General features: G+C 49.6%; 1 protein-coding gene across 1 annotated transcript; it reads left to right on the forward strand.

Moving 5' to 3' along the window:
• The first annotated feature begins 13293 nt into the window (after window positions 1-13293).
• DKK3 (dickkopf WNT signaling pathway inhibitor 3) lies at window positions 13294-59466 on the forward strand. The gene is made up of 7 exons (XM_019456330.2): window positions 13294-13541; window positions 20887-21024; window positions 23931-24014; window positions 54474-54566; window positions 55729-55873; window positions 56809-56965; window positions 57893-59466. The coding sequence occupies exons 1-7, from the start codon at window positions 13329-13331 to the stop codon at window positions 58110-58112; spliced, it is 1050 nt and encodes a 349-aa protein (XP_019311875.1). The 5' UTR covers window positions 13294-13328; the 3' UTR covers window positions 58113-59466.
• Window positions 59467-60948: the final 1482 nt, after the last annotated feature.

A 60948-nucleotide genomic window follows, 5' to 3' on the forward strand; every position in this document is an offset into this window, starting at 1 on the left:
TCCCTGCTCTCGGGTAGCTTAAACCACATAGACGTACCTTAATTCAGTAAATAATTTCCTTGTTGCTGGACATTTCCATGGTCACACTGTTCCTCTGTTTGTAGTGATAATGATAGGTAAGATTTATTGAGCACCTACTATGGGCCAGGAACTGTCAGAAGCACTTAATGTGGATCATTTCATTTCATCTTTGTAAAGAGCCCCCTGTTATAATTTCAAATGTAGATGAGGCAATGGAAGATAAGGGCTTATTAATTTATTCAAGGCCAGGTAGCTATTAAGTGACAGAGCCCGGATTTGAAGCCAGGCATTTTGACTCCAGAACCAGTCTCTCTTCCACTGGTAGGAGCAAAGCTACGATGAACATACCTGTTAATATACCTTTTCACATTTATGTGAGCATTTCTGAAAAATGGATTCTTGGAAATTGGAATTAGTGTTTCAGAGTATATACAAATATCTTCTAAGTACCCCAGAGACATGACTTTTAAAAGAGAAAATGGAAAGATCTCTTTTGAGTTGTTGAAAGATCATTTTTTTGTCCAATTAAACCTCTGTTTGTCAGATATGGCAGCCGCCAGTCATATGCGCCTGTTAAGCACTTGAAATGTAGTTAGTCCAAACTGAGATATGCTCTAAGTATAAAACACATCAGATTTTGAAGACTTAGTATGGAAAAATGTAAAATATCTCATTGGTAAGTTCTATATTGATTACAGTGGTAGCACTTGGGATGCATTAGGTTAAATAAAACCTATTATTAAAATGTACTGTTTTAATTTTAATTTAATATAATTTTAATTTTAACTTTTTAAACATTTTTTAATGTTTATTTATTCTTGAGAGAGAGAGAGAGAGAGACAGAGACAGAGTGTGAGTGGGGGAGGGGCAGAGAGAGGGGAAGACACAGAATCCGAAGCACGCTCCAGTCTCCAAGCTGTCAGCACAGAGCCCAACATGGGGCTTGAACTCACAAACCATGAGATCATGACATGAGCTAAAGTCAGACACTTGACTGAGCCACCCAGGCGCCCCTAATTTTATTTTATTTTTATTTAAATGTGGGGCTGAGCCCTTAACCTGTGGATTTTATCTAGCTTTATCTGAGCCCTTAACCTGTGGCTTCATCTAGCCATTGGGTCAGAAAAGCAGGTTGCACTAGCCCTGGATAAGTAGTGTCAGAATTGAACTGAACACCAGTCGGTGACCAGGTGTTGCAGGACTGGCTGGTGGTGTGGAGGAAACCCACATACTTGTCATCAGTTTATGAGTACAAACCACTCACGCCATTTCCTCAGCACTCGCAGTATCCCAAGCACTGTGCCCTTTACATGCACAATCTCATTAATGTACTTGACAAGCTGGGGAGGTGGTACAATTACTGTGCCGTGTTACAGATGTGGATGTGAGGCTCAGAAAGACACAAGGTCATCAGTCGATGCCCAGCAGAGTAGGGATTCCAACCCAGATCTGACTCTGCAGTTAGCGTTGCATTTACAAATAATTCATTAATTTGCTTTTAGTTTTTCGCATAGGTGATACGTGCACATTTTACAAACGTCACCGGGTACAGAAAGGTACCTGGGGATGTTCCGCGTTGATAGAGACACGGTAAAATACACACACCGTTATACACTGTCTTGCTTTTCCTTAGCAGTTTTTCTTAGGGATCATCCTACCCCTCACTTTCTTTCGTTGTTGTTTTTTTCTGAAAATTTAATGAGGTGAGATTCCCATAACACAAATCAGCCATTTTAAGGGAAACAATCCTGTGGCACTCAGTATGTTCCCAGTGTTGTACAACCTCAACCTCTACCTAGTTGCAAAGTATTGTCATCGCTCTGAAGTAGAACTTCTTACCCATTGATCAGTTGCAGCCCTTTAGCCTGCCAGCCCCAGATAACCACCACCTGCATTCTGTCTCCATGGAGTGAGCCATCCTGGATATTTGGTATATATGGAATCATACAATCCGTGACCTTTGGCATCCGGCTCCTTTCACTTAGCCTAATGTTTTGGAGGTTCATGTATGTTGTAGCATCTGTCAGCACTTTACTCCTTTTTAAAACTAATATCCCATTGTGTGATATACCACAATTTGTTTATCCATTCATCCACTGATGGGCCCTGGGCTCTCATGAACAGTCCTGCTATGAATACGCACGAGCATATACTTGGTTGGGTACCTCTTTTCAATTTTAGGACTGGAGTTACTTGGTCATATGGCAATTCTACACTTCATTTTTTGAGAAGTTGCCCAACTGTGTTTCACACTGACTAAACCATTTTACCTTCCCACGGGCAATGTATAAGAATTCCAATCTCTCTCCATCCTCACCAATACTTATTTTCCCTTTCTTTAACTAACCATCCTAATGGGTGTGGAGTGGTTTTGATGTGCATTTCTGTAATGACCGAAGGTGTCAGATAGGAGGTAAAGGCTGTTGAACCTCTTTCTTGTGCTGGTTGGCCATGTGGATATCTTCTTTGCAAAAAATGTTCAAGTCCTTTGGCCATTTATTTGTCTTTTTGTTGTTGAGTCGTAAGAGTTCTTCGCCTATTCTGGACACGAGAGTTTTATCAGAGATCATTCTGCACTTTCTTCATGTCTGCTCAAATGTCATGTTGTTGGAGAAGTCTCCCCAAAGCTCACATACTATAGCCACTCTCCCTGCTTTATTTTTTCTCCTCAGCATTGATCACCACGTAAAGTATAAATTTTTAACATCATTTCTGTGTGTGTGCTTGTGTGTTGCGTGCAGGTTTGGAGATCTCTCTATCCTGTGGAATGTAAACTATATAAAAACAGAGGCTTTGAGGGGCGCCTGGGTGGCTCAGTCGGTTAAGCATCCGACTTCGGCTCAGGTCATGATCTCGCGGTCTGTGGGTTCGAGCCCCGTGTCAGGCTCTGTGCTGACAGCTCAGAGCCTGGAGCCTGTTTCGGATTCTGTGTCTCCCTCTTCTTCTGACCCTCCCCTGTTCATGCTCTCTCTCTCTCTCTCTGTCTCAAAAATAAATAAATGTTAAAAAAAATTAAAAAAAAGAAAACAAAAACAGAGGCTTTGCTCTTGTGTTCATCTCTATCCCCAGCTCCTGGAACAGAGCCTTAGCACCCAATAAGTAATCGTAGAATGAATGAATGAGAACAGATAGAGCTACTTATTCTTTTGATAGGTGAAAACAGTTTTATAAACTATTTGTAGTTTTATAAAATGTGATTCTTAGAACACAGCATCTCTGCCCACCTAACTCTTAAGCTTTAAGAGAACTGTTCAGGCCTGTCTGGTTCCTAAAACCAGCAGCGGCCCATTCTAGGGTTTATCTAGCCCTCAGGTGAGAAAAGCAGGCTGCTCTCCAGCACCCACTCACCCTTTACAGAGTAGTGTCTTCACTGCCCTACCCCGTGTCAGGTTCCACATCCAAACCTGTTCCTAAGCTGCTCACTTTTTATTTTCTCCCTGTTTCTAACCTCACCTTATGTTGGATGGGACGCTCACCATTGTTCTTTCCACTCTGCCCCCTTGAATTGTGTTCTGGAAACACAATGGAGATTCTAATATTCACAATGGTTCTGTTTGTCCACCTGGTGCCTGGACCATCTTCTGGGTCCATTTTCTTGAGCAGATCTTTTACCAATTCCTCCTCTCTTGGTCCTGTGATCTGAACCCAATTGAGAATGTTTGGTGGTAGCAGCTGGCAGAAAGCAGAGGGGAAATTTGGAAAACAATTTCATCGACACTCGTACTCTCTCTCTTTCACTTGGGCTGAAGTTTTACCAACAACTCCCTCACCATTCTTCTAATCACGGGTGATATTTGCTATCTCACCAACAATCAAGAATAGAAGTTCTAAAGGCTTCCTGTTCAGAGGGTCTCTGGGCAGTGTTAGAATCACCTAGGAATTTGTTAGAGATGCAACGTCCGGGGCCCCATCCAGGAACCTGTCCCTCCTGCCCCCAGGTGGTTCTGATACTTGCTGATGTTTGAAAGCCGCCAGGTCAAAATGATGGGCACTGGGATGTTCTGCCCGGCAGCGTTGGCCAACCTCAGGGCCAGTGGCGTGCATTCCCCAAGCAGCACAAACTAGCTAGGGGCTATCAGATATGAGGCAAATAGACCCACTCCAAGGGTCTGCTTCAGATCAAGAAGGAACAGACAGAGCAAGACAGCAACAGGGGAATAAAACCGAGGGACCCGATTTTAGCAGTAGCTATCCAATTTGCTCGCATGGCGGGAAGTCTCCCCTGGTAACTGTGGGACTTTGAACATGTCCTTCATTTGAATCCTGCTCACGTCTCAGCAGAGGGCTGGATGGAAATCTTCTTTCCGACAGGGATGTGCAGACCCTGCGTGAGAAAAGAAAAGGAGTCTAAAATATAAGAGCCTCAGCAACCGGACCGAAATGGGGATGGGAACATGTTTATTATGTGAACTTCTTCTGACCCTGCCATCCTGGCGGCACTGTGCGCTGAGGCGGATAAAAGGTTTGCCTGTGTAAACAGAAGAGAGCTGTCTGCACCGAGACCCTCCATAACCCTTTGTGGTCTAAGCAAAATTGCTGTAGACACTTCCCTCACCCTGCCTTCCCTGGAGCCCCAGCTGAGCATATACAAAGGGAGCTCTGTTCCCTGCTCACTTGCAAGAGCTCTGTTGGCTGGGCTTGGTAATGACGTTGAGGGTGACAATATAATAATAGTTAACACTCAGTGATGCTTACGACATGCCAGGCACTTCGTTGAGTGGCTTAAAAAACTACTTCTTGTAAGACCTACAACATTCCCATGAAGTGGATGCAGTTCCCGTCCTCCTTTTACAGACGAGGGAAGTGGAGTTCTGACGATTGGAGAGACCTGTCCCAGTCCCCCGGCTGGAGAGTAACGCGGGGCTGGGATTGCCCTTGGCATCGACCCTGCAATGTCTCCCAACAAGGGCTTATTTCTTAAGGTTGGCTTTTATTGCTCTCTTTCAACAAAGGAAAAGTTATTCAAAGGTGAGAGAACTAGATTTTAGAGAGAGAAATCCGTCTATCCAAGATGATAAATCTAGGAGGTAGGAAAACCGTGAGCGGAACACAGTTCGTTCACCCACACCATGATGTCCACCGCTGGCTCCTTTGCCTGACCTTCCTGACCGAGGTCAAGGCCCTCTTTCCTGAGAAGCACCACTTGCACCTGTGGAGCTGCCTATGGTTGGTGAGCGGCTATACTGCAGGGCAGTTCCAAGTCTGGACCCAGGAGTTCAACACAACCTGCTTCAACTCCTGGCTCTGACCTTGGGCGAGCTACTTTACCTTTTTCCCTCATTGTCTTTTAGTTTGGGTAGGATTTATGTACACTAAATTCAGTCTTTTCAGTGTACGATGAGCTGTGACAAATGTATATCCATGCTCCCTGCCCACCACCACAATCAAGGTATAAAATCCCCCAAATGTCCCTGTGCCCTTTGTAGTCAACCCATCTGGCAACCAATGATCTGTTTGCAGTCCCTATGGTTTGCCTTTTATAGAATATTGTATAAATGGGGCCAGTATATAGCCTTTTGGGTCTGGCTTCTTAACGGAATGCTTAACAGAATGCATTTGAGACGTATCCGTGTCGTCATGTATATAGGTAGCTTATTCTTTTTTTACTATTGACCAGCAAGGATTTTAATGTAGCAGAAACCAATAGCAGCAACTGGAAATGCCCTGCCAGGCTGTTGAGCACACCGCCTCTCAAGTCTTGGCCTATTATCTTCAAGATGGCACAATTGTCTTGGAGACAGTGGTGGTGAAGGCAACTGGAAAGTAGGTGCACAAATACACCCCTTAGAGACCTTCTCAGATTATCTTCTTAGTGACAGTGGGATTGGGCTAACTAAGAGCCCTGTGGTTTGGGCACTAACATGTCCGTAAGCTAGAGAATCCTGGTATATTCAGGTCATGGCAGTTACGGTCAGAGTCAGAAATCAAACCCAGGACTGTCTAGTTCCAAGTCCAGCCTTTGTTCCACTATTCCAGCAGCTTCCAACCACATCCATTGTAAAGCAAGCACTGCTGGGCCAGACCGTGCTGTTCCTCAGGTGGGGGGGTGGGGTGGGTAGGGTGGAGACTGACGGTATGGTAGGAGAACTTTTTGGTGAGGCCTGATGATAACAGAATCCTCAGCAAGGACCATTCCAGAATGTAGCCTGAAGGTCCCATCTCACACCTGCTGGATCCACATCTCCAAAGGGCACCCAGTCACCTGTTTTGTTTAGCAAGCTTTATGGGGGCTTCTGTTATGTCACCTGCATTGAAAGTTGCTCCAGAGAAGAAATAAGTACATCGTTCTGTCCCCAGGCAGTGGAGAGAATTGGGTAGAATCACATACCTAGATATTCTTTCCCTGTTAGTTGCTTAAGGACATCGATTCTTAGCTTTTCCTCTTTTGGCACAGGCCCTACCAAATTCTCTTGCTCCTTAGTCACCCTCCACTTCAGACTCACAGAAAAGCGTACACAGAGCACATGAAACCACCTGCTAAATAAAAAAGCAAGACAGCTAGGCTGGGGGCTCATCCTCCTGGTCTGTGTTCCATGGGCGATGGCCAGGAATATGGTCCCCCGGGTCTCTTTGGTTCACCCACCCATGGAAACTTGGCAAATCACATGTATGTTTTGGATATTCAGTGGCTGTTACTCATGGAAATCCTGAATCCACGTGAACACTCTTTCCAAAACCAGATGGAGTTTCCATTCAGAGAAACCTTGGCACCACTTTCCGCCTGAACAATCGCAAGTTACAGGCAGGACCTGGGAGGGCTTCATGAAAGTGGTGGCTGGCACTGCAGACAGGGATCAACTAGGGAAGGAGAGGATGCCCCTGGCTGGCATTTCCCTTTCCTGCAAAATGGGGTGGCCCGCTGCCTCTAACTCATGGGTCTCAGAGAGGGGTAGGAACCTCCTCTAATTTAAACCTTCCTTGAAGAGTATTGTTTTGCTAAGATATAAGCAGCCCCACTCCAGACATTTAAGGCAGTTTGGCAGCCACTAATAGAACGTCCCTAAACCTAACTCCAACAAAAAGGGGAGTATATGAGAAGAATGCAAAACATCTCACAGAATCTAAGAGCGGCTGGGCTTCAGAAAGACTCGAGAAAGATTAGAACCAGGAACCAGAATGACGTGGTTATGACATCGCCACTCTCTTCCTTCCCATCACCCCCTCTCTGGGGCTCACAAATGTCTTTCTGGATATCTCGCTCCCTCAATGTCTCTATCCCTGAATTTGTCTCTCCAAGTTGGCTTTTGTCATCAAGTAGCTGAATGGTGTCTCCAGCCCTAAATCCAAGACAGAATCTGATGGGTCAAGCTTTAGACAAGTTTGTCCCTGGCCCAAAGGGGTGGATAAGGAGAGTCATCCATGCAGATTAATGGATCCCACCAGAGTTAATGGGTCCTGGCATTATCTGCTTATCTCTCTGTTTCTTCACGCACTAGATTCCTTGAGGGCCAGCCCCCAGCCCCTAGCAGGTGCTCTGGCTGCACTGGAGATCGTTGCAGGGACAAGCATCTTGTGCAATCCCAGGTGACTTTCATTCTGACAGAGAAAACAGACACTAAATAGCCATGCAGATACCTTTTCTCCAGCCAGCTCTTCACATTTTATTTCCAAATTATGTGCAGAGTACTCTATGAAAGGGAAAGAAAAAGAGAGAGAAACGGCCCCCCACCCAGATATCATGAATTATTGTGAATTGTTAACATTTTAAAAATCAGTGCATAATGGGCATCTATGCAGACTGGGTGCCTGTAAGTTCTGGATCTCCGAGGTTTCCTTGTTTGCATGGGGCACAGATAAGCCCCACCCCCTGCCTAGAGCCTTTACCTGGCTCCAGCTCCCTGGCCCAACAAAACACCCCAGGAGGAAAGCTATAATAACCATTGAAGCAGACAGAAGGGCCTTTTATGAAGAGAAATGCCCCTCCCTGCCAGCCTGTGCCACCTCTCCCCTCCCACCCCCCGTCCCTGCTTCTCACCTCACAATAATGGCAGCCACTGCTGGGCTTTGGGGAGGTGAGCATTTCTGTTAAGAACAGATCTAAGAAACATCTACTTGCCACTAGGAGGTTTTTCATTTTGTCTTGTTCTGGGTGGCGGGATGGAGGTGGAGGGACTTGCCTATTGCCTTTTTGTTTGCTCGTTTCAATTTATTCACAAGCTATTTCAAACATACCAAAAATAGTACAATGGACACTCCCATGCACTTACACGTAGTTAATCAACTATGATGATTAAATAGATACCAATATTTAGACACTTCTAATTCAGAACCTCCCCCTTCTGGCACGCGGTCTTTCCTAAAGAAATAAGATGTTAAATCCCACTGAAGATGACTTCCATCTCTTCCTCTGCCTTCCACTCAGGGCATTCGACACATGTTCCGTAATTCTTACTATATTTGTAGCATCCATAAGCAATATAAACTGCCATTTTGTGTTTTTACAATATGCACCAACAGTATTGTGTGCGTTTCATTTTGCAAATTGCCTTTCCTGCTCCACATTATGTCTTCTGAGATTTATCCATGTCGTTGCCTAGAAATATTGCTCATTACATTAACGGCGTATTCTCTTGTTTGCAGAAACCCCAGGTTATCCATTTTCCTGCTGGAAAGCCACTAAGCAAGTGGTTTTCACATGTTTACTGGCTTCAGTAAACATATTTATATTATGCCTTGTTAGGCACATGGTCACAAGTTTCTGGAGGGCAGACAGCTAGTCGTGAAATTGCTGTGTAGGTGCTCGCTGTCTAGGTAAATTTTTAGAAGGTTACAACGGCTCTTCTGTCACTTCCTCAACAGTGACATGGGACCCCAGTTTATGATTCTGAGGGTCCCTTGTAGAGAAAGTGTGAGAACTTAGAATTTTTAATTTATTTATTTATTTTGAGAGAGCATGACGGGGGGAGGGTCAGACAGACAGGGAGAGAGAGAATCCCTAGCAGGCTCCGCACTGTCAGTGTGGAACCCAACACGGGGCTTGAACCCACGAACCATGAGATCATGACCTGAGCCGAAATCAAGAATCAGATGCTTGACCAACTGAGCCATGCAGGCGTCCATGAGCACTTAGAATTTTTAAATAATAATTATAGAGTGCTTCTAATACCTTAAAAGAGAAAAAACACGTGTCACTAATTGTTACAGAACTTAGACCAGTGATATAATGGAAATTGTGGCATTTTAGAAGGTTCCTTACCCTGAAGATGATTGATCTGGATAGCTCTGCTTGCTCTGTGTGCCCCTGGACCCCTTACCTTCCAGTGACCATTTAGAATGTGACCCTTTCTCAACTCAGGTCCCAAACCCACAGGCCTTCCCCTTCCCCTGCCCCCAAACTTCTTGGAGCCCAGACTGTGTATGGATCCAGTTGGGGCCATCTCCCGGCTGACAATGCCTGTCCTCCTTGCCTGAGAACGCCTCAGGTTGCTGATCGGATTGGCAAAAGCTTGGCAGGGAGGACGCTTACATTCGAGGTCCATAGATTTTCTTACCTTTCCTTTCTTATTTCCTCCCATTTTTTTTTTTTGTAGTTTCACTTAATAATGGAACTATCAATACATCTCCCCACCCATGTAGGAATGCAAAATGTAGACCCCATGTGAAAAAGTACATGCCCCTTTGCTTAACACTCGGGGTCGCTCAACATGTTTTTGTTTTAAAGTTCAGTCTGAAAGTCAAGATCTCCAGACCTCATGGCAAAACGTGTAAGGCAGAAGACGAGTCTTATTTGGGGAAATTCCCAATCTTCACAGCCAGCACCATAGAGGACTGAAACCGCACGGTTTGCTCTGTAAATCTGCACCATGGCAGCTCTCAGCTTGGCCCCAGTGCGCCCCCTGGCCGCAGCCTGCAGTCCTGCTTTAGTTTCTTCCTAGCGAGTGCACCTCAAGTGGCAAGGTAGTGCGTCTGAAGACTTGGCTCCAGCCAAGGGCTCAGCATGGGCTCAGCCACCCCCAGAAAGCTAATGAATAGGTAAGGTGCCACATATCTAGAGGATAGAGTAGTGGATGCTGGGGGAAGGGGCTTTCCCTGGATGTTCAGCAGGGCCCAGTCCAGAGGTTCAGTACCTGAAGAGAACATAGCTAGAAGCCTCATCTTTGCAACAAATGGTGATGTGGAAAGTTCTACAGAGAAACGCAGTCACGAGAAATAAGGCGGAAGAGCACATCCAGGTCTCCTTCCAGACCACCCCTCGCTTGCTGTCTGGCTTTGAGGGAATGGCGTAACTTCTCTGAGTCTCCTGCCCTCACTATGGACTTGGGGCGTGTACAATGCCTGGTGCCATGAAGGCCTCGGATATGCTTTCTCCCCACTCGACACTCTGCTTGTGGACCCAAGTGAATGAATACTACAAAGAGGCCGTGGGCCCTGTAGGGGAGGAACAATTTCTCTTCTACCTTTGTAGGGTCTCCAGCTGGGCCTAAGAACTAAACTGACATAAGGCAGACTAAGAGGAGAAAAGTGGACAAATTGTACTAAAGTTCCATGTGAACCTGGGAGCCTTCACAAGAAAATGAGGACCCAGGGAAGTGACCAGAGCAGAAAGCTTATAGATGTTTTAGACAAAGAAACAATAACTTTGTGAAGAAATGACAGGGCAAAGGGCTCTGGGCTTGAGATGGTAAATTGTGGGGTAGCGACTAGATCTGGGGTGGGGGGAAAGCTGGTGGAAAGTAAGGGTCATCTTAGTAAATTTGTTTGTACAGATCCATTTTGACATTGGTTCCCAGTACCTACTTAGTGATAAGGACATTCTTCTCTTGCTGGTACAGGGAAGGCACCTCTCTCATAGGGAATTTCATGGTGTTTCTAGGTAGGAAAGGGGACGTCTGAGAGCCTTTCCTGCATCTGCTATTTCTCAAGTGCCTTCAGCTCAAAATAATCAGTATGCCAGGGGCACCTCTCGGCTCAGGTCATGATCTCACAGTCTGTGAGTTTGAGCCCCAAGTCGGGCTCTGTGCTGACAGCTCGGAGCCTAGAGCTGGCCTCAAATTCTGTGTCTCCCTCTCTCTCTGCCCCTTCCCCGTTCATGCTCTGTCTCTCTCACTCTTTCTCAAAATAAATAAATAAACATTTAAAAAATCAGTATGCCAAAGTGACATATTTGGGGTGGCATGTCCTGAATTTCTTCGTGTTCAAACACACGTTTTCCAAGTAGTCACCTACAGAATATTTCATTTTATACTCCCAAGTCAGCTCTAACACCACCTGGGCAGTTTATAGCAGAGGAGTTTGGCAGCGAGGGGGTGAAGACTCTGAAGCCAGATTCCTGGGTTCGACCACTTACTAGCTACCTGGCCTTAGAAAAGTTTCCTTATTTTTTTTAAAGTTTTTATTTTATTTATTTTGAGAGACACAGACACATCACGAGCAGGGGAGGGGCAGAGAGAGGGAGGGAGAGAGAATCCCAAGCAGGCTCCACAGTGTCAGCACAGAGCCCAGTGTGGGGCTCGAACTCATGAACTGTGAGATCATGACCTGAGCTGAAACCAAGAGTCGGATGCTCAACTGACTGAGCCACCCGGGCTCCCCAAAAGTTTCCTTATTAGTAAAATGGGAATAGAAGCAGTAGTACCAACCTCAGAACTAAATCAGTTAATTTGTGTTCCTGGCACACAGCACTCAGTAATGGTATCGCTTTATCAAAATACTAATAGCTATTGTTATACTAATGAGCCCATCCATTTCTCAGGGGCCAAGTGTGTATTATGGCTGTGGCCCTAGTGACACAAAGGTGAGCAAGTCATTCTCTGCTTCCCAAGGGCTCCTGGTCACTGCGGAGGGGGGGGGGGGGGGAATGGGCCAGTGACCAGACAGACCATGGCAAGGCTGGGGCAATGGGACAGCACATGGTGCTGGGGAGCTAGAGGAGAAATGGGGAGGAGCCTGGAGAGCACTGGAGAGACTTCTGGTTCTTTAAAGATGGGGAGAAGTTAGCTAGATGCTGGGGAGACTGCTGTGAATAAAACAAAGTTCTGCTCCCACGATGATTCGCCAACATATCCCACTTACCACATGCCCCGCACTTTTCTGCATGCGTTATGCTTGTTAACTAGTAGGTCCACTTGCCACTCTAACCTCCTTTTTCCGTTTGGACTAACCGGAGCGCAGACAAATCTGGTGACTTGGCCAGACTGGTCAAGTCCCAAGGAGCAGAGCTGGGATTCACACCAGGCAGTCTGGCCGCTGCTGTCTGGCCTCAACCACTCTGCTGTGTCGCCCTAGAGGAGCTTGCTCACATTCTCACGACCTACTCCGGGAGCTACAAGTGGGGTTTTTTTTGGCTGCAGTGAGGCGTCAAGCACGGCAGGCGTGTCAAGGCCAGCCTGTGAGGGTCCTCGGCCCCCAGGCTGGGGGGCTGGGGCTTTACCCTGCATGCTGGGTACAGGATGGCTTGGAAAGGGCAAGGGGGACGCGGGGAGAACAGCCTCCCCGCGCCTACCGTAAGCTGTATCGAGAATCCAGACCAGGGATGACAATGGACAGGAATGGATGCAGGGAAGGGGCGGCTCGCGCGGCCGAGGAGGCAGGCCTGCGGCGCGGGGTGGCGGTCGCCCGGCCGGCCAATGGCGTGGGACTGGGCGGCGGCCCCTCCCGCGGGGCGGGGGCCTGGAGGGCGGGGCGCGCTGCGGGCTAGCCGGGTACCAGCGCTGCCGCATCCCTGCGCGCTCCCCGCCCCCGCGCGGCTCCAGTTCCCGCAGCCCGCGGCGGCGTCCCGGCGAGGCCTGGCAGGTCCATCCCGAGCGCGGCTCTGTCCAGTTGGGTGCGTGAGAGACTGCGGCGGGGAAGGAGCGGCTCTGTTCGGTCTCGTCTGGACCGGTGAGGGGCTGGGCCCTCGACCGGGTTCCGATCCCGCGGGGAGGGTGGTGACGGGCGCTCGGATCGCCCCAGAGTGGGCTGCCCAGGGCTGGGCTGGGAGCGGGGTCTTGGCGCTCGAGCTGCGCTGGGACCTGGTCGTGAAGGGGCAGTTCTCGAACCGGGGGCGGCGGGGGGCGTGATTGGGGGTGTGGGGGGAGCGCCACGGGCGTTGGGGACTAGGCTCTGTCGCTGCTCCGGGGAGGGGGGCATCCCTGGGGGCCGGGGAAGAGCTCAGCCTGTGCTGGAGGAGGGGGTGGGGGTGCGGAAGGGATGGAGCGGTGGGGGCGGGGGGCGCCGCGCCCCGAGGGCACTCTGGGGGGTAGAGGGGCGCCGGGGGCGGGCCGGGGTGCAGGGCGGGGCGGGGCGCCGGGGCCGGCGTGGGGGTGGTCGGCGCGCCTCTGACCGCGTTCCGGGACGCAGGCGGCGGCGGCGGCGGGCGCAGAGCGGAGATGCGGCGGCTCGGGGGCACCCTGCTGTGCCTGCTGCTGGCGGCGGCGGTCCCCACGGCCCCCGCGCCGGCTCCCACGGCGACCGCGGCTCCCGTCGAGCCCGGCCCGGCTCTCAGCTACCCGCAGGAGGAGGCCACACTCAACGAGATGTTCCGCGAGGTTGAGGAGCTGATGGAGGACACGCAGCACAAACTGCGCAGCGCCGTGGAAGAGGTGGGTGCGTCTGGCGGGCGGGCGGCTCGGGATAGCCCCTGGCTGGGGGAAGCAGTGCTCGGAGCGCTGGCCGGGTTCCTCCGTTCCGCGAAGGGGCTGGAAAGAGCGGGCAGCAGATTCGGAGTGATTCGGCGGCAGCGCAGGGTGATCTCAACTCCCATCTCATTCTGACTTTCCTGCCAAAAGATCTGGATCTGGGCCTGTTCACCGAGAGCCTCCGGCTGGGCTCACCCAGGGGCAGCCGGGGTCACCACCTGCTTACAGGCCGCTGGCCACTACCCTGCAATTGTCTTCAAGTGTGCAGTTGTCCCCTCCCCCCTGTCGTAAGCGGATGTTTGCATGGCCCCTGGTATTCCAGCGCTGTGGTTTTGCAGAGAGGCAGAGGAAGCTCCAAGGATCTCAAGTTCTAGCTTGTACGTGGGGCTCTGAACTTGTGCCATCTTCTCAAGACATAGTTAGGATGCCACGTGAGGACAAAAAGCCCCGAAAGCTTTGCTGCTGGTCTGTCTGGGCTTCCCCAAATGCCGTGTGAGGCAACGAAGGAAAATCAGAATCCTGAATCCCAGCAGTGTACGTTTTGAGATGTGGGGGTGGGCGTGGGGAGGGCAATGTGGAAGGCAACCCACCTCCACCTCAGTAGTGCTTTGGAGTCAGTCTTGGGCTCAAGGTTCTCCTCTGCCACTGACTAGCAGGGCGACATTGGGCAAGTCCCTTAACATCCTGTACCTCGGTTTCCTGTTAGAACTAAATGCCATGGTATGTGTGGGCACCTGGCATATAATAGGTGGGCAATATACAGCAACTGTTATTATCAGGTACCAAATACCTTAGCAAAACTTTGTCTGGCTTCTTCTTTCCATCACCTCCCAGGTCCAGACACTATGGATGGCATCCTCTATGATGAACACCCATTTGTCGTCAGGGCAAGAGGTGCAGCTCGCCCAGCCCTCCCAGCCCAGGTGTTAGGAGCTGTCCCTGGTGCCTGGGGTCGGTGGGCATGGTCACTGTCCGGCCTGGCTCTGGCTGTATGTAGCCTGTGTTTGGAGAGAAGCCAGCCATCCCAGTGAAGGAGTCAGCAAGAGACCAGATGTCCAGGCTGGGGGCGGGAGCGGGGGGTGTCAGGCATCTTCCCACCCATTTCTCTACATTCCGTCTGGACAGAGCCTTAAATGCTAGCTCTGGTCTAACGGGTCAGGTTGCTTTCTCCCCACAATCTGCGTAGTTTGGGGATATTTCCCCTTCCTTCCCACAGCAGTCAGCCTGATGGAGTATGCAGTGAAGGGGACATTGGATTGGGAGGCAGCTGTGTGGGAAGCTGTACTGAACATCCACTGGACAGGCCAGGTTCCAAAACCCATGGACAGACGTTCTATTTCCTGTGAAGACAATAGAATCATGACATGGAACAATTAAAAGGAGAGGGGAATCAGATGGGCCCTAACATCTCTTACTCTGCCCCTTCATATTAATGGAGCTCGTGATCCTTCTGGTGCCAGGGTGGGTCATCTGCTTTCCTTCTCTGGGTTCCAGGATTTTCCCTGTTGCACACGGATTCCCACTGAGACTGATGAGGTCAACTCCATGTTTTTATTCCGTGTGAACTTGTTTGTGCAGCATGGTCTTCTGATGGTGGCGCTTGCTGAGGGAGATGAGGGAGAAGCAGGGGCCTCTTTAGTCCTGCTCATTGATCAGAGCAGTTTGGGACCAGCAGCCCTTAGTGGCCTGTCTACTCCATGGGAGTTGTCCTCATTGGCTCTGCCAGGGCCCCAGCTTCCTCCCTCCAGATGCACCTCTGCTTGGGTTGTGAAGGTGGGCTGGTGGAAGTTTGCCACCAGGAGATCTGCTGGCTGCTACCTCTGTCCTGCTCAGTGGTCACTCCCCAGAGAGTGTCCTCGATGGCAGTGAGGACAGGTTGAGAGAGGCTGAACACCTGCATGGCAGGAGAACAGGCCGTGGGAATCAACCTTTCTCCGTCTGGTCCTAGCTCTGCCACTTACTAGTGGTGGGATTTAGGAAATGTCCCCCCGCCTCCGTTAGGCTAAGGGGGGATGTAAACGAGAGGATGCAAGTAAAGCAAGTTGTCTGCTGTCTAAAATGGGATTAAGTAAAACTGTGTAATAGAAGTCACCCCCTGAGTTTGCGGTCAGGGTTATGGGAGATTGTTGGTTCCCAAGAGGAAATGGCTGTCATTGTCATCATATTAATAGTACCAGCGTGGATGATGACAAAGAACCACCAGTGTCTGATACTTAATAGAGTCTCAATAGATTGTGGCTATTAGTATTAATTTTTTTAAAAGAGACTGCCGGAGGGGTGGCAGGGTAGTTCAGTCGGTTAAGCGGCCGACTCTTGACATGGGCTCAGGTCATGATCTCCCAGTAGTGAGATGGAGCCTCCGAGTTAGGCTCTGCACCGAGCATGGAGACTGCTTGGGATTCTCTCTCTCTCTCTCTCTCTCTCTCTCTCTCTCTCTCTCTCTCTCTCTGCCTTTTTCCCACTCATTGACTCTGTCTCTGTCTCTCTCTCAAAATAAGTAAACATTAAAAAAAAATAAAAGTGACTGCCGGAAAGCCCCTCACATCTCATAAATACAGGATAGTTGCTATTTACTTCCCTGAGGAAAGGACCAGGACAGATGGATTAGTTGTTTACATAGTTGCATAATGAATCTGCTTTCAAGTAATTTCCTGATATTTTAAATATCCCAGCTGACTCGAGCTGCCGATTACTTTTTTTTTTTAATGTTTATTTTTGAGAGAGAGAGAGACAGAGACAGAGCATGAGTGGGGCGGGGGGGCAGAGAGAGAGGGAGACACAGAATGTGAAGCAGGCTTCAGGCTCTGAGCTGTCAGCACAGAGCCTGGCGCGGGGCTCAAACTCGTGAACTGCGAGATCATGACCTGAGTCGAAGTCGGATGCTTAACCAACTGAGCCACCCAGGCACCCCAAGCTGCTGATTACTGTTAAGGGAAAGATGAAGTTAACTGTACTTGTAGGATCATTATTGGGGGAAGCATACGTCCAAATGGTTCAATATAGGCTGTTCCTATTTTGATGTTTTAATATTCTATATGTTACTGATGGGTGTGTTTTGAGGATAAAACCACTTTCTTCCCCTCCCTTCCTTCTGTTCATTGTAACTGACACATTCTAGAATGTTCTTAATCACTTCGGGTATTCCGAGGAAGAGCCCCAATACCAAGCCTCGATTTATCTCCCCAGTTTTTCCTGCTATACCCCTTTAACCGACACACAGAATCAACCAGCTCTAAATGCCATTTTTTATAACATGCACATTCCTCCTTTATGAAGCAACTCCTATTGCTGTAGGCTTGAGTTTCTCTTGCTAGTGGCAGTAATAGTTGTGGTTGAAATTTCCATTGTAAACTGTACTTTTAGTTCATGGTGCCATTAGAGAACTATTAGCTCATTCTATTGAAATAACCACTGGTTGAGAGGGAGAAGGTTTTATAAAAAGAATCTCTGCTCAGCCCGGAGCAAACTTTAGATTTGGTAACTTGTCGATTATTCGAAAGCCAAACTGGAGGATTCAGGTTCCAAAGGGAATTTTAAAAACATGAAAATATTCCCTTCTGCTTCTGGATATAGCCTCTCTAGCATCTTCAGTCTCCTGCTCTTTCCAGGTGTATCTTTTCTGTCACTAAACATTCCAGGATCTGTCACTTAAAAAAAATTTAAGGGGCGCCTGGGTGACTCCGTTGCTTAAGCGTCCGACCTCGGCTCAGGTCATGATCTCATGGTTTGTAGGTTCGCGCCCCACGTTGAGCTCTGTGCTGACAGCTGGATCTGCCCATGAGTCCCTCTCTACTTCATCATCCACCGTTTTATCCTGTGCCCAACGTGGACCCTGTGCCCCAGCCAACAACACACACCATTCTTGTCCAGGCTACCACAGCCTTGCCTCCTCGTGCCCCTTTCCATTCACATCCAACCCATTCTTGGAGACCAGCTCAGTCACCCCTCCTCCTCCTCCTGGAGGTCTTTCTTTTCATTTCTTTAAACCCCTGGCTTGCTTCTAGAAACTGTCATAATCATCCCCAAAGTGGTTTATGTGGGGCTCTGCTATCTCCCCAGTAAATGCATAAGCTACTCAGGGCAGAATCACACTGGACAAGTCACAATATTCGGAGTCAGATTGCCCTGAGTTCTGTCTGAGCTTTGCCGCTTACTAACAATGTGATGTGATGACTTAGGAAGATCCCTTCACTTCTCTTCACTCGTGTTCTTCATCTGCAGAATGAGGGCAACAACACCTTCCTCCTAGCGTTGCTGTGAATGCTCAGGGAGGCAGGGAAGGCGTGGCGCATTGGCTCAGACATAGCTGAAGCCCAAACGTGGAGGCCGTCTATTGTGACAATGACCACGATGATGATGAACCCAGTGATCAAGTTTCGGACACCTTGGCAATCCTCTCAGGGTCAAACACAGCAGTTGCTGACCAAGTCCTCATTTGTGTCTACCAGACTCGCTTCTAGTTCAGTGTTTTTGTGCTACGTCGCGACATGGCAATTCTTTTCCCGTATCCATCCCAGCTCATCAAATGTGGTTGAGAGACACAGGAAAAGAGGTGCCTTAATTGGTACATGAGAGAATAGAAGACAGTGATTTTTTTTTTTAAATAGAAGAATCTTTTTGAGGATTAGTTTTAAGAAGTAAAAATAGCCCAGAGTCAAAGATAGCAGTGTTGGAAAACTGCCAGCCACCAACTAGAACTTCTCTTTGTGTCTCTCGTTTAAATCCTAGAGAGAGTATCAGATTGGCTCAACTGGCCTTTCTTTGAGTCCAGTCAGCTATGAACTGGTCACATTGTCAACTACTCCCTCGAGGTGGGGCACGGTGGTAAACGCACAAGGGGAAATTGGGTACAGCTTCAGGTTGAATGACATCTCTGGTATAAGTGTCACGGAGGCTCATAAGACTGGAGGATTTGAGACCAGCAGCCTCAGAAATCTGACACCAGGGGCGCCTCCGACTTCGGCTCAGGTCATGATCTCATGGTTCATGGGTTTGAGCCCCACGTCGGGCTCTGTGCTGACAGCTCAGAGCCTGGAGCCTGCTTCGGATTCTGTGTGTGTGTGTGTGTGTGTGTGTGTGTGTGTCTGCCCCTCCCCACTTGCTCTTTGTCTGTCTCTCTCAAAAATAAATAAACATTAAAAAAAAAAAAAAAAAAAGAAATCTGACACCAGAGAAGAACACATGTTCAAGAAGAGCCAGAAAGAGGGGAGACCCTGGGAACTAGTCAGCTGACCCTCTCTCTACAAAGGTCCCTGTTGTACCCAAGAGGTGAGGTGGGGAAGGAGACATAGCTGTCGCCCTACCTGTATCAGGTAAGGGGCTGTCTTGGGGATGTTTGGCTCTTCCCACCCCTCACCACCAGACCCTGCAGCAGAGGTTTGGGGACAAATAATTTATTTGGGAAGTGATCCCAGAAATACTAGAAGGAAGTGGGAAAGTAAGATGGAGGAGAAGAGAAGGAATAGAGACTGTGCTAATGAGCAGGTTACTGCTAGGCACTGAGGCACCCCTGGGGTTCAGCCCCACTGGGCGTCAGAGAGACTCTGCCTCTTTGCGGGGAGAGGGGGGTGGGGGTACTTACCGGCATAGCCTTTGGCTCACTGATTGAGGATGGTTCCTGGGGTATTAACTCCCCAGCGCTTGAGGTCTGTGCAGGCTGAGCACGCTGAGCTGCCAGAGAGAGACAAAGCTGGTTGTTGGCACGTAAGGGAGTTGGATGCAGATCACGGGGAGATGGACGGGGCACCAACAGCGGGTGTACAAGGGCCAAGACTGTTCAATGGAAGCATGCTCAGATCCCACATCTGCTTTTTCCTGACAGTCTTTTTTTTTTTCTTTTTATGTGTCTTGTGGATATCCTACAGTGAATTTTTTTATTTTTTTTTATTAAATTTTTTTGACATTTGTTTTTGAGAGACAGAGAGAGACAGAGCACAAGTGGGGGAGGGGCAGAGAGAGAAGGGGACACAGAATCCGAAGCAGGCTCCAGGCTCCAAGCTGTCAGCACAGAGCCTGACGTGGGGCTCGAACCCACAAACTGTGAGATCATGACTGAGCCGAAGTCGGATGCTCAACCTACTGAGCCACCCAGGCACCCCAAATTTTTTTATTTTTAATTTCTGTAAACATACAGTATAATATTGGTTTCAGGTGTACAATATAGTGATTCAACAATTCTACACATCACTCAGTGTTCATTGGGATAAGTATACATTTAAAAAAAAATTTTTTTTAACGTTTATTTATTATTGAGAGACAGAGAGACAGAGCATGAGCAGGGAGGGGCAGAGAGAGGAGGAGATACAGAATCCGAAGCAGGCTCCAGGCTCCGAGCTGTCAGCACAGAGCCCAATGCGGGGCTCGAACTCACAAACTACGAGGTCATGACCTGAGCTGAAGTCGGATGCTCAACCGACTGAGCCACCCAGGCGCCCCAAGTATACTCTTAATTCACTTCGTTCACTGTTTCACCCATCCCCTCACCCGTCTCCCCTCTGGTAACTACCAGTTTGTTCTCTATAGTTAAGAGTCACTTGTTTGTCTCTTTTTTGTCTTTGTTTTTTTGTTTTGTTTCTTAAATTCCACATTTGAGTGATATCTTCTGGTATTTGTCTTTCTCTGAATGACTTACTTCACTTACCACATCTTCTTTATCCACTCATCTATCGATGGACACTCGGGCTGCTTCCTTAGTTTGGCTATTGTAAATAATGCTGTAGTAAACATAGGGGTGCATATAGTTTTTCGAATCAGTGTTTTTGTGTTCTTCGGGTAACTAGTGGAATTACTGGGTCATACAGTAATTCCATTTTCAGTTTTTGGGGGAACCTTCATTCTGTTTTCCATCATGACTGCACCAGTTTGCATTCCCACCAGCACTGCATGAAGGCTTTTTTTTTCTCTACCTCCTCACCAACAACTTGTTGTTTCTTGTGTTCTTGGTTTTAGCCATTCTGACAGCTATGAGGTGGTATCTCATTGTGGTTTGGGTTTGCATTTCCCTGATGATAAGTGATGTCCTTCACTGATAGTCTTGGAGAGTTATCCAGTCTCCCTGAGCCTTACTCTCCCCATTTGTAAAATGGGTACATTCACACCCATCTCCTAGGGAGGTGGGATTTAAGGCTATAACATATGTAAAACATTTAGTGCAGTGTCTTATTGTAGTGGGTATTCAATTAATGGTATCTATTGCTGCCATTATTTGTAATTGCAGAAGAGGAAAAGAGAAGTGGTTTTCTTTTTTTCTAGTGGAATGATTTGTATCAAGAGAAAACAATTTTGCTCATTAAGTTCATTGATTTAATAGATGGAAGCAGAAGAAGCTGCTGCTAAAACATCGTCAGAAGTGAACGTGGCAAAATTACCTTCCAGTTATCACAATGAGACCAACACAGAAACCAAGATTGGAAATAATACCATCCACGTGCACCGAGAAATTCACAAGGTAAGGGTGGCCAGGGCCAGGACGTTCTTCTTTCTGTAGCACCCCCGTCCCATCAGAGAACTAAGGTCTTGTTTACAAATTTGATCCATAAGCCAAAAATACGAATAAGGTTGGTAAAACACAGATTAAAAACCAGAGGGAGTAAGGGAGCTGTTTAAGTGGGAGAGTGGTGTACATATCAAAAACCTAAATTGCTTTTGCATTCAAGTAATAAATTCAACTCTAGGCTGCCTGCCAGTCCAATTGCAAAGGAATGGTCTGGGGTTTTTTATCATTTGAAAAAAAAAAAGGGTGCAAACAAGTGTCTAGAGAGGTACGTCTCTAGTATTGAATTTGAGGAATTTATCTCATAGGTTTTAATGTATGTTTTAGTAGAGAGTTGAAATAGAGTTCATGTTTGGTGAATAGATCTTCACTGTTTCCTTAGGAGGAACTCAGAATGTGATACACTCCATCTTCAGAATGGAAAGCCCCTATTGCCATGAGATTGAACATCTTTTCATTTGCTGGTTATCCATTCAAACTCCCATAGCAGAGTTTTTCCCAGCCTGCCCCATGTCTAAGTGTTCTTGGTTTAATGTCTGGCATGAAGAGCAAGCAGGTTCATTCATTACCTGACTTGAGGAAGAAAACACCAGAAATCCAAAGGCACGTAGCATTAACCTGCCTTGGCGTGAGAGGTCGCCATCGTGACTTAGGCAGGACTGTGAGGGCAAACCTTGTGAGCCTGGTTTCTCTTGAAGAGAGTCTGGCGTGCAGACATCCAGGGTCATTGTAGAGGCTGTTGAGTTGATGTCCTATCGTTAGCATCAAGGAGCTTGACCTCTAATCTCATCTAAACTCATATACACAGAGCCTGATGGTTCTCACGAGAGAGTCTCACTTTTGTTCAAGGGCCCAGGTAATGACTTGGTTGAAACAATAGCGTTTGTGTGTCATAGAGCATAAAGGGGTCAGTTTTTATGGGCCATTGCCTTGACCGTAAAGTAGCCTTTATGTGGCTCTTCTCCCGCTGCCTACTGATGGGCCCAGCTTCAGAGTGTACCCCCGTCACCCCAAGATAAATGAATGAGTCACTCACTGAAAAAAAAAATCCTTTAGCATTGCTCATCTGAGGACTGCAGAATGTTTCCAAAAGTCATTATTTTATCTTTGTCAAAACCAATGTTAAGTCATTCTTTTTGACAATAACAGGTTTGGCTACTTAAGGATGCTTCTTGTAGATGTTGGAATACCCAAGTGTGAGTCCTTCCAGTAACTAGTATGATTTTGAAAAATTATTTAAATTTTATGTCCCTCACTAACCATACTTATGAAATAAGTATGTCAAGAATATACGTGACAGTAGCATGAGGGGCAAATAGTTTAAAGTACATGAGAGATCATTGTAAACTACAAAGTGCTTGCAACAGCAAGGTCTTATATTCCTTTTTTTTTCCCCAGTAAATTTATGTTATCAGCACAGCTTACTAGTTCTCCAGTAGGTTCCGTGGAGCACCTGTCCTATGCAATGCTTCACGAAAGAGGGACTGGGGGGTGGTGAAACATATTTTGAAAACATTTTCCTTACTTCTCCTCCTAGAGATAGAAAAATGCACACTAGTATATACTAAAGACTTTAAGAAGTCCTGCATGTATAGAACCATAGAATTTTTAAAAATATACCATCAGTTAATCTGGCAAAAATCTGGCATAGAGGAAGAAGACACTGCCTATTTGCTGTAGTGGAGATTTATCAAGATAAAAATGTTAAAGGGCGCCTGGGTGGCTCAGTCAGTTGAGCGTCTGACTGTTGATTTCGGCTCAGATCATGATCTCAGGGTCATAGGATCAACCCTCTCATCGAGCTCTGTGCTGAGTGTGGAGCCTGCTTAAGATTTTCTCTCTCTCTCCCTCTGCCCCTCCCACCTCCACTCACACTCGCTCTCAATTTTATATGTGTGTATATATATGTGTGTTGATTATATGTTATATTACATATATGTATATATGTTGATTATATGTTATATATATATGTGTGTATGTATATATGTTGATTAAAATATATCTCTTCAGACGGCAGTTGGATCCACTGTGACAGATTAGGCTGAGTTTCCACTTTGTTCTGGATGCAGCCTCCTTGTGATATTAGAGCTGGCAGGAGCTTTACAGATGACCTAGTAATGAGGACACTGTGAATCAGAGAAGTGGCTTGTTCCCGGTTGCATGCTAGATGGCTGTTGGTAGCTGAGCCGAGGCTCGAAGAACACAGATCTCCCGTCTCCTGGGCGGACATCCTTTCTGCTCTTTACCACCAGCACGAGCGTTCGATAGACAGGGCCTTTGGTGGGGCAGGAGTGGCCCGCGGTGCCTGTCAGGATTTGGGGGGCTCAGCTTAGAGGCGCCTGCTGCTGGTTACAGAATCAGATCCAGACCCCAGATAAGGGAGCCTCCCATTGTACTTAAGCACTTTCTTGATAAAATACTTCGCCAGAATCAGGAAGGGGGTAGCTGTGGGTAAAGCCTGCTTGCTTCTCATGAGAGATGTTTGATTAGACACCCAGACCTGTCACTGTTGAAAAGAAAGTTGACGTTGAGTTTCAAGTGACGAGCCCCAAGAACAATAAAAGCAGCCAGTGCTGAGTATGTGCTCGATGACCGGCTCTGTGCTGAGGGCTTTGCACAGACCTCCCCAGCGCTCTGCATAGCAACCCTATGAGGTAGACTCTGTTATGTTCCTTATCGCGGTGCAGAGAGGAGGCCGTCTGTCTGACGGCTTCTGGTGGAGTTCAGACGAGAGGGGGAGTGGGCATTCTCTCTATTTTGGCAGATGCCCCAGCTTTCAGAAAATGGAAGAAAGAAACCAGCTTGTGGGATGTGCTCAGAATTCCTTCTGTTGCATGCTCACTATACTTGCTCTGCCGTAGATCACCAACAACCAGACTGGACAGACGGTCTTTTCAGAGACGGTCATCACGTCTGTGGGAGACGAAGAAGCCAAAAGGAGCCACGTGAGTTGTCCTCTCTCCTGGGCTCACCCTGGAGGCGCACACCTTTGTTTAGCTTGTGACGGGTGACCCAGACTTCAGGCTGTGGGCAGAAGGGAGCTGACTCTCATTTGCCTCTTCTGCGTCCTTTCTACCAAGATGCCCGGATGCCTGCCTTTCTGGCCGGAACGATACAGTCTGGTAATAGGCTCTGGCTCAGTGCTCTCTGCATCAGGAACAACAGGGAAATGAGATTCAGTTGGTATTTGCATGGCTCCCCTTTAGCCTTGAAAGGGAATAAGGAGGTACCAAGTACATTGATTGGGGGCTCTGGCCATGAGATCTGATGCATCCAACCTGGAATCCCCAGAACCTCTGGTGTGGCCAGGCCTCTTACAAGCCCAGCCCTGGTCAGGCAGTTTGAGAGCAAGAAGACCTCACAGGGAAGCCCGTGGTCTAAGGGAAAAGGGCTGTCCTCCTTCTCCAGGCCTCATGCTCTGGCCACTTGTGATTGTTCCTACTACACAGTGGCCTGCTGCTTTGTCCAATGGCGGCATGGTTTTTATAGAACCACATAGTCCTAATGTTGGAAGGGGCATATTTCACAGGAGGAAAGCCTGGGCACGGTCGGGAGATGACCTAGTTGGAGTCAGTGGTCTCCAGACTCCCAGGCCCCAGGTGGCTCACCTGTACTTTACCTTCTCAGAGAGGTGGCTGGCTTCAGATGCAGATGCCTGGTGAGGAGTAGACAAGGTGACTGCCATGTGACATGGTCAGCAGTAAAAATGTGCTTCCTCTATGGGGACCCCAAGAACCAGCCTGTCTGTCCCCAGGTTCCTGACACAGACTTTAACCACAAGTTCTTACCCTCCAACGTGCGGAACGCATCCCTGGCCTTCACAGGGGATCAATGATTTTTCTTCACTTCTTTTGGTATTCTCATAGGAAGGGTAGCAGTGTACCCACAATAGCTAGGGAGGTGGTGCTGATGTGGTTGGTAGTTGATGGGTCCTTTTTGCTTGGTTCTGGCACGGTGCTCAGACATTTACCTCAGGCTGGGGGGTCCAGTTGGTTGTGTGTGATAATGGTGACCCACCATTCAAGGGACCTGGGGGCAAGCTCTGTAGTGAAGTGGAAAGAGCTCTAGCAGTGGAGGCTGGAAGCAGGGGTTTGTCACTTATGAGTTGGGTCACCCTGGTCACAGAAGCCTTTGAAGTGAAGATAGGGTCGATGGACGGTCTGGAAGGAAGAGAGGCTGCACTTCAAAGGTGGGAAGAGAGAGAGGGAAGCAAAAAAAGAAAACAAAAACAGACAAACAGCCACAGGATGTGGTCATGGTACCAAGAGGGAAAAGCTTCAGAGTGTTATACATTTAGGTCTCTGTTTGGGGCCCCTTGAGGGAAGGAAAGCCTCAGCAGAAACCATGCAATAGAAAGGGTGGGGGAAACAGAACGCTCAGGGCTGTGAACTAGCAAAAATGTCTCTGTTGTCAAGTGTGAGAAAAAAGAAAAAAAAAAAAGCATGTTATTGCACAATGGTACATCCTTTTTCCGGGAAGCTTCCCAGGGCCTTATGATGAACACCTGCCAGAGGCCCACCCCATGCCTCCTCTTTTGCCCTCCAAGTGAGGTGAATGTGTCAGGTTTTGAGCCCTGTGGGAAGGGAACTGAGGCCCTGAGAGTGGCGGGGGGGCAGGGGGTCGGGGAGAAACAAGATCTTGAAGATGCTGAGGATGTGCTTGGGCCACACTTGTGTGCCGCCACCAGTGAGCTCACTTCCCAGCTGCCCCTGGTGTGCGTGGCCTTGTGTGCCCATGTGTGTCCATGCTCCGGGGCCAGCTGGGAGGCCCAGAATCCCCACACCTGCCCGCACAGTCTCCTGTGTCCATCCTGTGATGGAGGACCCACAGCGCCCTTGTGCAGCGTATAATCCCAAACCAGTCTTGTGAATGCAGGTTGACAGCAAGGGATAGATCATAGAAACCCAGTTCTTGATTTCTGCTCAAGAAACTCCTTGAGTTTCTCTGTGGGAATAAATTCCACTTTGCTTATCTAGAAGGGAGATTTGGGGCATCGGATACTTGACTGGCCGGTGTCTGGCGAGTCCCGTGGTCTTTAGAGAACAGACTGGAGACTTTTGAAGTCACCTGTGGAAGGGCTATCATGTGGCAGAAATGGTGGCATGTGTACCTTACAACAGAGCCTCTCTCATTGTTGGTGTGGCTTCTCAAGAGTCAGAGAAGCAAGATCTAGTATCGAATGCCCACAGAATTCTTCCATTCAACTCCTCCTTGGTTCCTGGGTCACCATTGTCCCAACACAACTGAGCTGGGGCTTGGGCATCATCTTTACAGAGACGAGGCACTCCTTTTAGTGAATAGGAAGCCATAAAGACTAGATTTCCTTCAAAGGGACACAAACGGGCGAACATTGTCACTGCTGTCCCATTCTGTAGTTTCGTAATATAATGATTTTTGCAAACGGACGAACATTGTCACCACTGTCCCGTTCCGTAGTTTCATAATATAATGATTTTTACAGTTGGCCCTGAAATGCATTACATGCTGAAGAAACTTTCTCTGAAATGGAAAAGAGAGATTTGCCATTCAAAAGAACAAAATGCTATGCTGTTCAAACCTTCAAATAGTGTAAACAGGGGCTGAAGTTTCAGGATTTAAAACGCCCAGATGAATTCAATTAAAAATAATCACCGTGCACTCCATATTTTCCTTTCTTCAAATGCTGCAATGTGTATTAATATGTATGGTAACCCAAGGAGGCCCATGGAAAATTACAGACAGTAATACTATATGGCTGTCTAGAAAATTTAGCCCAGTATGTGCAAGGTCTTGGTCTGTTTTTACATTCAGATGTGAAAGCGTTTTGTTATTTCACCTGAGCGCCCCTGCGATGGTGATGGGGTCTGACGTCTTTCTGTGAGGCTTTTGTTCTAAGCCCTCAGCCCGGCTCCCTTCACGGGCCAGTGGGTGGGCTGATTGATGTTGGGCTACTTTTGAGCGGAGGAGTTAGGAAGAAAGTGGCGTGCCGGAAGCCAGAGAGTGGACAAGCCATTATGCATAAACGAGAAGCTTTTATTTATAGAACAGTGTCCCCAAACATGAAGCATCTCGCCCAATTAGCCAAGGCACCATTTTGAAGGGACATGTCCTCTCATTAAAATACGGCTCACAACTACAAAGCTTAGCACATCATGCATTTGCTGTCTTTTCTGTTTTCACATTCGAATATGATCTAGAAGAGTGAGTTTGTTTTTCCAGCTGACTATACCTAGTTTGAACCTACACATTCAATCACCTACAGCCAACTCCAAGATACCACTCAAGACTTAGGAGACCACAGGTACATTTCACTACCCAAAACATCCAGATGGTAGCAGTTTGAGTGACCAAGACTCCCTTGTCCAGAGAATGATCAGTGCAGACAGTGCCTTTTTTTACTAGAGATGGTGGTCTATGGACAGTGACAATGGAATTCTCCACAAGTGTGAAACCAAATGTCTTCTCTTTTGTGAGGGTACTTTGTTTTTTGTGTCGAAGGCTGGGGAAGTAGAATGGTAAACCATGGCTGGACTTTTTGAAGATTTATGTTGGTTTGTTTCCCCTTGAATGGTAAACATCTGGTCACCTCAAAGCCCTGAGGGACAGACCCACCAAGCATGTGAGAGAAGAAAGGAGGTTAGATGACCCCCTTCTCCATTAGGCCTCAGGTTCTCCTTTGCTTCCAACCGTTCATTCATCATAGAGTCGACACAGGTGGGGTACCAGCTTCATTTGCTCCCCATCCCCTGATATTTGATGCTGGAGTTGCCCTTATCAATTTAGTGGAATTGCTGAGGGCACCATGATAACAAGTCACTGGAGGTGTATTTTAACAGAAATGCATTGGGCAGGGCATGAGTCTGTTAGAGAAACTCGGTCAGCTCCCAAAGTCCTTGCCTCCTGTTGGGAGTCCTGTTGGGCAGGGAGGCAGGGGTGGCCAAGTCCCGGGAAATACAGCCCTTCCCTGTCTGTGTCCAGGCCGATTGAAGTCTGAACAAGGTAGTCTGAACCTGGGTTCAAACCCTGCCTTGACCCTTACAAATTCTGACCTCTGTGATTCGGTTTCTTCATTTATCAAATGGGGCTAATAATCTCTGGTTGACAAAATTGGGTGAGAATCTAGGAAGGCAGGGTTTATAAAAGCTCTTTGTAAGGCTTGTTATTATTGAAAAGTAATTAAAACTGGGTTCTAATTGGCTTCTCCCCTGGTTCCCAGCAACCTGTTGGAAAAAGAATGGAATTTGCTTGGCAGCTGAGGGTGTGTGTAAAAGGCCTCCACTGGCTTCTTTGCTTTGATGTTTAAAGCCTGGGGCTAAGTTCTTCTGAGGCCTGCCTCACCCTCTGAGTCATGGGCTTTGCCAGAAGCTCTGTGCTCAGGTTGACTCACCCTGCCCCCATCTTGTCCTTGCCAGTCATTTGTGTCTGGTTTGGGCATTGGGGATACACGCTGAAGGAAGGATGGGACACAGTGAATGACAAGAATAGGTGACAGTCAGGCGCTGACAAGTTCCGGGAAGCTGGCAGGATGTATACTGGTTTCTATAGAAAATAGCCGACTTAGGGTTGTAAGGGTGATAGCATAGTCTTGTGTGAATGTGCAGGTCTCCAGTCCTGTAACCAAACATCTGGGTATGTTTGCATTTCTAGATTTATAGTTTGAGTTGACTTTGTGATTTCTGGCCAAGTTTAAGGCCCTCATGCCTTAATACAGCAGGAAAAAAAATTTAGGAAAAATCGAAGAGTTCTGGATCATTCTGAGAAATGGATAAACAGTCCCAAATAAAGTTGATGTGGGTGAGTGGATTTGAATAAGAAGTAGGCATTTCTCTTTGAGCTATAACCTGGCCGTATTAAATTGTACTCTCCTCGACCTAAGTATCCTTCAAGAAGGAATTCATGAAATATACATGATGCCACATGCAACATGAAAATACTATGAAGTTAACACAAATGAGTTTCATTTAGGTTTCATGGAAGTTAATATGAAAGGATGTCTTCAATTCAATGTTAAGTGAAAAAAGCAATTGCAGAACAGTGTGTATACTATATAAAGTATATAAAATACACTTTACACATACAGCATATAAAAATACCTTATTTTTAGAAAGAAAAGTATGCCTAAAAAGCTGAGCAAAATATATGCTAAATCATTAATAGTAGATATCTCTGGAGGAATTGAAATTTGCAGAGACTTTTCCTTTATTTCTATATTTTAAAAATGTTTTTAAGAGGAGCATATGAATTATTTATAATTTTGCCATAATCCTCTGTCTACATATTTTTAAAAATTTTTTTAACATTTTTTTTTTTTTATTTTTGAGAGACAGAGAGAGAGCATGAGCAGGGGAGGGGCAGACAGAGAGGGAGACACAGAATCCAAAGCTGGCTCCAGGCTCTGAGCTGTCAGCACAGAGCCCGACTCGGGGCTCGAACTCATGACCTGTGAGATCATGACCTGAGCCGAAGTCTGACGCTTAGCCAACTGCGCCACCCAGGAACCCCACATCTGTCTGTGTTTTTAAATGATTTTGCAAGTATTTTCATTGTGTAAATTTAAAAAATTAAACTGCTAAGCCAAAGGGTGTGCATATGTAACATTTTGAGACATAGTGCCGTATTTTCCTCCAGAAAGATTGTACTACTTTTATTCTTAGCAGTTTCTGAGACTGTATTCTACCAACCCTCATCTATAGTGGGTGTTACAATGGGTGATCATCTAGAGCCTTTTTTTTTATTTCTATTTCTTTGGATACCAGTAGGTTCAGGGCAATGGCTGTCTGAGTGTTAGAAGTTGTAGCAAATAGAGGCTCCACAGATTTATCTCATCCTTACTCCCCCTTTCAGGGAGCAAGGTCAGTTTTGCATTCCAGACTGTTCCTGAGACCAAAAAGCATCTGCCCCACTGTGGGGCAGATTAGGAAGATGTGAAGTTCTGGTGGAAACTATCCCAGCGTTCAGTGTACAAGTCACCCTGGGGAGGGGGTGACAGTGACATGCAGGTGACTGCCCTCACCCCTGTGAACACGAAAAGACAAGCATTGCCTCCTTCCTCCTCCCCCCACCTCCACAAACACTCCAGACAAATGCTTGGTTGCCTCCTGTAGGAGAAGCATTTCAGTGGGGTGGCTAAGGGCTTGGGTCCAGGCGGATCCAGTTCAAAGTGCGGGCCTTTATGGCTTATGAGCTGTGTGATTTTGATTAAATGCCTTAACTGCTCTAAGCCTTAGTTTCTCCACAGGTACAGCGGTATTAATGAAAGTACCTTCCATGTAGTGTTGCCCTGCAGATAAGATAAAAATAATCCAGGTTAAAAAAAAAAAAAAGCCACACATTGTGTACAACGTAAGAGTAAGCAGTCAGTAAATGCCAGACATTTGTTGTCCTTATCTGATTACCCCAAAACCACAGCTGTCAAAATTCCCAATATTAATTATTCAACTTATTCATTTATTTGCACATTTATTGAGCACTTCTTTGTGTCTGACAGATAAACAGAAAAGACAGTCCCTGACTTCAGAGAGCACCCAGGCTGGTAGTAGACCAAAAAAAAATACACAGGTCATAACATGAATTCATATTTCTTCCTAAGGCAGAGGTCGTACAGGGGATGGTGGGAGGGAGCACTGTGCAGCTGCCATATCAGGTAGCCAGGGAGGACTTTGTTGGGAGACAGTCCTTCATAGTCTGTGGCATTTGTGCTCATTTTATAAACAGAGGCACTAATTGCCCTTTTGCTCCAGACTGTCTTTTCAAGGATGTTTGTACAGCAAGCAACCTTGGAAGATAGAGATGGCTCTTCCTCTTGGGCAGAGGGCAGGTTTGACTGCAGTCTGTTATAAAAGATTTGGGTTTTCTAAGCCGGACATTCCTCAGCCCTGATGCACACCCACTGAATGCACAGCACCCACCTGGGCCCCCGTTGGTTGCCCCATGGGACTTGAAGCCAAGGGGACCCGTCACAGACCTGAAGCTCATACTACTTCTGTGTTGTCAGCAGTAAGGTCCTTTGTCTCTGACCCAGGGGTCTCCTGTCTTCTGCTGCCATCCATGAAGCCGTGGAAGGTTCACTTGTCACTTTGCAAGCAGGGTAAAGTCTTAGACCCTTCACATTTCTCAGCCGGCTTCCCGGAAGAGGTGACAGTTGAGCTGTATTTTGGATGATGTCTAGGAATTCTCAGTTGTGGGGAGGAAGGGCATTCCTTGCAGAAACATTCTTGGTTCAAAGCCAGGGAGGCTTACGGAAATAAGACCACGTGTGAGGAACACTGCATAGTTTAGAAAGCCAGAGCGGATGCATGCTTGGGGGGAGCAGCAGATGAGGCTGGGGAGAGGCAGAAATTAGATCAGGAAAGGCTTCAAGAGCCCAGCCAAGGAGTTAGACATACGTGCTGAGTTAGTAACATCCTCCATCTGAAACAGTTTGACATGCCCTGTACTGGGTATACAGTGTATTGAGGCTCCACACAATCCCCAGAGGAAAGAACCAGGAAGACATGGTTTGGTTAGTGGAAACGTTCATTGGTGGGGACAAAGTTTTGCTTAATCCTGGTGAAGTTCAAGGTCTGAATCCCTTGTGCCCTACAAAATGCCCGGCCTCAGAGATTGGAATCTGGAAACGTTTACTTAGAAATGGAATGGTCTGCTTTTGCTTGGTGCCACTAGGCAGGCCAGCTAAATGACAGTGATCGAACTTGAAATCTCATCAGGCTGACGGCATCTGCTGCAGAACAAGCCGACTTCTGTGGTTTCTGAGCAGCCCGAGCATGTCCGGGGCTGGAGAGCTCCTCAGGTAGGTGTCTGGCTGTCTGCTGCTACTGGGACCTAAGGACCCTCCCCCAGAGCAGCCTGAGCGACATTCACCATAGGACCTTTGCATCCTGGCTGTAAGATATGTGGCTCTGCCCTTCCTTGCCCCTTGGCATTGTTCTGAATAACTCCCAAAGCTCGTGAACCCACTTTGTGTTATTTTAAAAGTAACATTGGGGGAAAAAAAATAATACCAAGGGCCACAACATCCCACCGTATTCCCTCATTTAATCCGTATGGTGCTGAAAGTGGCCAGAAAGTTACCACCCCCCCCCCCCCAAGTCCACCTGTTGCTCATTTTCAGGGAAAATCCTGGTAACAGTTCAGACCACCCCATCGGTGCTGTGATGTATGGAGTGCTCAGTAATAACTAATGACCGTAATGACGCTAATAGTAATAGATGATGATGAAGGGAAGAGCTGCCATTTGTGGAGTCCTGGCTGTGTGCCAGGCACTGTGCTTAGGATCTGACCAACTTCCCCTTACCTAATCTGCGTGGGAACCACACAAGGCAGATACCTACTGGCCCCATTTTACAGATGAAGTAACTGAGGCTCAGAGAAGTTGTACAAGCAGAGCCTGTACTAAAAGAAAAAAAAAACACAAAACACATCCCTCACGTCTTCTTGATTCCCAAACTCCCAAAACCCGTACACTTAATGGACCATTTTTTTTAATTGTGGTAAGGTAAAATACATACAACATCAAATTTATCGTGCCCAATGATTTTTATGTACATAGCTCAGTAGTAGGTACATTCACACCATTGTGCAGCCAATCTCCAGACATCCTTTCATCTTGCAGAACTGAAATGCTGTACCCATTAAACAGTAACTCCCTATGGCATCCTTTCTTCCAACCCCAACCCCCAATCTTCTGCTTTCTGTCTCTTAGGAATTTGACTTCTCCAGGTAGCTCCTATGAGTGGTATCATACAGTATTTGTTTTTGTTTTTTGTTTTGTTTAAGTTTGGTTTTTTTGGTGACTGGCTCATTTCACTTAGCATGTTGTAGCATGTATCAAAATTTCCTTCCTTTGTAATGTTGAGTAATATTCCCGTTGTATGCCTATGCCATTTTGTTTCCATTCACTCATCAGTGGACACTTGGGTTGTTTCCACCTCTGGGCTATTGCCGATATGCTGCTGTGAACAGGGGTTGTGGAAATACTGTCTTCGAGTCCCTGATTTCAGTTCTTTTGGGTATCAACCCAGAACTGGAATTGCTGGGTCATATTGTAATTCTGTTTTTAATGTTTTGAGGAACCTTCATACTGTTTCCCACAGCAGCCGACCTATTGTCCATTCCCACCAGGGGGCATGAGGTGGGACATTTTTTTATCTCTTGGTTTCCACGACTGCAGGCACTGGGGGACTCGAGGGCCCAATCTGAGCAGAAGGGCTGGATAAAACTTCCTGGGCTCTGCTGCCCTTGGTCAAGGCAGTGTGGCCTCTGCAGTGTGACAGCCACAGCCTCAGGGGATGTCTTTGAGGTGGAACTGCCGCCACTGCCCAGAGATTCCCACCCTGGCCCCAGCCTCTAGCCCCAGGTTGGCTGCATGCAGGGCCAGCCTCCATCTTGGAGATTCATCTCTGGGATCCAAAGATGTGATTTTCTTTACCATTTTTAATCTATGCCCTGTCCCCTCCCTCCTTTACAAGACCCCCCAACAGAGTGTCCTAGAAGAATCATGGAGGCTCCACAGGCCTCCCACTTTCCTGCCGGGGGAACCACAGACTCCCAGGGGCTCAGGTGGGGTGTCTGACTTCCGGGGAGAGGGTGTGGTGGTGGCAGCAGTGTTTGAATTCCCACTGGTGGTAGGGAGGGCTTTCCTGGGAGGAAGGACAGAGGACAGTGCCAGTGGAGGCCCTGGCCATGCCCTGTCCTCCTCTGGATCAGAGGTAGGGCCAGTGGAGGGGACCTGGGTAAGGAAGGGGACTCACCGTCAGGCCCCCAAATCTGATGAGCTTAGCTGGCCTCCCAGTCAGGCAGGAATGTCTGCTCTTGGTGACAGCTCCAGCAGACTGGAGGGAAAACCATGGGAATGATGGCTGCGGATGGGGCCATCTAAATGTTTGCACACATCTCATGGCTCAGTCTAGAACTGCCGTTAGCTTCATTTTTAACCTCCACCTCCTGGAAGAATAAGAAGAAACAAGACTTTGGGCACATTTAAGGGAGCACAGTGCAGTGGAATTTGGAGTCGCGAAGTGCCATGGGTTGGAATCCCGTGGAGAGAGGGGAAGGGCTTCCCTCACTGCTCTGAGCGCTGGTCCCTGCTCTGTGAAAGGAGGATTCAGTGACCCCCCCCAAGGGTGTTTTAGAAGAGACAATGTGTAGAAAGCATCTGGCACTTAATAGATACCCGGTAAATGTAAATTCTCCTTCTGACCTGCTTTGCCGGACCCCTAGGGACAGGAAGCAGCTTTCTGGACTGTGACAAATCAATAAGTATGTGTTTTGTTGTAAAGTTGCTTCACTTGAAACACAGTAATTCAGAAAGTTTCTCAGGTGATGGCCGCTGAGGTGCTAAATAAAGCAGATGAGAAAGTTGTTGTGTATGAAGACAGTCCTCATGCCAAAGATAAAGTAAAACGATATTGCACTGAGTCACAGAGTTATAAATGGAAAATTTTATCAGGGACCTTCGAGCTCCTGTAGACTAGGGATGAAAGCAGGTGGCACAACACTGCCATTCCCCCCTCCCCCACCACTGTGACTATGGCAGCCATTGCAGTTACTTCCTAATGAGCCCAGATAGGGCCTTGGAACTTGAGACAACCCAGCACTTCGAGCAGCCACTGGAAATCAATTGGAAAAGCACTATACTTGACATCCATTTCTTATTCCTGCTCTAGACCAAACCTCTCATTTTACAAATGAGAAAACAGTTGGGTCCCCTGGGTAGCTCAGTCGGTTAAGCTTCAAGCTTTGGCTCAGGTCATGATATCACAGTCCGTGAGTTCGAGCCCTGCGTCGGGCTCTGTGCTGACAGCTCAGAGTCTGGAGCCTGTTTCAGATTCTGTCTCCCTCTCTCTCTGTCCCTCCCCCGCTTGTACTCTGTCTCTCTCTCAAACATAAAAAAAAAACATTAAAACAAAATGAGAAAACAGAAATGAATTTTCTCCAAATCATGGAGTTGGGACTTTATTGTCCAGTTAGGTTTTTAATACATTGTGGACCTGGAGTTTCCTGTTGAGGAAGCAGGTTTCTGGGTGCCACATCTCCGAAGATTAGTAACAGAGAAGACAGTCTGCCTAATGCTGAGAAAGATGATGAAGACCGATGGGGAAGGGTCTTCTCAGGCCCAGGGAGAAAATCAGAAGTTCGTAAAGTGGCAGCAGGGAGAAGGGTCTAGAAGACCATGAGCCCTGGTGATGGGGTTTTGGAGTGGTGCTGGGGGGCCAGAGCCAACGGCCAAGAAAGAATTCTTGAGATGTCTTTGGTGCAAAAAGGTGATTTTATTAAAGCACGGGACAGGACCCGTGGGCAGAAAGAGCTGCACTGGGGTTGTGAAGAGTGAGAGGTTATATCCGTGGAGTTGGGGGAGGTAAAGGCCAAGGGGAGGCATCTAGAAGGACTTGCATATGCTAAAGAAGACTCATAAGATACGAGAGGCCTTGCTCTTGTCAAGATAAGGCTGTTTCTCTATAGCAAGGCATTAACATTAAGACAGTAGGGAGTTCCTGGAGAAATGTTATACTCTGTATTTGCCTCAAGTATTTGTCAAAGGGCTGCAGGTCAGGAAGAAATTTAATTTTACCTACCATTTCCTTCTTTGTTCCCCACATCACTATGGAGGGGAAGGTGAGGTGGGGGCACCAGGAAACTGAGTCTAGAGGTGTCTGGAGAGTAGGCTGTTGATAAGAGTGCCTTTTTCTGGTAATTTACTAAGACATATGTAAACTGATGGAGACCGCTGTCCTGCATGACTGTGATCTCGATCAGTGAACTGTTCCCTGGGTACTCCTTTCCTTTGGAGTGCCCGAGGGATGTCACACATGTGGGGGTGTTTGCCAGCACGTGCTTTGCCTTCAGCTGGCCTTAGGCTCCCTTCATCACTGGGAAGGGAGGGACTTTGTCACGTTCACCTCTGTGTTGACCAGAGGTAGGCACTTAGTAGTTGAGTGCACAGATTTAATGAGGACTGTATGACCAAGGAATAACTTGGGGAATATAAGCAGGAGCAGAAATCCTTGAAGATAAAGTTCAGCGAAGAGCTACAAACAGGCAGATGACAAGAAAGATGACCCCCTCTGTGTTTGTTAGCTTTCGTTCATTTGTCTACATTACTGACGCCTTGTGTTGGGCTGTGCACCAGGGGTTTTTACAGGTTTTATTTTCTTCTAATCCTTTACCATCCTGAGAAGTCAGTATTCTTTCACAGCAGAGGACATCAGAGTGTAGAGAAGTTAAGTTCTTGAAGTGGTAGACGGTTGACTGAGTGGTAGAATCAGGCTGTGAACATGGGCATAAATTGTGGGCTTTTCGATAAATAGACCTATTTCTGATAGAGAAAGTCGTGCAAGTTTACAGCCGTGATTTCAGGTGCTTGAAGAGGTTCTCATGATCTCTCCACCTCTCATTACATTCCTATCATTTATCTGATTTTATTTTGTGTTTTTTTTTTTAATGTTTATTTTCGGGAGAGAGAAAGAGAGACAGAATGTGAGCAGGGGAGGGGCAGAGAGAGGGAGACACAGGATCTGAAGCAGTCTCCAGGCTCTGAGCTGTCAGCACACAGCCCGACGCGGGGCTCAAACCCACGAACCGTGAGATCATGACCTGAGTCAAAGTCGGAAGCTTAGCTGACTGAGCCACCCAGGTGCCCCACATTCCTGTCATTTACATTGAGTCATTAAACACTTCCTCCCTAAACACCCAGAATGAAAAACCAAACTCCCCAAAGGGCAGCTCCGTAGCAGTGAATGCTGGAATCTTTCCCTCCTGAGGATGGCGGAACTCTTTGGGGTCACCCAGAGAGGAGAGCAGAGGAGAGTTGTTCAGGAAACCATGGAATCTCTCACCCACTTTCTTCTGTTCTCACCACTGGTCGGTGAGAGACCAGCTGCCACCAAAGAGGAACATGCTAAACCACTGGAGAAAAGCATTTTAAGTGGGTGGCATGCCCACATATCTGAAGAAGTTGGCCAGTGACAGATCTCAATGATGTGATGTGGAAAGTCCAGCCACAGGGAAACAGCCCGAATTTTCCATAGTCTCATGATTCAAGGCCTCCCTGAAGAGGGAGCAGGCACAAAGGACAGTAAGAGCCCACTGCCTCGTGAGTATGGTCAGGACGGAAAATATCCTGGCTGGAAGACAGAGGAAGGCCTGAGCCCCAGGCCCTTGGGTGCCTGGGAGGCTAGAAGTGCGTGGAGGCCAGCAGACTCCATCCTTTTCAAGTCCTGGAAGCCGCGGGACATAGGCTCATTCCCACATGCACAAGTTTCCCCACCCAGCACCCTTTTGTTTTTCCCATTGCTTACAGGCCCTGTGTTTCTCCCGACAATGTGTACAGGGACCTCCTTCCCCGGAGAGAACACACACCCAGCAGCAGAGAGGCCAGTAGTCCTACTCAGTGCCTGCCTGGCAGAGCTGCTCCCCTCCCCGCGAGCGCTTTGCTAAGATTGGGAGGATGAAAGGAAAAAGAATATTCACTGAGCACCTACTATGTGCCAGGTGCTGTGTGACCATTTCATAGATGCTCTTTTCCTTAACTCTTACCAAACCCGCCTTAAACGGGGTGCTGGCTCCCTGTTAAAGACCAGGAAGCACAGGGTGACCAGCCAAGGCCACCCAGCATGGGGGTGGCAGAGCTGGGATTTGGAAATAAGTGTTTTACTTCAAAGCCAAGGCTCCTTCTGGACGACACCACCTTCCAGAAGGGCCGGATGGGAGGCCTCTGACAGCAACGGAATGTGGGGCGCATGCCGTGATAGGTGGCCACACTCACCACCTTTCATCTTCCTGGCGACGTAGTCCGTTAGGTTTCCCCATTCTCATTTTGCAGGTGAGGAAGCTGTGGCCCAGGGATGTTAGGTGACTTACCCAGGCTCGCCCAGCAAGGAGGACTGAGGAAGGAAGCAGACCTGGGGAGCTTACCCTGAGGGGAGCGGATCCTTGCAGAGCGCGGGGGCTGGGTCTCAGCTCCGTGTGGCTGGACTTCTCGGCACCAGCGCCTCGGGGTGTCGGGCGCGGGAAAGCTGGGTGTGCCCACACCACCTTGCATAGACCACTGCATGCAGCCACAGCTTTCCCCCGACCCCGCCATCCCACCACGGGGAAGCACAAGAAGATGAGCAGAAGGAGGCTAGAGCATGTGTTTTCCACACCTGAAACATATTAAGGCCTTTTCCAGGCTCATTAACATAAGCAGTTCAACTTGGAAGGCTTAACAATTCCACAAGCCCCTTTTTAGCCCTCACTGTGGTAGAACTTTGTGGGTAGTGTCGGGAGAAGAAAGGATAATTGCTAAGGGCAGGAAAGGGGCCAGGACTTGGGGTTTGGAAGCTCATTCAAGGCCCAGGATGAATGCCAGGCTGGTTCCCCCACCCAGCGGCCTGGCAGAGGGCGGGGGAAGTGACTTTTTCTGCAGGGGGGAAACAACTTTGTGTTTGTTTCATGCTGCTTTCAATTTTCTTTTTTTTTTTTTTTTCCTATTAAAAAAAAAAAAAAAAAACAACTTGAAGGGATTCTTTGAGATGTGTTTTTAAAAGAGGGCCTGACATTTGAGGCACTAAAAGCCATGCTTTTTATTTTTAACCTTGGATATGCATGAGGATCACCTTCTTAACCTGGATAGAACTCTTGGGGAACAAAAAATACACACTTGTCTTCACGGACTTCGAAATCAAAGTGGTGCTTCCCTCAATCTTGAGTGTAGGCAACAAAGCACAGTGTTATTAGCAGTGCCTTTGTGAGCAATACCAATTTTAAATTCTCTTCCTGTTGCTGCAGATGCTTTGAAACAGCATCTACAGTCACCACTATTTAGAAATTAAGGTCATCATCAGGCCTGCCAGTAGCTCTCACTTACTGAGTGTGTTAGTAAAGAAACTCGTGACACACTGTATCTCAAAATACTTTGCTAATTGTATTTCAGTGCTATCACTTTCCTTTGTAGTCTTGTGTGTTTTCCTTTATTCACCATGCCTTATTCTGAGCGAGGGTCCATGGGCTTCATTCAGCTGCCATAGGAGTCCATGGCACAAAAAAGCTTAAGGCCCCCTATTTTGAAAAAGGCCAGTGGCCAGTCACACTGGGGCCTCTGAGTCATTCGGATTTAGACACAACCTGTTAGGTGGAGAGTTTACTGAAAGGGATCCATCTGTTGCATTTTCTGGAGTGGAATCCCCACCATCGTAGACGGGACTAAGCCCTGAGGCCCAGAGTAGTGCCGGCCTCCATCCAGGTGGTCTGAATCCTAAGGACTATGAAGATCCATCCGCAGGAAACTGAAGTTTGAACAAATGCTGGTCACCAACATTTGGGGCTCTTAAAAATATTGGGATTGGGGTCCATCTCAGATGTAGGTGTGCCCAGGTGCTCCCCAGATCTGCTGTTTGATGCCTGTGTGGCCCAGAAGGGGAGCTGCTTGGGACTCCAGCAGAGGTCAGCCTCCGTCTGGGGAGGCCAGAGACCTTTGTCGTGGCTCGGCAGGGTCAACTGCCTCCTGAAGTATCTCCTGACCTCTGGCTCCCTTGGGGGCCTGCTCATTGATGGCTCAGCCCGAGGATACTGAAAAGACAGCCTGCTGGAGATGTTCAGTGTGTCAGGGGGATCACTGCACTGCCCCGGAGCCTTTTGTCCCTCAGAGAAGACCCCACTCGCTCCACTGACGACTCCAGCCCCATGCCTTTGGGATGGACGAGAAGAGAAGGTGCTCTGGTCTCCACCACCCGCGGTTCTCTCCAGTGTATGTGCTTAGGGACCGAGTCTGAGAACACCAGCCTCTGAGAAACCGGATCTCGTATAGGCACCATTTCCCACGGCTAAGAGTAAGAAGGAACGGGACACATCTATTCCTTCCCAAGGCAAAGGAAAATCATTACGAAGGGATTGGGTTAGGCTGAGTCAGCTCACTGACTCATAAAAAGAGTAAACAAGATACCAACCGAGTAAATACTGTGAGACTCTATCCATCCCCAACGATGGAGGCAGGGTGGTGAGCGTAACCAAGATATGACTAAGCAGAAAGAACACTCTCAGAACCCAGTTAGCTTTTGGTAATTACTGAAAAACCTAGCAGATGTTTGCCCCCTACCCCTGAAACCTGCCCTATTCCTACTCTTCATTTCCTGCATTATTATCCTTCCCCCCACTGTGTGAATGAATGATCACACAACCAGTCACATGGACAATACCCGGGTTAGTGAGCGCCAGTAGATGACCTGGATGTGACTGAGCGTTAGCCTATTAATTGCTTTGTTTGAAGCAAGGTGATTTCATCAGAAGCTGTATAAGATGTCTGAGGGTGAGGACACAAAATCCCAGCTACCCTACAAGGCCCTGACTGGCTCCTGCCCGCCATGGTCACATGGGAGCATCATCCTGATCTGCTCCCGAGGCACTGCTGTGGCCTCTAGTCACAGCAGTGTGAAGGCCCAGGACACCACTGCCAAGGGAACGGCACTGCTGTCCTCCAAGGCTGAGTGCTATTTGTCTGGGGCAGATGCCAGCACCAAGGGGAGCTCTGGTTCTGGCTGCATGTGTCACAACGAGTGGCCAAGGCTCGGCAGGACTAGAGGCGAAGGGATGCGGGATGTGGATGAAGACGTGAGCCAGACAGCTACGTCTGTTCACAACTGGAAAAGGAGGAAGAGGAGGGCGGTGGAGATTTGCCTGAAGCAGCAGAATTTGAAGATGAGAGGCCGGGAGGGGTCAGGCAGCATCGACCCTTCAGAGTGACGCCAAAAACCTGCCTTCCCGTAGACATTCCTGTCACGGCTTCCTGGAGCCGTCTCCTAGGAAACCTGCCTGCGGCAACCCCCAACCCTCTCCCCCCAAGGAGGACTGCTCACAATGCTGCTTCTCCTTCCAGACCCCTGACCCGTAGCCAAGGAGCCTGGAGGGCCTGCCATCGCTCCCCAGACGTTGCTTGTGACACCTGCCGTTCATTGCCCAGAACATTTATTTCAAAAGACAGAAAGCACAGGGGCGCCTGGGTGGCTCAGTTGGTTAAGCATCCGACTCTTCATTTTGGCTCAAGTCACAGTTTGTGAGGTTGAGCCCCGTGTTGGGCTCTGCACATTGACCGTGTGGAGCCTGCTTGGGATTCTCACTCTCCCTCCCTCTCTGCCCTCCCCTGCCCATGCTCTCTCTTTCAAAATAAATGAATTAATTAAAAAAAAACAAAAACAAAAACCAGAAGGCACAAAGATCCTCCATGGATCTCTCTTCCAGCACCGTGGGGTCATGACTAGGATTGAGGGGTGGCTTCTTCCTCAGAGACCAATCAGGACCACAGGAGGCACCCCCAGCCGCCAACCCCAGAGACTGAACATCAACAGGGATTGGTATTTTCTGAAAATCACTTGAATTCATAGAAATGCTAGCTTTGGTGGACTTTGAAACAGTGAGTGGAGCCATCCAGCCAAGGAAAACGGCATCAAACCTGCTTGGCCTGGAGGGAAGCCAAGGGCCAAAGAGGCTGTGCTGTGGTCACGGCCAGAGAGGGCCAAAGTGGAGATCAAAGATTCCTGACATCAGCCACCAGGCTCTGAGGCGAGTAAGCAGAGGGATGTGGAATTGGCTGCCTCGCTCTAAATGGCTGCCTGAGGTTGCCGCAGGGGAGCGGGCCCAGCATAAGCACCGGCAGCTTTGGGAAGCACTGCTCTAGTTGTCTGCACCCCCCCCCCCCCCCCCCCCCCGCCCAGTGCTGTATAACAATATTTGTTATGCTCACAACGAGGGGTCAGGGATTTGGAAAAGGTGTGGCGGGGTGGGTCATCTCTGCTTCACACTCTGGGAGCTCAGATTTGAAGCCAGGGGTGACTCAGTGGCTAAGGCTGGAATCATCTCGGGGCTCTTCGCATTCAGCTGCCAGCTGCCAGCTGGGACGCTAGCTGGTGCTGCCGGCCTCTCCATGAAGCCTGAGCTTCCTCCCTACATGGAGGCTTGGCCCAGAGGCCATCTGAAGAGGGGGAGAGCTGAGCAGAAGCTGCTTGGCCTCGTAGGACCCAGCCTTGAAGCTCACGCAGTGTCACCCCCTCCACCTTCAGTTCAAGTGAATCCCTAGAGCCTCTGTGCTCTCTCGGGGTGAAGACGGGATGATTTGGTAGTGGGTATGCTGCTCTTCCAGTTTCTCCTACTTCTCATTTCTGGAAACAATCCCTGGGCTCAAAGATTCTATAAGTGCTCTGGGTGAGAAGATGCCGGTGACTCACGTAAAGGTCTCAGGGGGTTTTGGGGACTGAGGCATTTCCCAGCTTGGGTTGCCTAGTGACACCAATGACCGAGCAGCCAGGGGTCATGTTGGCCAACCCAACAGAGAGAAAAGCTCCCCCTGCAACCTGAATCTAGGCTTTTGCACTGGGAGTCTAGACAAGTCTTACAAACTTCCATTGGTTCTTTGAGCCTAAATGCCTTCCTCTCTTCACCCAACTTCTACTGGGGTGGATAGAGGGCTAGGAGGGTACCAAGGAGACAAATGCTAGCTTCCCGGTGGGGAGAGTCAGGGAGGGCTTCATTGAGGAGGGCACACTTGTGCTGCTTCTTAAAGATGAATCAGTGAGGACATTCTAGAAGTTGGAACTAAGATTGGATCTTAGGGGGGTGGTGAGGAAATCCGACAGGAAAGCAGATTGGGAACTGTTACAGGCTCTGTATGCCATGCAGAGTTTAGACTGCAGGTTATGGTTGGCAGGGAAGGTAGAAAGACAGTGAGTTGCAAGGTAGAGTGTCCTTAGGGTGAAGGTCTTGTGGGGACTCACAACCTTGGTGAATTTACTAGAATCCAGGACCCTTGAGCCCTGTACATCCAGAGACTGGGCATTCTTGGCCCTCTTGCCAACTATATCTCGAGCCTCACTGGTGCGTAAACCAAAAAGCAAGGTTGTTAATTTGCGAAAGTGAGGAGCGCCTCTTTGCAGTGGCAGAAACGTTGAGACCCCATCCAGGACACCCCCTATCTGGTGCCGAGGTCCTGGGGAGCCAGGTTGGCTGTCTGAGGGTTGCTGGATAAGAATTCAAGCCATGGGAAGACAGTATTACGGAGGGCAGTTCACAGGTTCCAGGCGCTGCCTGCTGCAGCCAGAGTGAGAGACCCCACCGCCTGAACCCCGGGCGCCCCCTCCCAGGTCACTGGGGGACACACCTGTGTTTTTACTCACTGCCCCCTTGTCACATCATTTTATTATGCTAGTGTCACAGATGCAGTCTGGCCGTTCCCAGGCCTGGAGGGCAGCTTGTCTCCTTCTGTTAGGTGTTGATTGAGTTAGTTGCTCGTCTGCTTGTCTGCTTTCTCGAGGGCTCTGCTGGGGCTTTCTGAATCGCTGTGATTGGGATGTGCGTAATCAGGTTTGTGTTTTAGGAAGATAATTCGGGCTGCAGCAGGAGCCTGGAGGAGAGGCTGGCAGCCAGCCTCTTCGCTACAAGAATGGTGCCGGGAATGAGGTGTGACCTCAGTAGGTGGGTAGGGCCCTCTGTGAGGGCCATCAAGCCCTCCCTTGTCGGCGAGGCGGCGTCACTTTTGTGTTTGAGTCTGAGAGGGAGCCCCTCTCTCCCAATTTCCAGGCCCTAGAAGGAGCGGGGCAGGGATAGAGACCTCTCGGGGCAGGAGCTGGAAGGAATGAAGCCTGCTTTGTCTCTCTCTGGCACTCAGCGTCTCCTCCTGGGATCTAGTCCGGATTCAGTTCCTGGGAACCTGGCAAGAACCTGGCTCTCTGCCCGTTACTGGAAGCATTTCTCCTAGAGTCCCCTGTGGGACTTCGGCCTGAACGGGGCACTGGGGCTGCAGCCACCACAGGCCTGTGGGTCCTCAACAGAAATAGCAGGACAGGGAGGGGGTACTGCCGATGGGGCCCAGCCTAGCCCCACCTCCGCTTCCCTGAGAGGAGGGCGCAGTGGCGCCCCCTGTGATTGGAAAGCACAAGGGGAGGTGGGCTGTATCCCCCAGTGGATGGGAGAGACAGAGCAGCTAGGAAAGTTGAGGTTCAGTTGCACGATTTGTGCCTTTCCTGGTACCAGGGATTGTGCCCCCCTCTTCTGTTGGGGATCTTCTTACCCAGGAAGGAAATGCTCACGGGTGGAGGGCAAGGCTGGCTGGGAAAGGCAAGGCCCCGCAGGCTTCTGGATCCTGGCTCCCATTTCTTGTCTGACCTAGCTAGGAGCCAGCAGGTCTACGTTCACATTCCAACCTTGCTGCTCACAAGCTGTGCGGCTTTGGGCAAGTGTCTTGAGCTTTCTGTGCCTTTGTTTCCTTATCTATAAAACAGAAATAATAAAAGTACCTCTCTCAGTGGATTGTTGTGGAAATTACATGAGTCAGCATCTAGGGTGTAGGACAACTCTGGTGTACAGGAAACATGAGAAGTCCAGAAGCTGTGCCTGCACACACAGCCTCTGATGGACGGCCCAGACTCCCGGTGGTCCTCTGCTCCCAGCTGACGGCCCAGCGTCAAGAGGGGGCTCCCCGATGTCCTTGCTGGCTCATCCTCATGGGTATCTTTGAGGCCACCCTTTTCTGTGGCCACTGGTCCCTCCTTTTCATCCTCCTTCTGCCCAAGGCCAATCTCACTGTCTCTCCTCCAAGAAACACTCCTGCTGAGCTGATAGATTTGGCAGATGAAACACAAGATGTCTAACACGAAAGTAACTTTTAGTCTAAGTCTGTCCCATGCAATATTCGGGGCCTACTGTATGAAACTATTCTCCACGTATCCGAAATACAGATTTCACAGATTCATCCTGTATTTTAATTTGCTAAATCTGGCGGTCCTACCACTGTGAGGCCCCAAAACTGAGGGGTCTCATGCGGGTCCAAGCAAGGAGACAGTGGTGGGGGTTGGCAGGACTGGGTCCTTTCCTCATACTGGGGGACCTGGGAGGTGCTGCAGTCTTGGCTGCTGCGACGTTGTTGGTGCTTTGGGACCCGGAGTTCCTGGCAGGCTCCTGATGACTTGAGCAGGAGGCACCTCCTGCGTGTAGAGCGCCGACTGTGTCCTAGATGTGTCTGGCAAAGGTCAGACCCAGGCGAGGCCCAGGGGTCCCACCCCACTGTCTGCGGGGGTGGGGACGGTGCAGACCCCAGGAATGGTGTGGGGTGTGGAGAGGGCTCCCCGCACGGTTTCTAACGTTGGTGGGGCAACAGTGCTCAGTTGGTTAGGGAGAGCTTGGGCACAGGAAGGAATTTCCTTTGGAATTAAATACGGGCGTGACTTTGACAGGGGAAACCTCACTCAGGCCTAAAGAATGTGCTGGGAAGTTCTGAGTGTGAGGCTGGCCGTCTCCCTTGACTGGCAGCATGACAGGGCCCCCGGGTGGAGGAAAGGCTTTTGTCTGGAATACCCCGTCTCCAGCCCTGAAGACCACCGGTGGGTGTGAAGGCTCCCTGGGCGGCTGGAGCAGCGAGGAGGCTGCCAGAGGGCCCAGGGTCAGGCGGCTGCATGTGCTGGGGGCAGGGGCAGGAGGAGAACGAGAATTGCAGGACTGTTTCAGGAACCATCCATGGCACTAAAGGGTCGGGAGCAGGTGTTCTCCACAGGTGGTGTGCCCGCCCAGCTGCGGGGTGCAGGCTCCTGTTTCATGGGCTGTGTGACTTGAGGAAGGAAGAATTGGGGGAATGGCACCAGGAGACCCACGCTTCTGCACACGTTGGAACTTCAGGAAAAGAATGGCTGGCGTCGGCTCCTGGCTCCTGCCTGGGTTTTTCCACAGGGTGATCTCTGCTTCGTGGGTCAGGCCAGAACTCTTGGTGAGGTTTGGGGCCCCCTACCTGTCCTGAGCTGGCTGAAAGTTTCCAGGGAAGGGTCCAGGAGAGGCTGGGGGCGCCCTGCTGTGTTCGAGACACATGTGTGGTTTACAGGTTCCTGTGACTGGCCTGGTTTTGAGGTCAAATAAAGACCCACGGGGCAGGAAAGCCTGATTTGGCCGTCTCGTAGAGCTTGAAGGGAAGCTTCTTGCTGATTTCTCACGGCACCTCTCCTGATCTTGCACCAGGGCCCAGCCTTGGGGACCCTGCTGTCCTGCAGAGGCAGCGTCAGGGCCCCCTGCCTGCCTGCTCCCAGGGTCTGACCTATCTCCGTAGAGCACTGGGTTGGGCTACAGAGTGAAACAGGAGGTGGTCTTATGGTGATGGATGACGAGCCCTGGCTTGACCTGGTATTCTGGGCCTTTGCAGTTAGGAGAGGCATTCCATTAATGGGACAAAATGCACTGGCTCAAACTGAAGCTTAGAAGGTTGTTCAAGCCTTTTCATGGCCACCTTTAAGCTCCCGCTGTGAGTTAAGCATTGCAGATGGAGGTGCGCCCCAGGGGGTTACGTCCTGGGGCCTCGGCACTGTTCTAAGCAGGTGCACCTGTCATCTCTTAAAAAAATTTTTTTTTAAACACATTTATTTTTGAGAGGCAGAGCGTGAGTGGGAGAGGGGCAGAGAGAGGGAGACACAGAATCCAAAGCAGGCTCCAGGCTCTGAGCTGTCAGCACAGAGCCTGATGCAGGGCTCGAACTCATGAACCGTGAGATCATGACCTGAGCTGAAGTCAGACACTCAACCAACTGAGCCACCCAGGAGCCCCACCTGTCATCTCTTTTAATCTGCATGACAACCTCACGAGGTTCACAATTTACAGATAAGCGAACCAAGGCACAGAGAGGCTCAGTAATTTGCCCAAGATCACCCAGCTTGTAAGTGAACCCATATTCAAGCCCAGGCATGGGCGCCAAACCTGTCTGCCCCTCATGCCACCCCAGGTACACTTGGCGCCGGGTGACCATGAGGGCATGGGGAAACGAGTAAGCCAGCAGCGTGGCGAGTGCAGGGACGGGGCTGGAGAGGGGAGTGTGGGAGCGTGCACTCCACACAGGGACGGCTCTCCTGTATGCCCCTGACCTTCTGGTGTTGGCAGCCCCCAGTCCTGGGCGGATCAGGACGACTGTTCCCCATGGTCTGCTCTGCTCCACGGGAGCATCTCTGTTCAGGAGGGCCAGAGCTCAGACGATAGCCCCACATGCAGGTGGGTCATCAGTTTATCGCACAGACCATACCATCTGTCATCCTGGGAGCATTCAGGGCCTAGAACCCCATGCTCAGGGCCAGGAAAAGACCACTCACCCAAACCTCAAGTAACAAGTTGGGCCTGGGGTGCCAGAGCCTAGAACTTTCTGGTTGATGGGGGGTGGGGCTCAGCCAGGAAACCATGCTCTGGTCCCTGAGGTTCGACAGCCTTCAGAATATGCCAGTGCCTCCCCACTGGCCTCCTCTCTGTCACCTTCCCCCAGGGAAATGCTGACACTCAGGACAGAGGCTGAATACGGTGGAATCTCCAAGATGGAGAAGATGTGGCCGTAGCTTGCTGGGGGCAGGGACTTGTGTTGGATTCCTAAGGGAACAAAGCACCTCAGCCTGGGTGACTCAGATGTATTCTCTTCCAGTTCTGGAGGCTGGGAGTCCCAGGTCGAGGTGTTGAGCCCGTTCCTTCTGAGAGCTGTGAGGGAAGGACAGGTCTAGGCCTCTCTCCTTGCTTGTGGATGGCCGTCTGCTGTCTCATATCAGCTTTCCTCCATGTGTCTCTGTGTCCAAACTTCCCTTTTATAAGGACACCACGTCCACCCTAATAACCTCATCTCAGTAACTCATGTGTAATAATCTTATTTCTAAATAGGATCCCCGAGGTACTGGGGTTAGGACTTCAGCGTATGAACTACAGGGCATACAATTCAACCCACGCTGGGCATTTGGAGGCAGCAGGTGCGGTGGGAAGAGTGAACCTTGGCTTGTGTGGGAAGATCTGACAAACTTGGGTTTACATTATCTTGGGTTTTCAAACGCTATCAGCGACTTTGGGCTCTGAGCCTCAGTTTCCTTACCTGCAGAATGGAGGTCGAGAAAGAGTTCATCTGTTCATCTGCTCGTTCTTCCTGTATCCTTTTCATGAATGGCAGCCAAGCCCATGCTGGGGGGTACGTCATGGGCGCTGACCTCACAGGGTGCTGCGAGGACCAGGGAACCCACTAAGGCTCAAGTGAGTGCTGGCACAGAGTAGGTGCTCTCCGAGCATCCACCGCCGTCCTCTCCTCTCCAGCCGTGGTGCACAAAGCTCTGGAGACGAGCAAGTTTCTGTCGGTGGAGGACCCCTGGGCCTCCATTCCGTGTGTCCTCACTCCTTCCCAGGCAAGGAGTTAGGCCTTGGGCTGGAGCAGACACCATGGATGGCCCTGGTCACGAGAACGAGACAGTCTGGGGCTCCCAAGGAGAGTGAGCAGTGCCCCTGGCCAGGGTGGGAAAGCCCAGCGCGGTAGCACAAGGGCCACAGAGAAGCCACATGCCGCTCGCCTTGCACGTGTACTGAGGAAAGCCTGACGGGGCTCCTGTGCTCTTTTCTCCCCACTGCTCTGGGCTTCTGCCTCCTCAGAGCCACTCTCCTCTGATAAACGCTGAACGCAAAATCAAAGACGCAGAACAGCACCTTTGCCATTTTCCACTATTTCATGATCGTGTCGACGCACCGGGGCTGTTTCCAGGCCCGGCATCCTGCCAGATCTCTGGTGTGCTCCCCGCCTGCCCCACCTCCCGCAGCATCTGAACTGAGCCCTGCGGGGCCTCTGGCCAGAGCTTTCTAAATATAGCTCCGTCCTTCTCCAGACTGCACAGACCAGATCCTCGGAATGGCTTCTGTCCTGACGGCCAGCCTGTAGGCTGTTTGTCAGTTGGGAGGGAGGAGCGGCACAGACGGGGAGTGGCCAGGCCTGGAGAGGAGCCCCAAAGCCAGGACACCAGCGACCCGAGACCCAGATGCCCAGGGGCCATGGCCTTCGCCCTGAGTTCCTGTCTTCTGTCACTGGGGAGGTGTGTCCCTGGCAGGCTGTGCTGAGCTGTGATTGAGGGACAGGACACTGGTGAGGCTGAAGAAAGAGAAAAATGGTGATCTTCCTAGGAGGTGGAAAGAGCCTGCCTGGAGGGTTGAACTCCTGACTTCACCTCTGAGCTGGGTGACTGGGCGGATCCACCACCTTAAACCTCAGCTTCTTGGTCTGTGAAATGGGGGTAATAAGACCCTGTTGAGGGGCTTAAAGAGAGTTTGTGCCAAGTGGCAGGCACCGGTGGGCCTGTTGTGCCAGGGCTGTTACGGCTCTGAAGGACACTCTGTGACATCTCATCCCAGCTGCTCTGTGGCACTCAGGTGACCCCGACAGTCTACACTGCTGTGTGTCTTTAGTTTTGCCTTGGTGTAGCATGAGTTCCCTCTTCTGGTCCTAATGGTCCAAGAGGTACCCCAAGCCCAGAACCTCCACGGCCCTTTAGATAGGGAAGCAGCCAAGCCTTCAGAACTCACCTAGGTGCCATCCTGCACCTAGCTGGGTGCCGAGGCCCCCTTAAGACATCGGCCCACATGTGGACAGGGAAGAGGAGCTGGAACTACTAAAGAGAATAAAATCCTTCGGATGCCTGAGTGGCTCAGTTGGTTAAAGCATCAGACTCATGATTCCAGCTCAGGTCACGATCTCACGGTTTGTGGGTTCGAGCCCGCTTCAGGCTCTGCGCTGGCAGTGTGGAGCCTGCTTGGGATTCTCTCCCTCTCTCTCTGCCCCTCCCCTGCTTGCCCGCTCTATCTCAAAAAAAATAATTTTTTTTTTTTTAAAGAAAGAATAGGGGCGCCTGGGTGGCTCAGTTGGTTAAGCCTCCGACTTCGGCTCAGGTCATGATCTTACGGCCCATGGGTTTGAGCTCCACGTCGGGCTCTGTGCTGACAGCTCAGAGCCTGGAGCCTGTTTCAGATTCTGTGTCTCCCTCTCTCTCTGCCCCTCCCCTGCTCACACTCTGACTCTCTCTCTCTCTCTCTAAAATAAATAATACAAAAGAAAAAAATTTTTAAAGTAATAAATCCTGGATTTCTCAGCTCCAGACTTGGCTCTACTTAGGAGGCACCAACCCATGTCCACCACACTCCCCACCTCCCATCTACTCAGTTTTGTTTAAGGTGGGAGGACCTGACCTGTTCCCAGGATAGTTGGGTCCTTGCCTCCTGCAGTTAAGAGTCTTTAGTGGAGACACTTAAACTAACAACTGTTAGGATCAGGCATAAGGCAGGGTAAAGATAGGAGTCAGAGGCTAAAAAATTGTGCAGTCAACGGCTTTATTTGGGAACTAAGGTCTCGGGCGAGGTTCCATGACTCAGGGAGAGAGAGAGAGAGGAGTCAGGGAAGTCGCTCCCAGGTGTGGCGGGGTGGGGTTTTTAAGCTGCAGTGGTTCCGGGTTTAGGTCCGGGTGGGCCTTTTTCGCGTCAGGTTGTGCTGTCGCTCGGTGATTGGTTGACCTCCAATTCGTTCTGGCAGCTACTACGGGCTTTTCGTTGGGTTGCTCTGGCAAGATGGCCGTCCCCTCTACTGTGGTTCCAAGGACATCCTAACAACAACCTTCTATGGAAAGCCTGATCTTCATACAAGGAGAAGCCACTCTGCTCCAGGAACTTTACTCCTATTGGGTGTACAGGTCACTGCCCATGGATCTGACACTCTCTGGATCGAGATAAGTCAGGACTAGATAGCGAAATCCTCAAGTGTTTCCAGGGATAGAAACAGAGAGTTGCTGGTAGAGACAGCAGCCCCTGTTTAGACTTTCCTTCCGACAAGCTGGTCCCCTGGCAGGGGGGTTAGCTCTCCACGGGGATAAGGCATCAGATGGGCATGGGCTGTCCAGCTTTGTGTTGCTATGGCCACCATTCACAGAGCACTAACTCAACACAGCAGCCCTGTGAAGTGGGTCCTGTTATCACCCTCATTTTCAAAAGAGGTTGAATTAATATCCCAAGGTCACACAGGTACTCAGTGAAAAAACCAGGATTCAAAGTTTGTGCTTTTTTGGCCTTTATGATTTCTTCACACCTTGGAGTTCCAGGGTTTCCAGGATGATCACAGTTCTTAAAGAATAGTCGCCAGGGCTGCTGAGAGGACATACCCACAACCAACAAGCTGCCGGATTATTAGAACAAAAGCACCCGGCTTTCTCCAGGGGAAGTCATGCTGAACTAACTTACCAGAGCTCTCTGGTAGTTAGCAAAAACATGTCAGCAAAGGAAACCTGTAGGTTTAGTGTATTGAGGCTTTTCAGAAGTGTTTGGCAATGTTCCGTGCCAAAAATATTTTCATATCTGGAAGAAAATGAGTTGCTTTGCTGTGGCTTTGCAGAGAATGCTTTGTCATTAGGGTAAGGAAGATATTCCAAAGGATACATGTGCACCCCTCCTGATGGAGATTGGTAAATAGCAGTGCCTCCCAGGGATTGGTGCTAGTAAGGTTGTAGCTCATATATACATATTTATTTTTTTTTTAATATGAAATTTATTGTCAAATTGGTTTGCATACAACACCCAGTGCTCATCCCAACAGGTGCCCTCCTCAATGCCCATCACCCACTTCCCCTCCCTCCCACCCCCTATCAACCCTCAGTTTATTCCCAGTTTTTAAGAGTCTCTTATGGTTTGCCTGTACATATTTTTTAAATTAAAGATCTGGAAGAGGAAGCATATATAGAGGAAAATTCCAAGTCTGCAGGATTCTTGGGAAACGGGAAGCCAGATTAATGGAATGTGTATGTTTTTTGCTTTGGTTCCCAAATCCTTGCTAATGATCGGCATTTTGTTGGCCTGATTGCCACAGTAACAGTCAAGGGGTTTCATCCATTCCACGCTTAACTATCGCGTGCCCTCTATATGCCAGGCGCCGTGCTGGACACAGGCATGGATCGCACATAGTTATTCTGCTTCACAAAAGTGGAATTCTGCAGGTCCTCCATTTGCTCTTTTTATTTCTTGAGCCATTGTAAACAGTGCTACCGCATTCTTTGTAATGTCCGCCCTCTGGCATTTCCCTAAGAAGTGACCGCATATACGATCATTTAATTGGTTCCCTCTCATTGGGCTTTCACATTATTCCTGGATTACAATAAAATAACAGTATAGCCTTAAACATTCCTGTATTCCAGGACGCCTGGATAGTTCAGTCAAGTAAGCATCTGATTCTTGATCTCAGGTCTTGATCTCATGGTCATGAGTTCAAGCCCCGCATTGGGCTCTGCCCTGAGAATGAAGCCTACTTAAAAAAATAAAATCCATGGGGCACCTGGGAGGATCAGTCGGTTGAGCCTCTGACTTCACCTCAGGTCATGATCTCATGTTTGTGACTTCATGCCCCTCATCAAGCTCACTGCTGTAAGCACAGAGCCTGCTTCAGATCCTCTGTCCCCCTCCCTCTCTGCCCCTCCTCTGCTTGCACTCTCCCTCTCTCTCAAAAACAAATAAACCCTTTAAAAAAAAATCCCTGTGCTCTGATATTTGTCCATATGGAGAAGTGTTTCTGAGGATAATCATCTGGAAGAGAAATTATGAGGTCGGGAGATACACATTTAAATTTTTTTATAGAAACTGATGAATTGCCTGCAGAAAACATCGAGCTCAGTTTTAATTACCCCCAAAGCATCTGGCAACGCCGATTTTCTCAAATCCCTACCAACATGGGATATTATAATGTTTCCTATCGCTGCTGTAACAACCATAAATTTGGTGGTTTTACAACAATATAAATTGATCATCTTATGGTTCTGGAGATCAGGAGTCCCACTCAAGACTCACTGGGCTGAAATCTTAAGAGTATCAGCAGGACTGAGATCCTTCTGGAGGCTCTAGGAGAGATAGATCTTTAGCCCATGGCCCTCTTCCATCTTCAAAACCAGTGAAGTCTGGAGTCTTTCTCACGTGGCATCACTCTGACACTGACCCTTCTTCTGCCCCCCCACCTCTCCATTTTCAAAGCCCCTTATGACATTGAGCACACCTGGATAACCAGGAGTCTCTCCTTACCATCAGGTCAGCTGACTAGCAACCTGAATTCCACCTGTGTCCTTAATTTCCCCCTGCCTTGTAATGTGAGCATTGATCTCACATCAATGCTCCGGGTTCCAAGGAGTCGGACATTTGGGGAAGGGGTATTTCTCTGCCTACCACAGATATCATCAACCTTTTTAATTGGGTCCATTCTAAGTGAAAACATGCTATCCTGCTCTTTTAAGTCACATTTTTTCAAGTGTGAGGTTGAACATCTTTTTCTGTGCGAAGAGGCAGAAGGGTTTTTGTTTTCGTAAGTTGTCTGTGTCTTTTGTCTCCTTTTCTGTTAGTTTTTTGGGGGGTGGGGGGTTGTTTTCAATGCAGTTAGAAGTTCTTGAGAGTAAGGACTTTTTCATATTCATGTTTACATCCCAGTGCCTCAAGACATGGCCAGATTCAGAGAAACTACCCCCCGCCTGTTGGCTCTCCTTTCTTCTCTCCCACCCCATTCTCTTACTTCTCTGCTTTGGAAGCAGTGCCTGGACCTGGATGCTTCTGGCTGATCCGAACGTGTCTAGGAGCGGGTGGTGGTCTTATGGCTTACTTACGGCGCCGTGGACTTCTCAGGCCGTGACAGGCTCTGGGGTTCAGACAGATTGGGGGCACAGCCCGTGACCCAACCCTGCGCTGAGGCAGCCCTCTGCCCCTTTCTGAGCCTGTTTTCTCACCTGTAAAAACCACGATGGTAGCATGCTGGCATTTTAGGGTTGCTGGTATGGAACAGGACAAATATTGACCCCTCCTTTTGAGAGCAAGGACCCCTCTCGCAGAGCTGCCCCACTTGCCGTGGGGAGGCCAGGAGGAAGCCCTACTAGGAGGACCCGGCAGGGTGCCAGCCCCAGAGGCGCTCCATGCCCCCTGATCCACCTCGTGGCTCCGCCCAACAGACAGCAGGTAGAGGTAGCTTTCCCCTGCCTCTGACCTAGAAACAGAGGTGCAGAGAGGCCACGGGACCCCAGACGGCGTGGCTAGTTTGGTGTAAGGGGACTCTTCCCGACCAGCCCGCTCCCACGGCCTTCCTCTCTCCCCCCGCTTCTCCAGCCAGCTGGGCTGCAGGGCCCATGCCAGCCGCCCTCCTCCTTCCTTTGGAAGCTAGCAGCTGCCCTTGCCTGGCAGCCCCAGACCCGGGACTCTGAGGAGGGGGGCCACGGGAACCCTCTGCGGCCCTTTCCTTCATGGTCAGCAGCCTGGGCTCCAGCCCCTCCTGTGCAGCCGCCTGGGGCTGGAACTCATTAGCTCTTTTATTAAATCCATCTGCTCTGCTTGGAGATGGCCCCGAGTCTCTGTGCTCCCCGCCCTGGGTATGTGAGGCGGGGGCTGCACACATTTGCCATTGTGTGAACTGGGTCGGTGTCCTAGAGGGCAGAGGCCCAAGGCGCCCTGTGTGGGCGAGGGCCCCGCCCGGCCTGGAGGGTGTGGATACTGAGGAGCAGGAGTTCACATGGCCGTGGAGTGAGGGGGAGTCTGGAGAACCCTGAGCCTGGGGGGGGGGGGAGGGGCGTGCTGGGATAAAATGGGACACTGCGGGTTTGCTGCTCTGCCTTCCGCTGATGAAGCCACCCCTTCCCCCTCCGCAGGAGTGCATCATTGATGAGGACTGCGGGCCCGCCAGGTATTGCCAGTTTGCTAGCTTCGAGTACACCTGCCAGCCTTGCCGGGACCAGCAGACGGTGAGTGTGCCCAGAGGCGTCTGCAGCTGCAGCACCGGGGCTTGGGGGCTGAGCTGGGTCCCAGAGAAGGAGACCTGGGGAGAAGCCTTCCTGGAAGCCTTCTGTGGGGCTTTTAACCATGTCCATGCTTGGAAGAGCCTCTCCATGCGGCCCAATGGGGCTGACTCCTGGAGTGACGAGGAGGCCATCAGCAGACCTGCCACCACCCTCACTCGCCGCATGATCTCATGGGTGACAGAGGAGGGAGGGAAGGTGGGGACCGGGTACCTGTCTTTCCCCCGGGGTAGACCCATCCCCGTAGATGCTGCCAGTGACACTATTGCAGCCCCCACCCTCCACCCTCCACCCTCCACCCTCCACCCTCCAGATCTCTCTCCCCATCTGCCCAGAGAGGGCGGAGGGAGGGCCGGAAGAAGCCAGAGGACTTCCCTGATAGAGATTCCACAGAGAAGCACGAAGCCAGGGAAGCGGGGACTCCCTCCACCCAACAGATGTTTTGGACAAAGCCATATGGGCTCATTGACTTTTCTTGTCCTTTTTCATTACTGAGGCAGTAATAACACAGCATGATAACAAGTTTGGAAAATAGAGGGCTTCTTCCTCCCCTGTCTGGTGCCAGCTGTGGTCAGGCAGCTGCAGGTGTCCCTCCAGCCTGCCACCTCCAAGTGTGACTGTGGGGCCCCAGTGTGCTCTGTGCTTGTCAGTCCCGCGTGCAGCTCCAGACTGTGGCACCCCCACGCCCTCCCCATCCAGATGGCCTTCCGGGCTTGGGCCTGGACTTAGTCAGCTGTCAAATCAGGCTGCTGCCTGCAGCTGTGGGCCATAAGCCACATTCCTTCCTGACCTAGGCGCCTAATAAAAAGGAGGCAAGGCACAAGTCTGTGGGGGACACACTACGTCCTTTGCAAAATCTCAAGCTACATAGGAAATACTCCAGATACGTGACTCACCCCAGGTGCCATCTTTCCAGTGTTCTGACTCCTCCCATCTCACCAGCCCGGCTCCCATCTCTGCTCCCTTAACTTCCACTAAAAGCCCCCCAAGCCTCAGACCTCAGTTGCCTCCTCTGTATAATGGGAGCATGTGGTTAACCCACGTGTGGCATTTTCAGGGCTGGGGACAGTGACAGTACGTGAGCCAGCATGCTGTTGTTTGCCCGCAGCTCTGCACCCGGGACAGTGAGTGCTGTGGAGACCAGCTGTGCGTCTGGGGTCACTGCACCAAGGCAGCCACCAGAGGCGGCAACGGGACCATCTGTGACAACCAGAGGGACTGCCAGCCTGGGCTGTGCTGTGCCTTCCAGAGAGGTGGGTGGGCTCTCCACTGGGTACGGGGCAAGCCCTGTCTCAAGCTCCACCATCCTGGTCTTCCTAGGGCCCCATCTGTGCCAGAAACACCTTTGCAGGGTCCCACCTCCTTGGCAGGCTCCCAAACACTCAGGGTGCATCCCAGCCCCACAGCCTGGCCTGAGGCAGGCCCCCACCTAGAGCAGACCACCAGGTCTTCTGTCTGTGTCTCCTGTTGACACCTAGAAAAGTTAAATCCCTTCAGGATGCGTGAGCCCAGGGCAGGAGGAACAAGCCCTCTCCACTCTCCACCTCATTTCCCAGGCCCTGAAGGTAGCACCTGGCCGTGTCCTATCCTCTGAGGATGTCCCCCTTCTAGTCCTGTCTTCCATTTTCACTGGCCCTTGTGGGCAAGGTCACTCAGGCTCTTCCCTCCTGCAGTGTTTCTGAAAATCTCTCCTTCAGCTGCCTCCCCAGTCAGCCTCTGCAGCCCCCAGCCCGCCTGGTACCTGCTGTCCCAGCCATTTTCCTCCAGGTCGGTGCTCCGTGTGGCTTCTCTGGCAGCTGTGGTTGCTCTGTTCTGTCTCATCAGACTCCTCTGTCTCCCTTCCAAGGCTTCCCCAGGCCATGCCCAACCCCCCGCCTCTGTTGCTGCTGTGTCCCAGCCTTGAGGGCCTTTCTTACACTCTTTATTTCTCCAGACCTTCGACCTCAAAACCGAGCACAAGCCCCCCCTCTCCAGGCAGTCCTCCCTAACTGCTCCAGCCTTCCAGACTCATTCCCTCCACAGCCCATTCTGCCAATTTGTTTCTTCTCATTTCACCTCTTTAATTTTAACCTCCACTTTGAGGTTGAGGGGCTGGAAAGTTGGGGCTCCACCCCATTTCTCTGCTTCCTTCTGTGGTACCTGCCTGCTTGATGCTGGGCACACAGGGGTGACTTTCCCCTGGCCCCAGGTCTCTTGTTTCCTGTGTGCACACCCCTGCCCGTGGAGGGTGAGCTGTGCCATGACCCCGCCAGCCGGCTTCTGGACCTCATCACCTGGGAGTTAGAGCCTGATGGAGCTCTGGACCGATGTCCGTGTGCCAGTGGCCTTCTCTGCCAACCCCACAGGTGAGGCCCCACCTGCCCTCCCTGTTAGAGGTTGAGAGCAGATGAGATGCCACCCAGTAGGATCTCAGGAGCAGAGGGGTGATGTGGATTTAGTTCAGGGTAGGTTTAATTTGAGGTGTCCTTGGGTCATCTGGATGGAGCATCTGATAGCAGTCAGATCTATCATTCTGGGGCTCGGGAGAAGGTGTGGCCAGGGGTACAGATGCGGAGCTCATCTGCATGGTGGTTGAAGCCTCATCATGAATAGGTGACCAAGGGAGACAGTGTAGAGGCAGAAGAGCTCCCGCCTAGGACCATCACTGTGAAGGACAAGCTGAGAAGTTGCTGGCAGAGATGACTGAGAAGGCACAGAGGTAGAAGGGAAACTAGAGAGTGGGCCACCAAATTGGAGGGCACCACTGATGGTGTCATAAGCTGCCGAGAAACCGTGAAGGAGAGGTGTGTGTGGCCTCTGTGCAGTCACTCTCAACCTTCCCTCCAGCAGAACCCAGGGTGGCCGGGCAGACAGACAGAACTCCCTGGCCCTGTCTCGTGATGTGACAGGCTCCACCCCGCCGTCAGGAATTGTTCCCACCAGGAGGCCCAGTGGGCAGGGGGCTGAGAGGGGTGACACATTGCCATGAACTGTCGGGCCCCCAAGTCCTCAGGGCCTGCCCCAGAGAGTCTCACAGGAATACAGACCTCCATCAGAGGTGTGCAGCCATCCCTCTAAAAGTGGCCTTCCCTCAGCAATGTTTGTTAAAGTAAGATGTGGACAGGAAGGTGAGACTCCACTGAGATCTTAGCGGAGGGGTGAAGGTGAGTTCCAGGCGCGGGGCCTTTGTTTTCCTGCTTGGGTCTCCCCGTGTTGATGAGTCCAACTTAACATACCCTCTGCCTGCGGGGACACATGGCCCTCGGCTGAGTCCCTGTCCGGTCTCTCCCTAGCCACAGCCTGGTGTACGTGTGCAAGCCGGCCTTCGTCGGGAGCCGTGGTGAGGACGGAGAGAGCCTGGTGCCCAGAGGGGCCCCCAACGAGTACGAAGATGGCAGCTTCATTGAGGAGGTGCGCCAGGAGCTGGAGAACCTGGAGAGGAGCCTGTCTGTGGAAATGGCTCTCGGGGAGCCCGGTGCTGCCTCTGAGCTTCTGGAGGGAGAAGAGATTTAGACCCAGGCTTGTTTTGTGGGTAGACATGCAATAGAAATAGCTAATTTATTTCCCCAGCTGTGTCCTCTAGGTGTGGGCTTTACCGGGCTTTTTTCCACGGCCTCTTCCCAGTACATGTTCCCTCTGGCTTGAAACAAATTGAGGTGCTGTGTATTTGCCCAACACCCCCCTGCAGACTGTGCACGGTTCCCGTGCCTAGGGAAGATGGGGGTGTATGGGAGGGTGGAGGGCTGCTAAACTGGTCCAGATCATTGGCTGCTTTGCCTCTGCTGGTTGGCACCTGGCACATTTCATTTTGTTCTACATCCCTTGGAGAATTGTTGGAGGGGAGGCAAGGGGAAAGGATGCAGATTTCCCCATGATGGGTTTTGGGGAAGTGTTGACTCTTACACATGTGGAGAAGAGTGCCCTGCTTTGCAAACGTAAACCTGGTGAAAATGTAACAAGTGGCTTTTCCACGCATTTCTTCCCACAGGCACAGGCAGGCTGTGCCTTCAGCTGCTGTGGGTGACGTGTTCTGTGCACTCTGTGTTCCATGTGTCCCTGTTCTTTCATCAGTGTTACTCAGCTCTTACCTCTGTGCCAGGGGAGCAGTTCTGCATCACTTGCCAGTCCGCTGAGGAGGGTGGTGGTCTCCCCATCTGTCAGGATTTTGGTGTCTCAGAGACATCAAGTTGCTTGCCCAAGTCACACAGCTAGTGAAGATCAGAGCAAGATGCACCCAGGTGTGATTCCAAGCCCAGTGCTCTCCCCACCAGCCTCAGGGCCACAGAAAGCACTCCGTAAAAGGAGGGAGGATGGGTTTTTTTTTGTTTGTTTTTTGTTTTTGAGGCGTCTCTGGAAGTAAGGCCAACCTAGTTCACTGTAAGATTAAACTTCTACTGGTAGAAATAGCATTCTCCTCAGTGTGGGGGTGGCCATCATTCTAGTGGAGACCAGCGATATTGACGCTGTCCCCCTATGGCAGTTAGTTATGTTAGTGACTTTGAAAGTACTACGATTGGTGCATAAGATATATGTTAACTTGTCAGAAACAGTGATTGTAGGGCCAGGATTATAAATGAAATTTGCAAAATCACTTACCAGCAACTGAAGACCATTATCAACCACGTGGAGAAAATCAAACCAAGCAAGGCTCTATGAAATATGGTTTTAACATCCACACTGAGAGCACTGGACTGGATGCTATTCTGCAAATGGTATTTTCAGGTGCCATTGACTGTTTCCATCATGTATTCATCCAGAGTTAAATTTTAAAATTGCACATGATTGTATAAGCATGCTTTGAGTTTTAAATTATGTATAAACATCTATGTTGCATTTAAAAATCAAGCATAAATCACTTAGACGACTCCTTTATAGTTCTTGGATGTCTTCTTTCTTTTTGACTTTGAATAAATAAAATGGGAATGATCTGCATTGTCCAAACACAAACAAAACCAAAAAACTCTTCCACGTAAGTGACTTTAACATTCAAGTGAAGCCCACCGGTTTTAGCATCAAAATATTTTAGAAATGTTCACTGCTTTTGTAAGGCATTAGTCTTAAGAGTGTCAATACTTCACTGTCTTCTGAAAGAGTAAATGGAATGTATATGACTCTTCTTTCCACTCAAATGCGGTTCTGGGCCAGAACATAGATCTTCAGAGACTATAATAATAAAAAGACAATATATTAAGGTCCGCTGGGGGAGGGGGCAGGCACCGGATTAGGCAGTCTACCTCTATCATCTCTAATCTTCATTGAATCCACGAGTATTTTTTCATTTAGCAGATGAAAAAAAAAAAAAAAAGGAAGCTCAAAAATATTAAGTGATAGTGCTAAAAGTCAAATAAAAAACAGTATCTAGTACAGTCGGCCCAGGATATACTGATGATTTTAAGATCAAATATAGAGCTGATCTCTACTCAGTGTCAAAAGTCACCAGGACCACTCTACATCCTTACTACTCAACAGGTACTGAGAGCCTACCTAGAACCAGGTGCTAAGATCTGCTGTGGGGTTGCCAGGTTGAGCCAGATAGGGTCCCTACCCTGGGCGCATCACAGCCTCATGAGAGATACACATTAAACCCAGCACCCACCAAAGCAGTCAACCCAATGTCAGAACGGTTATGGGAGCCCCAGAGAACACTCAGCTGCATGGGAATTGGCTCTCAGAGATCAGAGTTTATCAGGTGATCAGAAGGAACAGGAAAGGGCATTCTGAGCCAGGGCAGAGGGAGAGAGGTGAGAAAAAGGGATGGCACATAGAGGAAACTGCAAGTAATTCACAGCGCCTGGAAGGCAAGGTGAATTTGAACAAGCGTGTGGAAATGAGGCTGAAGGTTATTTTGTTCGGCAAAAATTTTGAGTTCCTACTGCGCCAGGCCCTACCTGCATGAGTACCAGGAGACCATGGTACATAAGATAAAGCTAAGTCCCTCCCTCACAGAATTTATGTGCGGATCCACCCTGCTCCCCTGTCCTCAGAGCCCACTTCCAGTGGGAAACTGCATTTGACAGAACACATTTGGCACCATTACTGGAAAAACAGAACCACTGCGTATTTCTCTCTCAACAAACCGGTACTCCTTAATTACATGGGTTACCTAAGCATTATAAAAGAGGCTGAACACTCAGTGTGCCCTCTGTACTGGGGAAAGAGGCAGGTTGGGAGAAAAGAAAGTGGAAAGGAAGTATGTTCCCCACTTCTCAGGCAAGGCTGTAGGGTCCACTAATCAATCATTCCTGACCTGGTGAATTCTCAGGCTCTGACCGGTCAGAAGACCTGTTTCTCCAGTAAAGATGAGCTGGTGAGGGGATGAAGAGGCGTGCTGTCACGGGGAAGGGGCAGA

The sequence above is a fragment of the Panthera pardus genome, unplaced genomic scaffold (genome assembly GCF_024362965.1).
Source record: "Panthera pardus isolate Hobbes unplaced genomic scaffold, ASM2436296v1 HiC_scaffold_12, whole genome shotgun sequence".
Classification (NCBI taxonomy): domain Eukaryota; kingdom Metazoa; phylum Chordata; class Mammalia; order Carnivora; family Felidae; genus Panthera; species Panthera pardus.

What these genes read in the sequence shown, in the direction of transcription:
- DKK3 (XM_019456330.2), top strand. Translation starts at nt 13,329, where the DNA reads ATGCGGCGGCTCGGGGGCACCCTGCTGTGCCTGCTGCTGGCGGCGGCG. An exon ending in GTGCTGTGCCTTCCAGAGAG is followed by an intron (nt 55,874 to 56,808) that starts GTGGGTGGGCTC and finishes CCCTGGCCCCAG; the next exon opens with GTCTCTTGTTTCCTGTGTGC. An exon ending in CTTCTCTGCCAACCCCACAG is followed by an intron (nt 56,966 to 57,892) that starts GTGAGGCCCCAC and finishes GTCTCTCCCTAG; the next exon opens with CCACAGCCTGGTGTACGTGT.